Here is a 72,089-nt window from a genome sequence, read left to right as displayed (position 1 = left end):
GGGACCTTCGCTTTTTGCCGCATGCCTTTTGGCCTCTGCAATGCGCCAAGCACGTTCCAAAGGTGCATAATGGCCATCTTTTCAGACTATCTTAAGAACTCTGTTGAAATCTTTATGGACGACTTCTCTGTTTATGGGAACACTTATGAAGTTTGTCTAGCCAACTTGGAGAAGATACTGAAGAGATGCGAAGAGACGAATCTGGTGCTTAATTGGGAAAAATGCCATTTCATGGTGAAGGAGGGCATAGTGTTGGGACAAGGTTTCTAGGGATGGATTGGAGGTGGACAAAGCAAAAATCGAAGCAATTGAAAAACTTCCACCTCCAATAAGTGTGAAGGCTGTACGAAGCTTCTTGGGGCACGCTGGATTCAACAAATGCTTTGTCAAAGATTTTTCGAAAATAGTACGACCACTGAGTGCGTTGTTAGAGGTTGACAAAAAATTTGAGTTTGACAACAACTGCCTTAACACATTCAGAGTTTTGAAGAATGCGCTGATTACCACACCAGTGTTAATTGCACCTGACTGGACACTTTTTTTTGAAATTATGTGTGATGCAAACAGGTATGCAATGGGAGCAGATTTGGCACAAAAGAGAAAAAAAATCTTGCACCCCATCCCATATGCGAGTAAAACATTAAATCCTACTCAGACAAATTATACCACCACAGAGAAAGAGCTTCTGGCAGTAATTTTTGCGTTGGAAAAATTTCAAGCATATCTGCTGGGGACAAAGGTACTCATCCATACTGATCATTCGGAAATCAAGTACTTAATGACAAAGAAGGACGCAAAGCCGAGGTTGATCAGATGGGTTCTCCTCATTCAAGAATTTGACATAGAAATAATTGACATGAAGGGGACAGAAAACCAAGTTGCAGATCACTTGTCTAGACTGGAAAATCCGGAGGTTGACCGCAATGAGTCTGAGGTGAGTGTAGTGTTCCCAGATGAGCAGCTGATCCATATTGAAGAATTTCCCTGATATGCAGACATAGTCAATTATCTGGTTTGCAAGCAATTTCCTGAAGATTACACCTACCACCAACAGAGGAAGCTCAAACATGAATTCAAACATTGTTTTTGGGATGAGATGAATCTGTATAAAAGAGGGGCAGACCATATTTTTCGATTATGCGTACCAAATGCTGCTCAACAACGCATATTATCACAATGTCATGACTCACCATATGGTGGGCACTTTGGAGGACAGCACACCACAGCTAAAGTTTTTACAAAGTGGATTATTCTGGCCCACATTGTTTAAGGATGCAGCTGACTACACCATGAAATGCGATCGGTGCCAACGCACAGGTAACATTTCATGGAAACATGCAATGCCAATGAACACCATCTTGGAGTTTGAATTTTTCGACGTATGGGGGATTGATTTCATGGGACCATTCCCTCCCTTGAATGGTGAACATTATATTTTATTAGTCGTCGATTATGTATCCAAGTGGGTAGAGGCAATAGCATACGCCGCAAGTGATGCAGCGGTCGTCTCCCAATTCCTGAAGAAACATATTTTCACTCGTTTTGGCACTCCCCGTGCCATCATAAATGATGAAGGGTCCCATTTTGTCAACCATAATATCAAGGAGCTACTGCGCAAATACAACATTCTCCATAAAGTGGCCACTACATACCATCCACAGACGAATGGTCAGGCCGAGGTGTCCAATTAAGAAATTAAACTGATACTTGAGAAAGTAGTAAGGCCTTCGCGAAAAGATTAGGCAACGAAGCTTGAAGATGCGTTGTGGGCATACCGAACTGCATTTAAATCACCAATAGGTATGTCCCCATATGCGTTGGTATTTGGTAAGGCGTGTCATTTGCCTTTGGAGCTAGAATATCAGGCACTGTGGGCGGTAAAAAAGCTGAACTTTGATTTGAAGAAAGCAGGAGAAGCACGAAAAATACAATTGGTTGAGCTAGAAGAATGGAGGATTATATGAAAACGTGAATATTTATAAAGAGCACACCAACCGCTGGCATGACGAACACATATGCGGCAAAAACCTCCAAGTCGTGCAGAGGGTCTTACTCTTCAACTCACGTCTGCGGCTCTTCCTGTTAGACAGCATGGCACGGTTGAATTATCAAATGATGACAGAACCAACATATTCAAAGTTAATAGGCAACGAGTAAAGGCATATCATGGAGAAGGTTGGCATCGCCAAGTCGACTTCGTGGAACTAAAATAACTTTGTATAAAGAAGGAAGTAGGTGGTCCCTGCGTTATCAGACGTTCGCAATCCATCAAGGACGCAAGTTTTGGGAAGCATGGAATCTTCAACTTTTCTCGACTATTCTGAATTTTCATTACACTATCTCTTTTCAGCTTTATCTATTTTTAATCTTAAAAAAAAGGGAGATTGCGATAACAAATTTTGTTTTGTTTAAAATAATTTGACCCTCACTCTGTTTTTCTTGCAACGATCGAGGCGCTGGATTGCGGAGATGTTACGCGAAGAAGCCACTTATCTTACTCCGTCACCGAAATCCAAAAAAGAGAGATTGCTGCAAAGATGGATGCGTCAATACACAATGGGGGCGACAGCGCAAAATTTGGGGGTGTATTCTTCTTTATCTTTATTTCAAATTTTGCGCTATCATATCGCACGTTAGTTTTTAAAAGTTTTATCACCGCATCCTCTTTGATTACTGCAATCATTTGACATAGATAAATTTAGTAAGTTACCGCATGTTGTTTCTTTGCCAAGTATGATTTCAGTGATGAAAAACATGCTTCTATTTCTTTTGTATATACTAGAGTCATCTTAACTTTAAGATAGTCACCTCATAAAATATTTCTAGAAGTTAGGGGTTTACTAGCTTTCTTTCAAACTCTCTTTATTCTACGAACATCGCATGACTTATCTCAATCTTTTGGCAATCAGGACATTGCCGCATTTTAAATTTGGGGGTGAGGTATTTATTTTCGACCATGCTATTTTGTCAAATAAAAAAAATTGAGAATAACAACTCCACTGTCAACGCAATGGGAAACCCATGTTGATAAAAGTTAAGTTATGAAAGGCACTTACCCGTAGTTGGATGTCCGCATGACACACGTGGAGGCAAGCCAAAATGAAAATAAGTCACCAGGATCAACGCATAAATAAATGACCGCAACTCCACTGCCAAGTAGGTATGAGTTTAGTCTGAGAAAGAGCGCATTGCTCGTAGTTGGATGTCTGCGTGACATACGTGGAGGTAAGCCAAAACGAAGGCAAGTCACTCAAATTAACGCAAGGTCAGAAAAAAAATAACAATGACAAGAAATATGCAAGGATAAAATCATTTGACACCCTAGTGAAAAAAAAATCTTTTTGAAATAAATCATAAGATGTTTCGAAAATGAGTAAAGTCCTTTTGAAGGTCTCTTGCAGTCCCTAGGTCTTAGAAATATTTTACGAAGAGACTTGAATAAGACTTAAGGAAACCTTGGTATATAGGATTTGAATGAAGTATCCTTGAGAAATTTAGGAAAAGAACATTGCGGTCGATTTGCTAAAAGAAATCTTCAGCTTATGCTTGAGGACAAGCATTATTTAAATTTGAAGGTGTGATAACGGGCAGAAATACACGTTATCATAGTGCTAAGTTCTTAAAAAATGCTGGATTGTGTTGATAAAACATGTTAAATTGCGTCCAAAAAGCATCAGATTCATAATATTGCGGTCGCATGCATTCATCGCATTAGAACAGTTGATTTTTATATTTTTATGCAGAATATGCTATGATGCAAGGCGGAAATTGCGATCATAAGAAATCATTGGTCGAGGCAGCATTATTGCAAGACTTTGCGGTGATCGTGTTCGCAAACATTTGCTCAAGAAGGATTGCCGCAACTTGGTCGGCGCAACATGGTGGGCACATATGGGTGAAAGGCTAATTAATCGCGATGGGACAGAAAGCTGATGACAGTCGAATCCGAATTAAGTTGACAGCCGCTAACGATAACAAGTACATTCAGTTTTTCGGTGACAAATATTTGGCGCATCAATCAGGATTAAAGTCGTCCCATCTGTGCAATCATGAGAGAGAAGCCGCCGTTCACCCTGGATTTTCTATAAATACCAAAGGCATCCTTCCGAAAAGGGGTTCACCATTCCACGAGTTAGAAAATTCATACGTTCGGATCGCACGTCTTTGTTCATAGTTTTCCTTTCATTTTAAGGCGGAGCAAGAGAGGAGTGGTCATGTCGGAGATCACTCAGGGAAACTCGAGAGAGAAATTTGAGGCGTAGAAGCAGAGAGTGGGCTGACCTCGCGAGAGCGAGTTTATCTTTCGAACACGAGTAGAAAATCAGTGTAAAAGCCTGGACAACAAGAGACTGCTACCAGGATCTTTATTCTATACTTACATTGTCATTTTGTACTTCATCTTTATATTTATACAATGGAAGTCCTATTTCTACATATGTTCACTCTCTTAGCTTGCATGAGTAGCTAAACCAGTCGAATGGGTTGAGAAGAACCAAGTTAACATAACCTAGGAAGTTCATTGCTTACGATTATCTTGTGTTATATTGTGCCAAATATCCCTTTAGAGCTACTCGAGAGAGAGTCTGAAGAAAGAACTTAAGACTTGAGAGAGCTAGGTTAGAATCTAGACTCGAAAGAGCAAGATTAGAACTGCATAAATAAGAGATAGGGACTTAGAGATAAGCTTTGTTTGTCAACCTGCATCGCATGCATCCTAGAGATAGGAATGATATTATGTGGTCGCCTTATTTGTGTGTGTGTTAATCTGTCATCACATAAATAAGAATAGAGGCTTATGTGTAGGTTTTATAGACTTATTGCATATATCGCATGCGTTCTAGCATTAGAAGTCATTGTATTCGCATCGAGAGATAGTTTACTATTGTATGCATGTTGCATGATCGCAAAGCATGAATGCATTCTAGGAAGTGTTAGTCGAAACCCTTCTCAACCCGTTCACCGCATACTCATCGTATCTTCCATTTACCAACTCTTTTCAAACTCCACCGCATATGTTATTTTTTTATCATCGCAAACAACAACCTCAATAACTATTTATTTATTTGGTTATCGCAAAGTTTTCCTAAAAATTACCAACGCAGCCTATTTTCACAAGTCCCTGAGTTCGACCCTGGACTTACCAGGAAACTCAATGGAGTTTACACTTGGATTCCACTAAGGAAACTTGAGTGCTCAATGCAAATTCACCATCGCATATCATCCATAATTTCACTTCATAAAAACAAGCATCAAGCGGTCTTAGGACAATAGGTCGACAAGAAGAGTCACGTCTTATGCTTTGCGTAAAGGAACCTAAATCTTACCTAGATTAACTACACCACGACTGAGAAAGAATTTCTAGCTATCATCTTTCCTTTGGATAAATTTCGTTCTTACATTCTTGGTTTTCCTGTTACTATCTGTACTGATCACTATACTCTCAGGTACCTGATGACCAAGAAGTTCGAAGCCTCAACTTGTGCGTTAGATGGTTCTTCTTCAGGAATTCAATCTGACTATCATGGACAGGAAGGGAGTAGAAAACTTGGTAGCTGACCATTTGAACAGGATAGTGTAAGAAGAGGACTCTGTGCCCTTACAAGAGGATTTTCCAGACGAGTTCTTATTCCAGATAGCCAAACCCACTCCATGGTATGCTGACATGGTGAATTTTCTGGTTATTAGTAAGTTCCCTTACGACATACCTAGCTTTACAAAGGCCAAATTAAGGAGTGATTCAAAGTATTATGTTTGGGATCCACCGTAAATTTGGAAGATTTGTTCTGACCAAATCATTAGGAGGTGTGTCTCAAATGAGAAGTTTGAGTCTGTGCTTGCATTTTGTCATGAGATGGCTTGTGGTGGGCATTTTAGTCCTAGGAGAACTGATAGGAAAGTTTTGGATAGTGGGTTGATTTGGAATTCCCTGTTTGCTGGCTGTTTTGCATTCTATAAATCCTGTGAGAGATGTTAGAGATCAGGATCTTTGTCTAGGAGGAATGAGATGCCACTAAATTCTATCCTTGTGTGTGAAATTTTTTATGTTTGGGGCATGGATTTCATGGGCCCCTTTCCTTCTTTATATCGCTTCTTGTATATTCTTTTGGCAATTGATTATGTTTCGAAGTAGGTTAAGGCTATCCCCATTAGGACTAATTATGTTGCCATGGTTTCAGGTATCTTAAGAGCTAACATCTTTTCTAGGTTTAGCATACCTCGAGCTATAATTAGTGATCAAGGTACTCATTTATACAATCGGACCACCGAGGCGCCCATGAAGAACTATGGAGTTCACCATCGAGTTGCCACTCCGTACCATCCTCAAACGAACGGAGAAGCTGAAATATCAAATCGAGAGATCAAAAGTATCCTGGAAAAGACTATCAATCCAACCAGAAAAGATTAGACCACGTGCCTTGACGATGCTCTTTGGGCCTACAGAACTGCATTTAAAACTTCTATTGGAACAACGCCCTTTAAGCTCGTCTATGGTAAGGCGTGTCATCTACCAATCGAAATTGAGCATAGAGCATATGGAACTACAGGAATTGGAGGAACTGCGCTTAGAAGCCTATGAAAACTCAAGACTATGATAACGGTCTTTTGAGGAAGGAATTTCGAGTTAAACAGAAAATGTTGCTCTACAATTCACATCTATCACTCGTGCCCGATAAACTGAAATCTAAATGGCTTGGTCCCTTTGAGGTTATTAACTTGTTTCCTTATAGTGCAGTGAAGATTAAGAGTCCAGAGATAGGGAAAGAATTCAAAGTGAACGGGCATTGCTTCAAAATTTTCAATGAAGGAGAAGTCAACTGCGCTTGCTCAAGCTTTCTATTGACTCCACTTTCTATCACTTGAGCCCGCATCACTAGGCGTCAAACAAAAGACGTTAAATGTTGTGCTACCTAGAGGTAACCAGGAGTTTAAATTTACTTGCTTTCTTTTCTTCTTCTTCTTTTGTTTTGTTTCTTTCATTTTCTTTTTTATTAAAGAGTGGCTGACTACATTTACTTTTCTTGTTAGGAGAATCACAATTTTGGTTCTTGAAGGAATGCTTTCACGTGATCATGCTTGTGCCAAAAAATCCAGAGGAGTTTGTATGTTCCCCTTTTGCCCCTCTTCCTTTTTGTCCTTAGCATGAATTAAAGCCTAAATATACATTGAGGACAATGCATAGCTCTTAAGTTGGGGGTGGGCGAAGCATGCTTCGTGATTTTAAATTTTGATTGATAATCTAAATTGTTGTCTTGATTTTGTCATGATGAATGCTTTAATATCTGTTTGTTCTGTTTGTCGTTTCCTTTCAATGACAATTTGAGGACACACTCAATGGGTTGCTTGTTCTTAAAAAAGAGTAATTTTCATGATTTTGAGCTTTTTGTAATTTTTTTTCATGAGATCCATGTAAAATGTACCTAGGTTGAATTTTTTTTTTTTTAATCCCTTAAAGTCTTAGAAACGGATTATCCATCTCGGATTTTCGTTGTCACCTCAAAAGGCTCCCTATTGGCTTGGGAGCAACTTTTAGTGCCTGGGAGTAAAACTAGATAGTGAGAAAATAGCGGCCTAGCGTTTGAAAAAAAAAAAAAAAAGAGAATCATACTACTTGTTTTTCTCTTCTAAAAAAATGAAAAAAAAAAGCCATAAAAATGCGGCATAATTGGTGTGCCTGCAAAAAAAAAATAGTGTGTGTGTGTGTGCATGGATAGAGGTGAAAGGAATTATCTCTACTGTGTCTAGTCAGGGCCCGCGAGAAAAAAAGTGATAGGTTCTCGACAGTTGGGTGTGAAAGCGAGCCCTCTAGGTAAAACTAATGCTCTCTATGTTTTGTGTGTGTGAGTTTTGGGCACTCCTGGATAGTGTTTCTCTTTGATATGCAATGACAGTATGTCTTGAGCTGATGACTGAGTCAAGGTAGAGGGAAGATGAGATGGGAGTAGGATAAAAATTTCCTGGGTACTTTTCGATTTACAAAAAAGCTTCGTGTCTTAGTGTCTCGTTTACACATGGCTTTGATTGAAAAATGACCTTTTATAACAAGTTTTAATTGAGTGATTGTTTGATCTTGATATGTGATTTATTGTGTGACCTAAAGACTGTCGAGATTAGAGAAAGGATTCGATGAATGGATTGAACGGTTTCCTGTCAATTTCCATGACTAAGTGTTATAATCTTGCTCGGGACGATCAAGTCTTAAGGTGGGGGTGTTTGCAAAAAGAGCTAAGTTTATGGCCTTAACTTTCCTATATTTGGATAATTCTAGTGTTTTATTTGTCTTACTTTGTAAGAGAATTGACCCCAGGAAGCAAGTACGTTGCAAGGATGAAGGATCAAGCAAAAGGGAAGGAAAAATCGGGAGTCAAGCGCATCAAACTGAGCTGAGATGACAAAGGATGATTCTGCTCTATTTCAGCATCGCAACACTCTTCATAAGCCTAAGTCCAATGCTCATTTGACACTGGGAGGCAATAGCGTCACAACGCTCCAGAGCATTGCAATGCCACGAAGATTAATGGAAGATCAATGTCGCACGCGCAAAACCTAGTGTTAGGAGGGAGCGCTGTGACGCCTCAATGACGCTTACCAATTTGTGCCGCAGCGTTGCAAGGCTATTTCCAAGCATTGCGACGCTGCGAGAAGCCTATAAATAGGACGTTCAGCTCCAACATTCCACAGACCTTAATACAATTTAAAATAGAGTAAAATTTAAGAGTTAGTCTAGTTTTGGGAGCCATTGAAGTCAAATTGCTAAGCAATTGTCTACATAGTCAGCCTTGATTCTCTTTCGATTATTGTAATTCCAATATGCCTTTTAGAGGCTAGGTAATTTTCTAGAGATAGTTTGTATGTCTGGATTCTTGAAAGCTTACTAGTTAAATTTATTCAATTGTTATGAACCCTTTGAGTGGATTTGTTTTAATTTCAATAGAGTTTCGATGAATTTTTCTAACAAATTAATTTATTGAAATTCTTGTATGCAAAGTCATCTAGCCTATGCATTATTGATTAATTAAGTTGCATGTATTAGGATCGCATGTTTAGGGTCTAGACTTTTTCTGGCCAAACTCATGTATGCCCTAGTATAATCTTTCCCAATAAATCATGCTATAAGATATGGCTTTCCTGGTTTGTAGTATGTCTCAACAATTGAACCCTTTCTTAATGCTTTTCAATTTTAACTTGTATGTCGCTAAGAAGGAAGAGTTTTAAACTGAATTAGTGTTGGTTTGGATTTTTATCAAAATTGACTAATTGAGCTATTAGAATTTCTAATAGGTTGAGGGGTTCACAAGATTAGTAAAATTGACTAGTGCCTAATGATAGGAAATAAAAAGCATACAAACTAATCCCAAGATTTTTTCATCAATTTGATTCAACCCTTTTCTGTGCTAATTCTTGTTTTTCTCTGTTTGTTTTTCAATTCACTTTACAAAAACATAAAACCATAAAAACCCCTTTTTCACGTGGAATTCATAAATTATCCTAGTTGATTCAACAGTGTTTCTGTGGATTCGACTCGGATTTTACCGCTTTACTGCATTTGTGATACAAGTCTTGGATCGGTGAAAATAAATTACCTTTGCTTGAGTCAAGGGCAGTCTATGACAACACTAGTCCAGGATTTCGAACAATGTACTTGGTTGAGTATGACTAATAGAGCCAAGTGCTCTTTCTTGTTGCTCTCTCTCAAATGTCATAGTTTCTTGCATTGTATCCTCAGGTGTTGAAGGATGAAGATCTTTTCTTGGGTTTCTCTTCTCTTCTATTAATGGTCTACCACTATGCAATGTTACCGCATGACATTGCTCTTTGCCATTATTGTTGCCTGGTGCTTTAGTATTACTAGGCAATGTTCCATATGGCCGATTCTTTAGCTCGCTAGCAACCTACCCAACTTGCACCTCCAGATTTCTTATTGATGACGCTTGACTTTTCAGCAACGCATCATTTTGGGCTATATACTTTTTTAACATGTTTTCAAGTGGAGATGATGATCTCAACGTGTTGCCCCTTTGTTAAAAGATTGATGTTGAGGCTACTGCTGCATGGGCTGGAATTCAGGTGGTGGCCCTTGCCTTTGCTATTGATGCGTTCCAGGATGATGTTGATCCTACTGGTGACCTCCCCAAGACAAGTTGGGATGGTTTTTCCATTCAGGGTTATAAGTGTTTAAGAATGGGTTATTATATATGAAACAGACTGACTGCGAATTCTGTGGGTAATCATTATAGGCATGTAGCTCTCCACAATCCACACAGCTTACCATGGGTTATGTGAATACGTCTACCTACTGCACACTCTGCATTTGTGCTGCATTATTCATCGTTAGATTTTTTAGTATGTTTGTCATCGTAACTACTTGTGCTGAAAGAGTGGCCACTGCATTGGTGTCAATCACATTTTGCCATCATCTCTTACTATCTGTTTTAAGGTTGTAGGCATCATTAACCCATTCCGTGTTATGCTTGACAATTTGATCGAAAATTTCTTTGGTCTCGATATACGATTTATCCATAATGTCGCATGTAACGGTTGCATCTGCTACTATTTGGGAAGGTCTGTTTAATCCTTCATAATAAGTTTCATTTGTACAGTTAGAGGTAGTCCATGATTGGGACAATTTTTTGCCAACCCTTTAAATCTCTCCCATGCGGCACTAACTATTTCAAACTCTCCTTGTTTGAAATTCATAATCTTCCGATGCCTTCTTGCATTGACTGTGGGAGGAAAGTATTACTACACGAATTTCTCCACTAACTTATCTCATGTTGTTATTTCTACTAGCTCTAAAGAGCTTGCCTATTGCTTGGCATCATCACGAAGTGAATAAGGAAACAAGGATAGTCTGATTGCTTCTGGCATGATTCCAGGAATCACGAATGAATTGTAGGTTTCTAAGAAGCGTTTCATGTGAGCATGAGAATCCTTGCCGGGAATCAGACTATTATAGCGGTGAAGAGCAATTGAAAAACTTATTACAGTCGTGAAGAGCAGAAATCGTGAGTCTGGAAAATAATATATGAAAAGTGAAAATGAAGAGAATATCAAAGTTGATTGCATATTGATTCAAATTTCATCTAATTTAGAAACTATAGTAAATCCATTATTTAAAAAAATGGAAAATTTTAATCTCTCTAATTTAATATATTTGGTCATGGTCTCTCTCCATCATTAACAAAGCTTTGAAAATATGAAAAAAAAAATCCTAATACAATTGAGGATTGGCTAGCTCGCTTTAGGGGAAAGTTTAGGGTTTTTCTCCCGAGGCATCGAACGGCGGTCTATCTTCTGAGGCGTCATTGTCGGTAGCCGTCTTCAGTGGGCTTGTCGTTGTCTTCGCCTCTGTGGTCATCGTCTGTTGTGTTTGTCGTTTCAGTTCGTTCTATGATGGTAGTGTGGCGGATGGTGAGGTCTTTGTCTGTTTCTAATCGATCAGACGGAAGGTATGTTACGGTGAGGTACCGTAGTTACAGTAGTTCCAATAGTTACGGCAGGTGAAATACGGTAGCAGGTACAGAAGTTTCTCGCCATTTCGGTCGTCAGCACATAGTGAGTTTAAATAATAGAGGTCGGTGTGAGTTTAGATCTATGGACAGTGAGGTTAGAAGGTGGGGTTAGACGGTGTGTAAGCGGTCCTCTTTAAGATTGAAGGAGAAGAATGGAAGTCGAGTTTCCCGACATCCCTTTCGTCTGCTTAGATCGGAGATCGATTCGGGATTGGGTGCTCGTTCTTTGGAGGTAAAGGGTTTTGGGATGTCTAACGGTCGTTCTGAGGAGGGTGAAGGGTCCGATAAGAGGGGTGTGGCCAAAGTGGGGCTGAGGGGGTTGATAGTCGGTGATCCGACAGCGGTCGAAGGGTTGATCATAGAGTCGAAAGTAATTCGAAAGTGGTTGGGCAAAGGAGTTTGGGCTTGAGTGGAGTTAGGGTCTAAGTTGGTGGAGTGTTCTGAGAGCCCTGACGGGGTTGGGAACTCAAAAGAATACCGGGTTGTGAAGGGTGTTGGGTTGGGCCTTGAGGAAGTTGGGGTAAGCGGGCCTGTTGGGAGTGGGATGAAGCTGGGTGAAGGGAGTAGACTAGTGCAGAGGGAGTTGGGGACAGGGTTGAAAGGTGTGGGAGCTTTGGAAGGTGGGTCGCGTGGTGCTGAGACGAAGTTGGGAGTCTCGAAGGGGAGGGGGAAGAAGTTAGGCCGTGAGAAAATCACATGGGCTGGTCTTATTGGTAGCGAGGGTCGTTCGGTGGACGAGCGGGGTTCTTATGAGAGAGAGGAAACGGTCCTTAAAACGGGTTCAGCGGGAGGGATTGGTCTAAAGTCAGTCGGTTGAAAGAGTGGGGTGGTTTAGTTGGTTCCAGTTCCGATGTGAAAGGAGAGAGTTCGTGGGTGGCCCTTTTTGGGTCAAATTTAAGGGGAAATTTAGAGTTTATTCCCCCTTTGGTTGAAAATGATAAATTTATTGTGGAACCTTATGAAGAGATTATTGATGGGTGTGTATTTATGGGAGAAATCTTTGGTCAGTCAATTTGTGGATGCCAAACTCCCATATTCTATTATTTTTCGCCTTATTCAGAGAATTTAGGGAGCGTAGAGATGCCAACTATTACCTTGTTGGAAAACGGGTTGATTATCTTTAAATTTCAGAAGGTTGAGTCACGGGATTGGGTGTTGGAGAATGGTCTGTGGCACTTGGGTGGCAAACCCATCTTATTACAACAATGGTCTCCAGGTATTATTCCTGAAACTTTTATTTTTAATTATGTTCCTATTTGGATTGAACTGGAACGTGTTCCCCTGGAGCTGTGGACGGATAGAGGTTAGAGTGTTAGCTAGTGTCGTGGATAAACCAATCTCTTTTAATGTTGCAACAAGAGAGTGGCGACGGTTATCGTATGCGATGGTTTGTGTTCATGTGGATGGTGATTCGTTATTGCCCTCTTCAGTCACTGTTAGAATGCGGGGTCAGGAGTTTGGGCATACTGGGGTTGTGTGTGCTTACTGTGGTTCCTTTGGGCATACTGGGGCTGTGTGTGAGAAATAAGGTGTGGCAAAGGGTCAGGAATTGTGTATTATGGCGGTTAATGAGGGTGTTTGGGGGAGAATGGGGGATGTAAGAGTGTAAGGAAGGGGCAGGATTTGGGTATTGGTGGGAGAGAAGTTAGCCCAGTGGTTGGGAATAGAGGTGCAGGGAGTGATGGTGAGTTTACAATGGTTAGTCGTTGTTGGCGTGATAGAGGAGGTGTAGGGCACAGGGGTGGTAGTGGGTCACCGAGTTCGGTGCCTTTGAGGAACAGAGTAGTTTATAGGTCCCCTGGAATTACGGGTTTTGTAAAGCATGTTGAAAAATGTAATCAGTTTAAAGTTTTGTGTGATGAGAGGGGAGACTCATTGGCACTGGCTTTAGTGCAGGCAAATCCTAATTTGTTGTCTGTTATAGAGGGGATGTTCGGAAGTTTGGGCAAAATCCCAATGGGAGGTGGTAGGTATGATTTCTGGCAAGATCCATGATTTGGTGTTCCTGGAATGTTAGGGGTTTAAATGACCCTGCAAAGTGTAAGGTGATGGCAAACTTCCTGGCTTCCTCCTCTGTTACTTTTTGTTGTTTGCTTGAGACGAGGGTTCATTGCAAGAACTTTGATAGGGTGGTAGGTAGGTTTGGTGATGCTTGAAGGTGTGTGTGTAGTAATAGTGGCAGGGAAGTTGGAAGGATCTGGGTGATGTGGCGGAAGAGTGGCTATGATTTTCTTATAGATGTCAGTGGGGATCAGTTCATTTTAGGAACCTTGGTGGATATTGTATCTAGAGCTAGGGTTTATATTGGTGTTGTGTATGCCTCTAATCACGTGAGCTAGAGGAGGAACTTGTGGTCTCAGTTGATTGATGTGTGTGCCTCGTGGCAGCTTCCTAAAGTTGTTCTGGGGGATTTTAATGCTATTCATAGTAGTTCGGAGGATTTTGGAGGTTGCCCTAGCTTGAGGGAGATGGAGGAGTTTGATGGGACGTTGTTGGAGGCGGATTTGGTTGAGTTGGGTGTGACAGGTAACTGGTTTACTTGGACTAGTAAAATTCAGGGGAATGGTATCTTCCGCTGGTTGGATCGCTGCTTGTCTAATGAGGCGTGGAAGGTAGCTTTTCCGTATTCGGAGGTTAGGTTTGGTCAATGGGGGATTTCTAATCATAGCCCTCTTCTAGTTTCTACGGGGGAGACGAAGAATAGGCCACCTCCTACATTTTGCTACTTTTCTCATTGGGTGGATTGATGGTTTTATTGATACTATTAGGTTAGTGTAGAAAAGGTCAGAGGATGTGTCTCCCATGGTTAGCTTTGTGCGAAATTTAAAGGCAGTGAGTGTGGTTGGGAATGATTTCTGTGATGCTGTGCTGAACTTTTTTTAGTCCCGTTACCTGCCTGGTGGAGTTAATTCTATTACTATTACTCTTATCCCAAAGAGGCGGGGAGCTGAACGTATGGAGGAGTTTCATTCTATTTCTTGTTGCAATGTTGTGTATAAGTGTATCTCAAGGATCTTAGCTAAGAGATTGAGGTTGTGGTTGCCTTCTTTCATTAGTGGTAACCAGTCTACGTTTGTTCCTGGTAGATCAATTTTCGATAACATTTTATTGTTTCAGGAGCTTGTGGGGGGCTACAAGGAGGGCAGAGGGAATCCGCATTGTGTGTTGAAGGTAGATCTTCAGAAGGCGTACAATTCGGTGGGTTTTTCTGTTTGGTGTATTGTTGGCTATAGGTACGCCCTTTCAGTTTGTTAGTTGGGTAATGGCCTGTATTTCATCACCTACGTTCTCTGTGATGCTTAATGGTTCTCTTGAGAGGTTTTTTCTGGTAAGAAGGGGTTGAGACAGGGGGATCCGTTGTCTTCTTTTTTGTTTGTGATGGTGATTGAGGTCTTGTCCAGGTTGTTTAATAAACCTCCAGTGTGGTTTAGGTTCCATGATCGATGTGAGCGTGTCGGCCTAACTCACTTGGTTTTTGCAGATGATTTGATGATTTTCTGTGCAGCTGAGAGAGATTCCTTAGAGTTTGTGAGGCAGGTCCTGGCAGATTTTGCAGGGCTATCTGGGTTTGTTGCAAATGTTGGGAAGAGTTCCATGTTTGTTGCGGGTGTGAAGCCTGGTGAGGCGGAGGAACTAGTTTCGTTTATGGGATCCTCTCTTGGTTCGCAGCCTGTTAGGTATCTAGGGTTACCGTTATTGGCTGGTCGGTTAAGGGCTGTGGATTGTGCGCCTTTAATACAAAGGATTACAGCTCGTATTAGAAGTTGCACAATTCCTCTCTTTTGCTGGAAGATTACAACTTGTTAGGTCTGTTTTATAGTCCTTTCAAGTGTTTTGGTGTAGCATCTTCGTGTTGCCTACATGTGTAACTCATGAGGTTGATCGTCTGTTACGTAGTTATTTATGGAGGGGAAGTGCGGTGAGTCGAGGTGGTGTACGGGTGGTGTGGGATGAGGTGTGCTTGCCGTTGGGAGAGAGGGAGGGGGTTGGGTGTGAAACATGTGGCTTCATGGAATCAGGCTGCTATTATGAAGCTACTTTGGCTTCTCTTAATTAAATCGAGTTCATTATGAGTGGTGTGAGTGGAGGTGTATGTTTTGCGTGGGCGGTCTTTATAGGCTATTCAAAGTAAGGTTGGGAGGTCTTGGTGCTTGAGGACTATCTTGCGTTGTAGAGATAGATTCAAGTATTTGGTTCGTTTGATGGTCGGCGATGGGAGTCTTGTTTTGTTTGGTGGGATCCTTGGTTGTCGGGGGGTGCAATTTTGGATTCATATGGGTCTACGATGGTTTATAATGTAGGGAGCAGTTTGGAAGTGCGGTTGTCGGAGTTCTTAGATAGTGAGGGAGGTTGGAGGTGGCCTACAGTATCTTGGAAGTTGCTTGAGATTTGTGATCTTATTCAGGCAGTGGGGCCTAGGGTGAGGGGGGAGGATTATTGGGTTTGGGAGTCGGGTGCTAGTAGGCGATTTTCTATCGGTAGTGCATGGGAGAGTTTGCATCCTCGTCGTCCTAGGGTGTCTTGGGCTAGTATTTTGTGGGTGAGGGGTGGTATTCCACGTCACTCCTTTTGTGCGTGGTTAACTGTGAGGGACAGGTTGGGTACGTGGGATTGGTTGAGGAGTTAAGGTGTGTTGTCAGAGGGGGGATTTCTTCTGTGTGGGGAAGGTATATAGTCTCGGGATCATTTATTTTTCGAGTGTGGATCTGGGAAAGAGGTGTGGTCGGGTGTGTTGCATCAGTTGGGTTCATCGCATCAGGTGGCAGGTTGGGATGTCGAGTTGAGTTGGTTGTGCCGTGTGGGGTCGGATAAGGGGGTGTGTAGTAAGTTATTCCGTGTATTCTAGTGTGCCTCCATCTACTACATCTGGAAAGAGCGTAATCGACGTCTGCATGGAGGTCGTCCGAGGTCGATGTCTGTTTTGTTTCACCTTATGATCTCTACGATTCGTGCTCGAGCTGCTTCCTGATGGGTTAATCTTCTTGGTCTTATCTAGCGTGTTTACGGTTGCTTTTCTTCTTTCTGAACTTGTTGTTGCTCTCTGTTTTGCTATTGTCCCTAGTTGTGGGGTTTTGGTTTCTCTTCTCTAGCTTTGTCCCTGGTGTTTTGGGTGTTTTTTTTACGTTTATGTTTGGTTTGCTCAAGTTTTTCTTGTTCGCTTTGTTTGCATTTTGTTGCCCTGTTTTTGTTGTGCTTTGTTGCTAAAAAATCCTAATAAATAGCCAGAGGCACACCTGGCTACACTATAAAGGGTTATTTTGTTCTTAATTTTGCATATAGATCCTATATATAAATAGTCAATAATTTAGACATTTATGAAAATAAATGTTGTATAGGGATGAAATTTCTAAATATCTCTCTCTATTTTTTATAATAGAAACTATAAGAAATACCTACGCATAAATAAGACACAATAATAAGAAATACTCATTTTGTAACCTGTATTGCAAAAATGCATAATAGATTTACAAGGGAGGAGAGCGAATATTTTTTGTCTCTATGTTTGATAAGACTAAAAATATCCATTTTGGTCTCTATGTTTCAAGATTTATACTTTTTAATTTCAATGTGTCAATCATATGCATTACTAAGTAATTAAAATTAAAATTTACGATAATTCAAATATTTCTATAAAAAAATTAATTCAAATACCAATAACAGACAAAAACATGTTAAGGAGGAGCTATCTGAACACATGTTGCACATGATCTACACCATTTTAAGGGGATGTTTGGCCCACTAACTTTTATAAGTTAATATATTAAATGTAAATACTATTGAAGTTTGGATATTTATCAAGGAATTCTATCTTCCCCTCTTTCTCTATTTTGCACATTTATTGAGGAACTTCATCCTACCACCCTACACCCAAACACAAACTTCCTAACTCCAACATATTAACTCTAGACTTCATTACTCAATTCAGTGTCCTAAACATCCTCAGTCGTTTAGAGTTTTTAGGGTTTAGGGTTTGCCGTAGTATTGAGATTGTCGAAGTTTTTTTTTTTATGAGAAAAAAACTACTTTTTTGGTCCCTATGTTTTGGGTTTTGTTTATATGCAGTTCCTAGGTTTCAAAATGTATACTTTTAATCTTTAAGTTTTTGAATTTTGGTTTCAATTTTGTCCATGGTTTAAAATAATACAATTTCACAATTGAGATCCTTTATAGGCAATACCATTGAGATTTAAGTTTTATTTTCATTTTGTATCCAAGTTCCGCGATTTACACTTTTAATTTTGTTTTTCACTAAATACTCACTTTCCTTCTTAAGTATTAATTCTCACTTTCCGTCTTTAGTAGCAACTACTCACTTTACAAGTTTTATTTCAATTTGGTATCAGGTTTCAAGATTTACATTTTTAATTTTGTTTTTCATTAAATAATCACTTTTCTTCTTAAGTTGCAATACTCACTTTCTGTCTTTAGTAGTAATTAATCACTTTCTATCTTTAAAATAATTAATATGACAAATTTAAATTAATATAAAATCTAACAACTAATTAAATACAAGAAAATATTTCAAAAATCAAGATTTATAAATCTACATTTCATTCTCAGATTTCTTAAGTCTGTACTCAAAATTCTGGCTTTTTATACCTAGATTTTCTAAATTTGTACTTCAAACATATTTTTTCTTAAACCTAGGCTACCTAACCCCCAAGTTTAAGATCTCAAATCTGCACGTCAAATGTCCCCTTAGTGAAAAGTTGAGGTTAAAAGTGTAAATCTTGAAATATAAAGACCAAATTGAAACAAAATTTAAATCTCAAGTACAAACTATGAAATCTAAAAACTAAATTGAAATCAAACTCAAAACGAATAACTAAAAATGCATTTAAGACTACAAAAATTAGACCAAAATATAAGGATCAAAAAGATATTTCTTTTCCTAAAAAATAACTTTCGAACAATTTAAATATTACGAAAAAAAAAGTAGTTTAAAAGGAAAAGAGGTAAAATGAAAAAATGGTAACGAAACAATAAAAGAAAATTTTATTTTATATTTAAAAATAAAATTTATTGAACACTAATTTACTTCCCATAATAAATATTTTTTTGTTAAAAGAACCATCGACAACAATTATTTCAACAATTATAATAATTTCAAACTAAATAAATGTGTTAGTTAGATTCAATCCTATATTGAACTATTATTAATTCCAAGATATCAAATAATTTAAGTATAATTCAATTGTTTTAGATATATTAATTAAAAATTAAAAAAAAAATTGAATTCACATCTCTATACATTGAAAAACTAAAGTACACCGAAAGAAAAAAAGTGACAGTGTGGTAGTCTAGTACAAGTAGTAGAAGTGCTGGTTCGTTTGTCATTGATTACGTCGTACGGGTAAATAAAAATAAATAATTTTTTTGGATAAGTGTCATCCATGACGCTAAAATTTAACTAAAATTTAACTAAAATTTTCTTTTATTTGAAATAAAAGAGCCGCAAGAAAACAGTTGGGAGTGGAAGTCATAGCATCTCAAGGTTGAACGCAGCCAAAACGGTTACATAAATAACAACACAAAGAAAGTTTCAAATGGCCGATACAAATTTTATTTTAATTTATTGTAACCGTTAACAAGTTGTATGTTACTTATTATATTTTATTTTGAATTTCATTCTTTATTTTTTGTCGTTAAAGATTCACACAAGATAAAACTTTTAGTTACCTAAAATTTTGGCTTCTATGAGCCATTTATCCTTAGAGGATGGCCCATGTGTCAAGTCTATAGTTATGGTAAGTTTTCCTCTTTCTATAGGGAGACATTTTACTTTCTAACTTTCTCTTTTAAACCTACCGGCAAAAGCTCAAACAAACACCGCAACAAATACGAAAAACATCCATCCTTTAAAAAATAAGAGGAAGAACAAAAGCTAAAAAGACATATTTTCAGACTTAAGATGACCCAAAATAGGAAGCAGCCAAAAAAGCTAAGTTATGAGCTACTTTGTCCTCCTCTCTAGATATCTTACAAAAATGATAGATATTTACAAAAGCAGCGAGGCTAAGAGCCTTATTCACAAAATTGCCAACTTTAGACAAATCAGAATCCATATGCTTCAATAATTTGATCACCTTCGATGAATCATACTTGACTTTCATTAGAGAGTTTTATGCATACTACAACCTTTCTAACTCATTCAAACCAACCACCACAGCTTTAGCTTTCAAAACTTTAACTCCCTAATCATGGTTCAAAAACTTGCAACCTCCCGTAATTGGCTTTCCAAGTTGATCATGAAGAATCCACCATAAACTATCATTTTGATCAAGCCGCATTCACATTGAGCTTTCAATCGCCCTGTTCAAGAGCATTCTACTGCTTCTCTCTGGATGAAGCTCGAAAGGGAGAAAGGGGAGGGGAGGAGGAGACCTCAAAGAAAAAGTTCCTAGAGATTCCATAACATGAATAATAGATCTCTCTTTTGAAGACCATTGGTTAAAGTGAATCACATTCCTATGGTTCTAAATATTCTAAAGAAGAGTGAGAATCTTTCTTAACTATGCTTTTAAGATAAATCTCCTTTAAACACTCTCAATAATAAAAGACCAGAAACTCCTATCCATAGAAAATACACAAACATTTTATTTTCAACTTAAAATTTATTTAGCTTGAAATTGAAAATTGGGGATATCATGTTTGCTATTGGTTTTTTTTTAATAGGTGAAACTAAGATATTGGTGCATATGTCCTTTGAATTTTATTATCTTTTAGTTCTTATATTTTTATTATTAAATATTTAAGTTTAAAAGAGATGATCTCGTACTATATTAAGAAAAAGATGATCTCGTATTGTTTGTTGGTAAAGGACACAAAGGACATGACACTTAACACGTCCAAGACGCAACCTTTGATAATCTCATTCCACTCTTCCTATTCATTTCCAAAAGAAAACAAGGCAATTTGAACACAATTTAAATAAAATGAAATCTAAAGATACAAGCACCAATATGATATTTTAGCCTTTATATTCTATCACATAATATAAAAATTCAAACCTGAAAAAAATAATAACAATATCTTAATCAATAAACTTTGTTCAGATTCACATAGAATTTTTAGTAACATAAATATTATATTAATCTAAATTTTTATCACACTTTTTTTATAATATACGAGATGAAGGAATGAAATCTCTAACTTCAAGGTTGAGATAATGCCAACACTATCTACACAAACCCAAACATCTTAAAGATTAAAATTATATTTTTCAAGGTACATTATTATTGATTAGTGTAATAATTAACTCAAATTAATATTAAAAGCTAGCACATCCACATTAGTCAGTGTTATTAAACAGGTTATGATTTTCAAATTCTAAATTTATCTTACATCATTCAAGATGTATGTCATCACCATTTAAGAAACAATCATATCATATACGAATTAATTAAAGAGAACCAAAATCCTACAAATAGCTATAAAAACCTAAATCTTTATAGATTAGATATTACTATAGATTCTTATTAGATCATTCGAAAACTTAATATTTTCCACTCAATCATCATTGTTGTAAATAAGAAACGCAATATACATTACATCAAGGGCACGGTGTCTTTCTTTATACAGGTTAGATCATTATAAAAAAGACACAATTAACATAAAGTTTAGAAGCATATGAAAAATAATGTGCAAATAGGGAAATAGATAATGATGGGTTTATATAATAAAATGTCACACACTACATTATGAAATAATGGAACATCATAGGATCATAGGATCATAGGATAGTTGAATTGGGGCAAGTGGGGGAGTTTGGTTGGAAACAGACCCATCAGACAGAGACATTGTTTTTAAAATTAAATTAATGATGATATAGTTTTGGCTTTGTATATAAATGAAGGGAACAATGGGCGCAATTGCATATATATTTTTAGTCAAAGTTTGAGGATGATTTTGCCTTTGCCAGCCCTTCGAAAATATGAATCTCGTGATTTAAAGTTGTAACCCAACTCTTCAACAAAATTTCAATTATTTAAAAAATCTTCAATATAATCCTCTCAAATATCTCGCTTTTGACCCTTTCTACCATTCCTCTCATCTCTTCTTTTCCTAGAAACTTCTCTGAATTTTCCTTTTTCTTAATCAAATTTTTTCTTTATTGGGATTCATGTGTAGTTATGTCATTATTTGTGTGCATATTTATTTATTGTATTACGATAAATTAGAATACAGTATCGATAGGTAAGTGTAGTTCAATAAATAAGACATTTAATTATTATTAATTTAAAAAATCGATTATTAATTCTTTTTATTCTACATTTTTGTTGAACTTTTAATGAATAGGATAGACTTTTGAAGGAGGTTGTAAACATAATCTTGAATGGGTTAAAAGTGTGGAAAAGAGATGTAAAGTAAACAAGTAAAAATAAATGTCTACGGACATGAAATATTTGTTAAAACTTAAAGTAACAATTTGTGCAAGTTTTAGATAATATTTTACAATATTGAAGAAAAGTGAGAACTTTTTATACCCAAGTGTAAAAGTTGTTATTCTTTTCTAATTGTTCAACTACATATAAGAATGAAGAGATATAATCAAATTGTAGATTCTTAATCGAAAAGATGTATCTCAAATAATTGAGATATACTTAAATGGTGTAAAAAGAGTATAAATTTGTTTTATGGATCCAATCAAAACCCACTCTTAAAGATTCTCAAAGTACTAAAAAGCACATTAGAAAGGAAAATTTGTAAGCTACTCAAGAAAATTTGTAAGTTACTCGAAATATACTTGAAATTTGGCCTTTTGTTGATAATTATCACTGTATGAATTTACCACTTTAACCTTCTTTCTTCTTCATTTCTTTTCTACAACCTTTTTTCGTTTTTAATCTTTCCTCACTTGGTTCTCTTACAAAATTCCTCTCTCCATTTTTCATCTTCATATTTTTCTGGTTCGTCTTCCTTTCACCTTCCCTTTACCTCTGTGCATTTTTTCCTCCCTTCTTCGTTCTACAAAATTTTCCCTTCCTTCTTCGTTCAACGTTTTTGTTCTCTTCCTTCTTCGTTCTGCAACTTTTTCCTCTTTCTTCTTTGTTCTGTAATTCTTTTTTCATTCTTCTTTCTGCAGTTTTTTCTGTAGAAAAAAATTGCAAGTGTGTCTGATGAAGAAAAGACGAAGGTGTGAGGAGAGAGAGCGAAGAGTAAGAGCGAGAAGCGGGAAGAAGAATCTAAATAAATGAAGATAAAATTTGAAGAAAAATTTGTAGTTGTCGTATGAGGATCAAAATGAAGGAGCAGGGAGCTAGAAACAGGCCCTCGAATGCGTTTTGAGGTCAAATGGATACTTTCACGTATGGATACTATTAGTAGAAGACCATTTTTCGTTCGTTTTTTAAAGTGAGGCCAAATTTCGTGTGGACATCTGAATAGGAATCATTTGTACAAATTTCTCAATTAAAAAAAACATTTTTTTAAAAAAAAACACTTAATTGTGCCTATACACTTGATCCCAGCCAAAAGGCACTTAATTGTTCCTTTTTTTATTATCACTCTACACTTAAAAACACTTATCCTAAAAGTCATCGTAACTTAATTTCAAATATGGAATACTTCATTGTTATCTCTTACATTTTCAAAAATAGAAGTATTTGACACGGAAAATTAGATCTAAATTATAAATTTAGTTCTCTAAAATTTTAATTTTAAATTTTGTATCGAGTAAATTTCTTAATTTTTAATTTTGTATCTAGGATAGGTCTTTGATCAATAGATAGTTATTCAGTTTTTTTTTTTTTTAATTCACAAATTCACTAAATACAAAGTTGAAAATTTAAAAGTCTATTAAACACATAAAATCCAAATCTATATTCAATATGTGAATTAATTTTTTAATTTTTTAATATGTTATATTGACACATAATTGAAAGTTCATGAACGTAACCTATTGAACACTTTTAAAGTTTGTTAGAAACTTATTAGACACAATATAAAATTTAAAAACCTCAGACAATTTTAAAAGTTCAATAACACAAATCACAAAGTTCAAATTAAACTAGTAATTTAAATATATAAAATGATTGGGTATAAAAATTTTATTTCATACCAAAAGGGGAAAAAACTTAAAATCATTAAACTTTTGTCCATTAAAATTATGAGTAATAATTAGGTGTAGTTTAAGTTGTATCTATTTCCATTAAATCCCTTTAATCATGATTGATAAAAGATTTTTAAATAAATTTTAAAAAACATTTATCATGTGATAAGTTATGATTAAACACTTAAATAAGTGATATAAAGATCGGTATAAAAGTAATATAAAGTAAAATAAATGAAAAAATATCTGACTTATTATAATGGAATATAGTTTGTTAAGAGAAAAAAAAAACATGATTTAATTTAGTTTGGTAGGAAGAAAAAAAGGAAAAAAAAAAAAGAAAGAAAAAACCGGCCGCTTTTACATAGACAATTTCTTCGAAAGATGAAATAAAGAAAATGTTTTTTGAGGGGAAAAATGCATATATGGACATGAGGTGGCTATTTTATCTACCCTTTAGTTTTATCTTCATAAATGAAAATTATAAATAAATAAATAAATAAATAATAAGAAAACAGTCAAGTCAAGACCGCTTAATAATTCGGCCTAATCGAAACGGCTATACTTCGAAATAATATTTCTACCACATCTCTCTCTTTCGCAAATTCTCTAGATTCTTCCATACTATTTCTTCCTCTTTAAATAAATGCTTTGTTTTCTTTTTTCTTTAGGTTTTTAAATATTATTCCTTGCTTCAACTCATACTTTGACTTTACAAAATATAAAATTTAAAATTGTGCGAACATGAATATATCTGAAAATAAAAATTTTGGTGTTACAATAAAGTATAATTTTTCAAATATTATAATTTCACAATTTGTTACTTTCGTATAATAGAAAAGTCCACAGTCATGTAATAATTTAATACAACATAAAAAAAAAAAAAAAAACAAAAAAAAAAAAAAAACCAAACCTTCAACTTTATAAGAGATAATAAATTAGATAATTATTTTTAATGATAAAATTACTGAAAATATTTTTATTCAACAAAATGTTATCTATCAGACACTGATGGTTATGTATTGCAGTCTATCACAAATAGATAGTGACAGTTTGTTGTATTTATAGATAAGTTGATTTATTTTTATTTATTTAAAAATAACCCTAATAAGATATTATATTGAAATTTTGTTCGAAAAAGTTATTATTAAATGCTCACGTATTGAAATACAAGTTCAATGTATTTACTACACATTATTGAAACCTACCTTTATTTAAAAAAAAAAAAAAAAAAAAAAAAAAAAAAGTCCCATAACCTTATAGTGCAAGCTCAGCATATTTTAGGGGTCATATCCCTTAAAAGTAAAATCCTTTCACAAGCTTTGATTGATTTTAGTCAGCAAAACAATTTCACTTTTAATTTCATATTCTTAATATTTTGACACGTTTACAAATACCTCTTTTCTAAAAAATTAGGTTACCTAACTGTTAAAAAATAAATAAATAAGGTACTTACATCATCTAATAAGTAAACAACAAATTGTAAAAATAAATCAATTTCACCATAATTAAAAAGAAACACATCATGGAGTTCAACTAATAAAATTCTCACACGAGAAGCGCAATAAAAACACATGCAAGTGGATCATAAAATAACATAAATTTCCACACAAAAAAAAACATATAATATTAAGTTGAAGGTCGGCAATATAATATATCAGTTATTCTCTAAAAAAAAACATTCATATTTAATCCGTATATATATATATATTGGTGGTAATTTTATAAGATTATTAGTTGACAATAAGGAGAAGATAAAGAAAAACCGCGGTGGTAATCCAATCTATCCACGATGGAAAAGATTAGGCAATGTCAAAGGTCAACCATATCTATTTTTATTTTAATTTTAATTTTTTTTTAAATGTTTGAGAGAATAAAAACCCTACCCCCAAATTTGAGCTTCTTCAACCTTTAAAAAAAGAAAAAACTATTTTCAGTTTCTCAAAAAACGAAAGCGAAACTGCGACTTACAGAGGAAAATACACAAAACAGAAACCCTAGGTTACGAAATCGAATCGAAAGAGGAATAGAATCGTACCGGAGAATTGAGAATGAAGCTGGTTTGGTCTCCTGAGACGGCTTCCAAAGCCTACATCGAGACCGTTCAATCGGTAAGAAATTTCGTTTAATTTGATTTGGAATTTCTGTTTCCTTTTGGCTTTTCTGGAGCTTATGATTGATGTATTTCAGTTTTCTATGAAGTGTGATCTTCATCAAGAATCCGGCGTTGCGGAACTGATTTCAGCGATGGCGGCGGGATGGAGTGCGCAATTTATTCTGGAGACGTGGTCGAGCGGCGGAGCGATTGCGACGAGTATAGGTTTGGCGGTGGCTCGCCGTCACGTCGGAGGGAGACACGTGTGTGTAGTTCCTGATGAGAGATCGGAGGGAGAATATTCGAGAGCGATGGAAAGAGCGGGATTAGTGCCGGAAGTGATCGTCGGAGAGCCAGAGGAGGTTATGGAAGGACTTATAGGCATAGATTTTCTGGTGGTGGATAGCCAGAGAAGGAATTTCAGTCGAGTTTTGAAACTTGCGAATCTGAGTTCTAGAGGCGCGGTTTTGATTTGCAAGAACGCGAACTCGAGAAGCGATTCGAGTTTCAGATGGAAAAGTGTTACGGATAACGGAACGCGGCGGCTGGTTCGATCGGCGTTTTTGCCGGTGGGAAAGGGTTTGGATATAGCGCATGTGGCGGCGGCCGGAGGGAATTCGGGGTCCGGCGGAGGGAAGGGAAAATGGATCAAGCATGTTGATCGACGGTCAGGGGAGGAGTTTGTAATCCGGAAGTGAATTTTGTGTTCAGACAAAACGGCGTCGTTTTTTAATTTTTCCACCCTTGTGAATACAGTTTTGTCATTTGTGTAAATTTATAACATATGTTTTTATTTCCTTTTCCTTTCTTTCTTGAGGTTAGGTTGGGGGAATTAATTGTACTTATTGCTGACAAATTTATTTGTATTGTTACATGATTTTTTTTCTCTCTATTTGAGATGATCAAATTGTTGTTTAATATTTTGGACCACAGGCTAATATTGCTAATTCATCACTTGAGAATATTGAGTGAAATCGAGAACTTTAGTTAATTAATTTAGGGCTTGCGTGATTACAAAAGAAGCCAAAGAAAGATTTGAGCATTTTCATTGAATTTTTTATTTTACTCCTTGTAGTTGTATTGCTTAAAGGCATCTCATATTACAACCTTAATGAAAATCATAATGAAAATCAAATTTATCTTCTATGAATAAAAAAAATGTCATTACATAAGCATAATTCAACAATAATTGACATACATTTATGTCTTCGATGTTATATGTCGAAATCTTTATGATTGTAAGAAGGATGGTAGATAGTGATGTGATGGATTGAATCATATTTAGTTTTTAAATAGAATGGAAATTCAATTGTACCAGTTAAACATTGATTTTTCTTTCTTTGTTTATAAGAGAGAAGTTTGGTTGTTAATTATATTAATTAATGTTGTAAGACACATAATAAAATAATAATAGATGTATTTCGACGACCATCATTATTTTTTTTTTTTAATGAGTGTTCAATCTAGTCAAGCACACAAATGTAACTACTACTAGGGTGACTAGTGTCACAATCGCTCTTTCGAGAGCTTCTCTTAGCAATTGTGCGGTACTTGTTCCCGCTCACGAATAAGTCAGCCAACTTGAATACGGACTGTCGGTGGCACACTGAGTACCTCTTGCAACCTCCACCCCCGTTTTAGGGAAAACGATTTTAGAAAACGGGTTTGGAGAAAAGGTTTTCGTAAGCAGTTTTTGTGAGTGCGAATAAGGAAAGAAAGATTGTAGTAGGCTAGAAAGCAATAAGCAACAACAACAGCTTTATAGAGTACTACTCCGAGTATGGGGAAGTGATGATTAGTCTTATCTCCATATAGTGCATTCTGAACAAAAAGCCAACTGGCACCCTTGCATATGAAAAAGGGCGAGTGGTCACTTACAATGAAAATGTAAAGAAAGCAGCTAACTAAGTTAATACAATACATGATATGAAAGTATGCTAGAATGGGGTTGGATCGGGCATGCGGCCATGGGCAACAGGCCCTGGACAAGCATGACCGTGACATTCTCCCCCACTTAATTGGTTAACGTCCCCGTCAACCGACCCTGTTCAAAATCTACGATGGTTGGAGCTGCATTCTTCAAATCTTCGGCCCGCTCCCAACTGATCTCTTCGTCGAAGAGATCCTTCCATTTCACTAAGAACTCTGTCAGTTCTCGTCTGGGTCTTCCAATACGGCGCGTACATTTATTCAGGATTTGTGCAACTTCTTTCTCAGTGGAATTCTTCATCGTGACCGGTGGGCACCTTAGCATATTTCGTTGTTCATCCTCAGGATCGGGATGATAGGGCTTCAGGATACTCACATGGATGACAGGATGAATCTTCATCCATGAAGGTAACTGAACCTTATATGAGGTTCTCCCGACCTTCTCAATTACCTCCACTGGACCTTCATATTTCCTTACTAGCCATTGGTCTCCCTGGCCTCGGAAATGAAACTGTTCCGGTCGTAGCTTGATCAGGACCTTGTCCCAGCTTGAAACTCGAGGGCCCTCCGCTTCTTATCAACCCACTTCTTCATCTTTCTTGACGCTCTTTCCAGGTAGGCGTGAGCTATCTCAGAGGTTTTGCTCCACTCCTTAGTGAAGTTATGTGCTTGAGGACTTTTGCCTGCGTAAGGGTGATCCACCAAGCGTGGCATGAGTGGCTGTCTACCGCACACCACTTCGAAGGGCGTTTTTCCAGTCGCGGAACTCTGCTGGCTATTGAAGCTGAACTGAGCCACATCTAACAACTGGACTCAGTTCTTCTACCTAGCGTCGATAAAGTGACGCAGATATTCCTCGAGCATACTGTTGAAGCGTTCCATCTGGCCGTTAGTTTGGGGATGATAGCTAGAGGAGATACTCAGTGTCGACCCCAATATTTTGAACAATTCTGTCAAAAATGTCCCAGTGAATCTTCCGTCCTGATCGCTAACAATGCTCGCGGGGACGCCCCATAATTTCACGATGTGTTTGAAGAACAGCTGGGCCGTCATCACGGCTGTGCACATCTTCGACGTTGGGATGAAAGTGGCATATTTTGAGAATCGGTCGATGATAACAAGGATCGATTCGAACTCTCCCACCTTGGGCAAATGTGTGATGAAGTCGAGAGACATGCTCTCCCATGGTCTAGAGGGCACAGGTAAGGGTTCCAGCAAACTCGCGAATTTCGCCCTTTCGACCTTGTCTTGTTGGCAGAAAGGCAAGTCTTGGTAAATTGCATGACATCGTCCTGAAGGCTTGGCCAGTAGTAGCCTTGTTTCAAGAGGGCATAAGTCCTCTGCCAACCATTATGTCCTGCCCACGGTGTGTCGTGACACTCCTTCATCAGCGACCTTCGTAACTCTTCGGATCTGGGGATGTAGAGGCGATTGCCCTTGGTGTATAGTAGATCGTCTTCCACCCAAAAATGGCGTGTCTTCCCCTCTTTGGCCAACTGTATGATGGCCTGTGCTGCTGTGTTGTTTGTCAAGTGAGTTTTGACAGTTTCTCGTAATGTTGCACTCAATGTACTTGCTTGTAGGCGGGCGAACATGCACAGGGCCGCATGTTCGCTCTTTCAGCTAAGAGCATCGGCCGCTTGGTTACTTTTCCCCAGTCTATGTTCGAATTGGAAGTCGAACTCCACTAGACACTCCTGCCACCGTGCCTGTTTTGACGACAACTTCGGTTGGTTGAAAAAGTGGCAAATGGAGTTATTGTCAGTCTTGACCACGAACTTGGCCCCTAAGAGATACTGTCTCCAAGCCCTCAAGTAGTGAACTACTGCTAACATCTCTTTCTCGGAGGCGGCATACCTTCGTTCGGTATCATTTAGTTTCCTACTCTCATACGCGATGGGGGTGTCCGTCTTAGAGGAGGACACCACCCAACGCGAAGTCAGAAGCATCAGTTTCGACTTCAAATGGCTTGGTCACATCGGAAATTCCGAGGACCGACCCCTCAATCATCATCAATTTCTTCAAGCCCTCAAAGGCTTGACATTCAGCAGTCCAGCTCCATTGGCTATCTTTCTTCAGCAGTTCGGTTAATGGCCCTACTCTTCTTAAGAATCCTTCTACGAACCACCTATAGTAGTTGGCTAATCCGAGGAAGGATCGTAGCTCGGTCACGGATGATGGTACCCTCCAGTCTCTGATCGCGGCCACCTTACCCTCTTTTATACCAATCCGACCATGCTCAATCACGTGGCCGAGGAAATTTATGCGCTATTGGGCAAAGGAGCACTTCTCTCTCTTTACATACTACAGATTTTTCCTAAATTTTTCGAAGACTAGTTGGAGGTGATATCGATGGTCCTCCAGCGAGGCACAATAGACCACAATGTCATCGAGATACACTACGACGAATTTGTCGAGGTATTCGTGAAACACTTGGTTCATTAAGGTACAGAAAGTTGCTGGAGCATTGGTGAGGCCAAAGGGCATCACGAGGAATTCGAAGGCTCCATATCTCGTGACATAGGTCGTCTTAAGTTCGTCTCCTTCAGCAACTCGGACCTAATAATATCCCGACCGCAAGTCCAGCTTCGAGAAATACTTAGCGCCGTGAAGCTGATCAAATAAGTCAGTAATGATAGGAAGGGGATATTTGTTGCGGACTATGAGCTTCTTCAAGGCCCGATAGTCAATGCATAACCGGAGGCTCCCATCCTTCTTCTTTTGAAACAGTACTAGGGCTCCGTAAGGGGCCTTTGCCGGTCTAATAAATCCCACATCTAACAATTTGTCTAACTGTTTTTTCGGAGTTCGGCCAATTCTGGCGGGGCCATCCGATATGCATTCTTGGTAGGTGGCTTTACCCCTAGTAACAACTCGATCTCATGGTCAATCCCCCTTCGTGGGGGTAAGGACTTGGGCAGCTTTTAGGCATGACATCTCGATACTCTTCCAAGACAAATAAAACGTCTCGGGGGATCTCCTCTTCTGTGGTTTCAACTGACTCTATCGGGATGGCTATGAACATGGGTTCGTTGTGGGCCAGGTCTCTCTTCAATTGGAGGGCTGAGATCATTCTCACCCCATTTGGCTGCTTTATACTGGCTTGAACTACAGTGGGTGTAGATCCGGTAATGATTAGACATTTGGCGAGGGCTATTAGTATGACTTTATGTTCAAGTAGGAACTCCATCCCCAATACCACGTCGAAATCATCCATCTTGACAATCACGAAGTCAACGAGGCCCTTCCAGTCTCCTAACTTCACCGGAGTTCTCTTCGTTATCCCCGTAATCAGTAGGGCTGCAGAATTCACAGCTTTCATCTTCCCTGCATCTCTTTCCTAGGTCAAGTTCAGGCGGCGGGCTTCCATTTCAGTCATGAAGCTATGGGTGGCCCCAGAGTCGACCATAATGCTCTTGGCCGATCTTTGGTTGACCTAAACGTCCACATACATGAGTCCCCTCTCTAGTGGCTCCGTCGCCTTTCCCATTTTCTTCTAGAGCGCAAATAAGAATTTCAATGCCCCTATCCTGGGATTCTCAATCTCTGCAGCTGGCTCGATTACTGTCTCCCCCAGTTCAGCCTTGTCTTCTGAGTAGGGGCTAATGTGGCTTGAAAAGCATTGAACGCGGTCCGATTCAGACATTCGCCTGCCCTGTGTGGCCCTTTACATATGAAACAAGATAGGGGGCAATTGTAATTGTTATGCTGTTGCGACAGCCACCGCCAGTTGTTTCCTGATCTCAGTTGGGATGGTTTACGGTCCCCCGTGTTCTTGTCTCCTCTCCCAGGTCTGGGAGGACTGGAACGACTGTTTCTGTTTCCCCCACTTGAGGAAGTTGATTGCTTCCTCACATCTTGTGAGTCAGTGCTAAGGTCGTATAGCCATTCAGCTGCCGCATAGGCAGAGGGGAGATCTTGTACTCTCTGTTCATATAATTTTGATTTCGCCCACGGTTTCAGCCCTTCAATAAAGCAAAAGACCTTGTCTTTCTCGAACATATCGCGTATGTCCAACATGAGTCCTGCAAACTGTTTTACGTAGTCCCTGATGTTACCTGTTTGCTTCAGCTCTCGGAGTTTTCGTCGAGCCAAGATCTCGACATTTTCAAGGAAGAATTGCGAGCGAAGTTCTTGTTTCAATCTATCCCAAGTATCAATTGTGCATCGTCCTTCCTGTATGTCTGTAAATCACGATCTCCACCATAGTTTTGCATCTTCAGCCAGATGCATCGTTGCTAGTGTGACTTTCGACTCTTCAGTCACCGTGTTCGTCGCCTTGAATTATTGCTCAAGGTCGAAGATAAAGTTTTCCAGGGCTTTTGCTTCCCGCACCCCACAGAAGGGTTTCGGTTCTGGGATTTTTATTCTGCTTACTGCCATTGCTCCCCCAGATGGGGCTTGGTTCCCTACCGCTCGGATGGTGAGATTCACCCTTGCGCTCACATCCGCTATCTCGGCTCTGGATAGGTCAAGAACCGATCGAAAGTCTTCAGACAAATTCGTTACCATCTGAATTATTGCTTTTTGGGAGCCGTCCAACTCTTCGACACGCTTCTCTATGTGGGCAATAGAGCCCGATGAGCTATTGCCACTTTCAAAGCTGCCAGACCGTGCTGTTTTGGTCTCAAGGGTCTCTACCCTCATCATTAGTTCTCTGACGTGTAATCCGTCTAGGCGGCCCACTACCGCATCAATTCCATCGGCTTTCTCAGCAACTTCTTGTAGCCGAGTCTCTAGGAAACGGATACTATCCGGGACCTCTCTCAGTTAGAGCATTTGCTCTTCCATCTCTACCAGCCTGTCCACATGGGACTTGTTTAGGTTCTTTGTCGCCGACATGATCACTGATCTTTCCCTCTATGAGCCGACTTGGCTCTGATACCAACTGTCACAATCGCTCTTTCGGAAGCTTCTCTTAGTGATTGTGCGGCACTTGTTCCCACTCACGAACAAGTCAGCCAACTCAATACGGACTGCCGGTGGCACACCGAGTACCTCTTGCAACTCCACCCCCGTTTTAGGGAAAACGGTTTTAGAAAACGGTTTTAGAAAACGGGTTTGGAGAAAAGGTTTTCATAAGCAGTTTTTGTGAGTGCGAATAAGGAAAGAAAGATTGTAGTAGGCTAGAAAGCAATAAGCAACAACAACAGCTTTATAGAGTACTACTCTGGGTATGGAGAAGTGATGATTAGTCTTATCTCCACATAATGCATTCTGAACAAAAAGCCAACTGGCACCCTTGCATATGCAAAAGGGCGAGTGGTCACTTACAATGAAAATATAAAGAAAGCAAGCTAACTAAACTAATACAATACATGATATAAAAGTATGCTAGAAGGGAGTTGGATCGGACATGCGTCCATGGGCAACAAACCCTAGACAAGCATGACCGTGACAACTAGCTAGGATGAACATTAAATTCAACATCACACTAACAAATGCAGCTTTCTTACTTTGATGACCTCACAATAACAAATTTGAGAACGGAACATATATAAGACTATATTGTTTATTTTAATATTTAAAATTTAACTTTTAGAATTTATGAGAATGGAATATTTTGATTGTATTTTTGCAGCTTTAATATATATTTTTTATTTTAAAATTTTATTTTTTTAAAATAAAAATTATATTGGAAATGAACTTTTAAACATAGAAAATTTTGAAAAATTTATTGAAGTGAAATTATTATTTTTTTAAAAAAAAAAACAATAGAATTTTCTCAACAAAAAATCTTCATCCGATTTTCGTGAAATGAAGTATAAAATTTAGGAGGAATGGAAATTTGCCTCCACAATGACCATGTCTACCCTCATGCACCAAACATTTCGAGCTTGTTGTTGACCGTTTTAGTCGAAATGGGAAAGTTTCTAGTCGAAAATTTTTCCATACTCCCTCTATTTATGGTGTGTCACATCAATATATTTTTATAAGATAAATGTAACCCACTAATATTAATGCATCGTTGACTAATATTTATGAAGATAAATATATAATTTAAATAATTTAAATAAAGAGAGTATAGTATTTTCATAGTACTAAACCTAAGTATGATGTTCGCCTAACCTATCATGCATTATTTGATTAGCTTGACCACACCAACCCCCAAACCACTTGGTCATCTCAAGCTTGCCCCTCCTTGGATGCCATGTCCAATCAAAAATTAGGTAAAATGATTACTCTCAAGTTCTTAATGATTTATCCGTTAAATTTGGTCCATTTTCAACATATTATACTTAAATTTATCTTTATCCATCAGTTTAAATTTTTAGATTAATTGATAATTTAAAATAGTATCAAAATAAGTGGTTTAAGAGATCATGTCTTCAAATCCCTACATTATTATTTTCTCCCCAATTAATATTTATTTCCACTTGTTTTGTTCTTCAACATATTTCAAACCCATAAGTGTGAGAGTGATATATTGGATGGACTACTCTCGTTACCAATTGATTTTGAGATAGAACTCTATACTATTAAATAATACTTTTCAATATCATTTTGATAAGATATTCAAATTTATTCAAGCTCTCAATTGAATGGGAAAAAAATCAACGGTTCAATTAGAAGTTTAATCTTAAAACTCTAAACTTCTTATCTAGTTAGAATGTTAAAGTGTCTATTAAACCTCTAAACTTTCAATTGTGTCAAATAAGTACCTAAACTTCTAATTTGTATAATAAAAATTTAACCTCAATTTCACGTCTAGTAAGACTGTAAATTAAAAAAAAATTAAAAGGACAAAATAAGCACGAACTTCAAAATTCATCAACTAATTTTGTAATTGAATCAAAATTAATATTAGCTCATCTAACCATGTAAAGAGGTAAAACGAAATTTTCTCTAACAATGAAATGAAGGACTAAAAAAAGGTATAGATAAGTTCCAACTTAGTTGATTGCATAACATAATAATAATTGATATGTAATCCTTCTCTCAGGATTGAGAAGATTCAAATCCCCTAGCAAGAAAGATGCACATAGAGTTCCAAAGTAATAATAATAAAATAAATAAGTTCCGTATTAAATAATCAGAATGTTTAAACCATGGTTAGAATTTTGGATATTTTATTTTCCAAAACTAAAAATTTCAAGCTCCTACTTATTGACGCCAGTACTATCTTTCCTCCCTTCACATGCGCATAGAGGGAAACGGCCGCTACCCCAGCCCCCCACAACTGACTTTAATATGAAAATGAAGTAGATCAAGCGATCTAACAATAATAGTAATAATAATAATCTGCAAAAACATGGGCCTTCAAAAAGTTCCAATAATATGACTAATTCCCAAGGGCTCTAGATGGAGTCTTCTGAAAGTATTTAATCGGGGTTTAGGGTATAATCTCAAAATTAAGAAAGGTTTCATACAAAATAACAAATATACATAAAAAGGTAACATTGTGCTAAAATTTGACACAGAGCTAAAATTGTTGTGCATCACTAAGCAGACAAATGGCTTTTCAAACTATTATTATACAGCGCGCCACCTGAGAAGGCTATTCTTTATGATTTGTTTGTTAGGAATTTTAACTGACCTTTCATTCAATTTAAGGATCAAGGTGAAATCTTCTGCCCCACAGGATCTCTCCCCTTGATGCAATCATTTAGTTATCTATGTATCCAACAATGGGAGCTTGCACATTTTAACTCTGAGTTTGATTTTACAATTCCTGAAGTAGATTTAAGTCTGACCTCATTGGGTACTCGAGGCCTTGGAGATTAGGCATCCGCTTTAGGTCATCTTGAGAATATGCAGGGATAAACCAGTACTTCTTATCCATTCCGAACACCTGATTCATGAATTAATTTAGTGTTGTTGGCAAAAGAACTCCGGCATATATAAGAAATTGATACAAAGAATTCCAAGTTGTCCCCACATGTTATAAGCTATCCAATTTTAATTTCACAAGTTGAATTCAATTTTTAAGATTTCCTTTTAATAGAAACTACCATAAAACATTGGTACTGCAGATAATGTTACAAAAAGTTAGGTCCTTGAGGATATTATTGATATAAATCTTCGTAGATGATGAAAAGTTTGGTTTGTTATCCTAAAATTTTGAACATAGATGCATTTTGACTAACTGAATATGATTGACAACTTCAATATGGGATAGCGATAGGAGGAATAATGCCAACCAGTTTATTTTGCCCGCACTCTTAGAAAAAGGTACAGGAGCAGCGAAGTAGAGTTTGTAGGTTGTTATGAATCCAAGATAGGGACAGTTGGGACCAACATGTCATTTTCGAATACAGACAAATTAAAAAGCCGTATTGCAAAAGATAAGAAATAGGGAAATTTGGAAAGCTAAGAGCGGTAGAGTAAGTACGATAAAAGAAACTCTGTTAGAGAGATCAAGCCTCTGGAAACTTGGGTAGCTTGTAACTAAATAAGGACATCGATAAGAAAAATCAGCGTCTAGCTGTCTAGCACCAACAGATAACTTACACAACCAATAAGTGAATAAAAGAATGCCTGCAAGGAAGAGGCCAGTGAGCTCAGAGGAAGATACCTGCTCAAAATTTTTTCTGCGACCAAGGTCATAATGCCATTTCGGAGTGGTTTTCTTCTCATATGCCTGGCAAAGGTGAATTAAATATCCATAGACCAATTCAACCACTTTAAAATGTATAAAAGTAAAGCAAACAAAATACTGCTTCTTAAAAGAAAAGGCCTTACCTCAATTGTGGTAGTATTGGCTGCTACCAGTGATATGTGCAATATCAGAAAACCCATAACACTCAGTGCAAATGTTAAATTTAAAACTGTACGGCACAAGAAAAAAAAAAATATTAGAGATATGTCGAAATGTTTTAATTATTGAACAATGTTTTCAATTATGCACTTACTAAATGTGATAAATATTGCTGCAAGGCTGCCAGGTGTTCCCGTTATATCACCATCAGAGAAAAAAGCTAAGAAGTATGGCAATAATGACAAAGTGACAAGGGTTGTTTCAAGAAATGTGTAAAACTGTATAAAAATGAACAGAATGAGCCGATTAGTGAAACTTCCATATATCTCTAGCTAGCCATGCACTGATGAAACAAAGTTGTAGCTGGACATTAGAAATGCCAGAAGAAGAAGACGTTAGATTCTCAACTACTCTAGGATACAATGTTTTTGTCTCACACAGATCATAAAAACAAGAAATGCAATGATGCTGCCATAACACAATCAGAAAACATCTCTATAGCACAACTAGAACATCTAAAATAGCAGGTTATATCAATTGAAAAAGTTCCCAAAGAACTAGAATACACCCATGAGTATCTAAGTGGCATCATTTATTTTTTGACCGGATACTATAGGTTCATAGGAGACCATCCATCACGAGAACCATGGAATTGGAAACAAAGAACTAAAGATCAGAAGGATTAAAGGATGCAGATACTCTGGTTGTGCATACCAAAAAAAGCAGGAAGTACTTGTAGTTCTTTGCTCCAACACAATTGACGACCCACACACAATGATGGTCCATTTTCAATACACACCTTCCACCTACCAAAGAAAGAATAATCGGTATTTATATCTTGTTTACTGGCTAGGACGATAGTAAGCTTCAACAGGAAATAAAAGTTAGGAAGAGATTGAAGAACTTACAAACAGAACAATGATGGCAACGAGGTGGTTTAAACTGATTGCACTTGCGACAAAACCGTATTTTTTGATTTGCAGAGTCACTTGGCACAGTACCTTGTTCTGGCCCTGAACCAGGACCTTTGTATTCTGATGCCATTAATGGATCAGCATCGCCTTTCTCTTCATCCGATTCAGGTCTCCAATAAGGTGGAACAAATCCCGGATTTGTTAGTACAACAGAAAAGTAGCTCCATAATAGCATCGCCAACTACATAAACAGATTGGTAAATTGAAGGTTTCAAGCTATATGATATATACATTTTCTATTTTAAAGATGAACACGCAAACATTACCACAACACATTATTTCAATTTGGTAATAAGGCATAGTGTTTTATTCTCTTTTTAGTTATTTTGGCCCGAAGCACCGGCGTTTTCCTAAACAAACCAAAAAGAAGAATCCCAGAGATATTCTATTCTCTGCATAAAGCCCTTCTATGAGCTAACAAAGAGATAAAAGAAAAAGCAAACGGTGGTCACCTAGAGCAATTAACGAATCTACAAGGTAATGTTAAGTTTGGACTCTAAAGAAATTAGAAGATTCAGCTGAAATTTTAACCTGCCAAGCTCCAAAACTAATATGAAACAATATACAATAAGCAATAAATTTCTGCATTAGAATGTTAAGATTTCTACAAGTTCACATTTCCTAAGCAACTCATCTTAAAGCAAATTCGAAATTCGCAATACAAAGACGATAAAAAGAATAGGAAAAAGAAAAATCAGGAACTGCTGAGGTCTCCAAGTAGCTAAATTGTGGAAAGTCAAATTAAGTTGGCCTAGTATGCAAATGGAATTGCAGCTAAAAAGAGGAAAAATAGATTACCAAAGAATGAAACAAGAGCAAGACTAGGAGAGCGGTAAGCGAATTGAGGCCTCCGCGAAAGAGAGCCGGACCATAGTTGACGACGACCAAAGCGTAATAGGAGAGACCGACTATACCTAGAACTAAGAGGATCATGATGAAACCCAAAGCACGCAGTGCCGTGCAGAATTTGAAGACATTCCAAGACATGTCTGCTCCTGATTCTGATCTCGCAAAAGGAAGCGATGAGAAATCATCAACGGAGTGCGAAATCGGAATGAGAAACCGGAAGATGACCGGAGTTCAAATTTCAGAGCCGATTGGGAAACATTCTGTAATAATTAGGAGAGGATTCGAATTGGAAGAGAGAAATTAAGAAAATCCAACCGTGGGATCGACGAACGGACTAATTCCAGATGAAGAAACTCGAAAGTGCCCCTAATACAAAATTATGAGGATAATTCCGATTATACGTTTCGATAGGTTCCCACGCGTCGTTTTAGTACAAAAACAACAAACCGTGTGCGACGGAAGACATTTTTTTTTTTTTTTTTTTTGTCAAACTAGGTTTTTAGTCCCAAGTTTTTGAGGAAGAAATGGCAAATTATCTTTTTTTCCCCCTTTTTTAGAGAAATGTCGTAAAATTGTAGTACTAAATTTCTGTACGTGCCGATATTTTCGACAATATTTGTAGATATTTTCATGGTATCATATAAAAATCTACCAAACATAATAATTAAATAATAAAAATATTACTAATAAATATAATATAAATAATAGATCTATTAACTTATTTAAAAATCATAAAATATTTATTTATTAATTTAAGTTTATTTTTTAAATTTTTTATTTTTATAATTTTTTCAGAAATATTCATCAAAATCAAAATTTTATCGATATTTTATCAAAATTTTCATAAAATTAAGGTTTCAATATTTCATTGTTATTGATATTTTAAATATTGTGTACGATTATTATTTTTTTCTTTTTTCATGACAATTACGTAGACAATTGGGAAGATAGAAATCACTATGAAGAATACATGTTAATTAATACAACTTACGATAAATTAAGGATTAAAAAACGTATATATATATTTGTTTTCTATTGCCAAGTCCAAACTACTACAACCTACATATACCTCAATTAACATATTTTATTAACCTTAAGGTCAAAGTAGGGTTGTCAGCATAACGGGACGAGGTCGAGGATGCACTCTCCATCCTCGTCCTCGTGGGAATTTTTAATCCTCATTCCTGTTCCATTCTCCATTTTCTAAAGTTAGAGTTGAAGTCAGAGAATCTTATTTCGAGAATCAGGTCCACATGGGAAAAAATTTTCTGTCTTCTATTTTTTTTATTTAAATAAATTATTTTTTACATTGAAATTGTAAATATTTAAGATAACAAGTTAGTATTATTATTGTTTTGTTTATTTAAATTAATAATAAAGAAACCATTTAGCATTTTTTTAATTTTAAATTTAATACAAAGTTAGAGTTAATTAAGTTATGAAATAATTTTTTTTAAAAAGTAAAAATATAAAAGGCAGGATTGGGGTCGGGGACGAGGTAGGTCCCGTCCACGGTTCGGGGCTTGTTTTGTGTTCCCAGATTGATCTCATTCCTGGTCAAATTAGGGATTTCTTACTCCGATTGGGGTGAGTACCCGCGGAGCCCTGATCTCGTGGGGATTTTTGTCAACCCTAGATCAAAGGTTCGATCCTCCTACCTATATTAATTTTTTTTTTTAAAAAAAAAAACTACTACAACCAACAAATATTGTATGGAAATTATAAATGGTGGACATATACTCCCTCTCTCTTACTATTTTTAAAATTGTTGTACTAGAAAAAGATAAAAGAAAATAAATTAATTTATACTTCTAAAATTTGAGATTATATTATGAAAATAAACATAACTCAATGGGTGAACTAGTAAAGATATCAATTTTGTTAAGCTTTAATATTTCAAAATTTTCATTTTAATAAACAAATTGAAATTGTTTAAAAAAGTAATTTCATTAGCTTAGCTTCAAATATGATAGATGCAAATACAGTCTGATGAGAAGACGTAAAATGAATACCAAAGAAGTAATATAATTTGAACATTAAGATAAAATAATGTTTTCATCCTCTCACAATTAAAACTTTTGAGGGGAAAAGATTTGTTATTTTTTTGGGTTAAAATGAAGTCAATCTAGTTCAGGAGCATTACTAAGTAAATTTAATTCAACGGTAATTGACATGACATTTTTTATTAAAAATCGAAGGTTCGATCTCCTATCTTTATAGTTGTCCTGCACTAAAAAAAAAAAGCATTAATGGAACCTAACCTAAAGTTGTTCATAAGTATCTTGTATAATTTTTATTTTAATTTTTTGTTAATTTGGAGGAATCATCCCATTTTACAAAACTTATTAAATTTACAAATTTATATCATTGAAGCCAACATGAGTTTACTCAGTAGTACCCTCGACAAGAGAAGTATCCTAGAAGCAACTTTGATTCCTTCAAGTATGGCTCGAATTTCAGCTAGAGTCTCAGGAAAAATTATATTCAATATGGAGGCAACCGTAGCAACTAAAGAACCCGATGAGTCTCGAATAGAAACACCAATACCAGTTAGATTAAAAGAAGATCTCCAGCCGGCATCAACATTAGCTTTAAACCAATCTTGATGTGGAGGGGCCATAGAACAGAAACAGCTGAGGTGTTTAAAGGCTGACCTGCAGAATGGATCTGATTTTTGGACAAATCTGAGTAGAAATCATCTTTGTACTAAAGAATCCACTTTCTTCTAACATCACATGAAGGAATTTTCTCTCCATGAACAAACTTGTTTCTGTCCGTCCATAGCCCAACAACCAATAGCAAATAGATCCAACTCTTCTTTTTTACAACTTGAATTGATTGCAATCTGTCAATCAATAAAACTTTTATTAAAATCAAATCTGAGTAGACTACGAGAAGATAAAGATTTCCATATGGATCGAGCACGAGGGCAAGAGTCTAAAACATGATTACAACTTTCAAAATCACCGGAACAAAGACTATAGTCTAACATAATAGATAGATATACCAAAGACTTCCATCCTTTTTTAATTTAACACGTGATTCATGGGAGTAAGAGCTTTGAATCTTTGATCTTTTGATCTAAGAGCACATACTTTAATCAAAGTTGGGAATTAAACAACAAAATATAATTATATACAAAAATGCAATAATACAAACGAAACTAAAGTTGTCTTATTGAATGTAAACTAAATAATCTTAAGAATGTCTTCCAATGAAAAGATAAGTAATCTGCAAGAAACTTAGGATTTGTTCGGTAAAAAATTTGAAAACAAAATATTCAGTAAAAAAAATAGAGTTGTATTTCATGTTTTTAGATATGTGTTTGATAGCATATTTAGAAACTGAATTGTGTTTGATACTACGCTACAAGAAATATCCCCAATGATATTTAGAAAATAGCTACGAAAGAGGGGCAAAAAAAGCGGAAATCTTGGGTTTAAAAAAGAATTGTGTGCGCTTAGATTTTATGAAAAAAAAAATCCTCCTGCTCAACACTTGTTCTGAAATCCCATCTTCCCCGGGAAATTTGTACAGATGACCCATTTTTTAGGCCCAAAATGTCAAATGACCCATTTTTAAAAAATAATGTCAATTGACCCTATGCTGACATCATCATTATACCAAATTACATAAATTAGCCTCACAAATGCCTCACATTATTGTGACAACTTTTGTGATGTGAAGTACATTGTGAGCTAAATTTGCTTATTGATGTATGTGTTATTGAATATTCAATTTTTGGGAATTCTGATAGTTCTGTTGAGAACAAGAAGAATTATGAAGGGATCCATACTTACCAAGTGGAGAGGGACAATAAACTCATTATGTTTGTAAAATTATAATGTTTGTATTACTTGTAATTTGGGTTTTCAAGGCCTGAATTATTGTACAACCTTTTAAATTATAATTTTATAGCAGAATTTGCAGATTAAATGTAATAGATTTACAATCCATACAAGAATAATATCATAGCCACAATGTTCGATGATGATGTGTCATGTTATATTTTTTTACCGAAAAAATGGATTTCGCAACGAAATTTTAAAAAACGGACTATAATTGATAAAACGGACAGATTCTGGGCTTCAATGTCGATTTAAAGGACTTCATTTGATTCTTGGGCTTCAGTTACAATCGACATTAAAGGGCTTTAATGTCAGTTGCAAATTTCATTAAAGGGCTTTAATGTCAGTTGCAACCGATATTAAAGAGCTTTAATGTCGGTTGACAACCAACATTAATGCCCAAAATCTTCTAGTGCGCTCTCGTCTGGTTAAACACTTTCGCTCTCGCTTTAAATTCCTTGGTTTGATGTGATTGCTCGTTAGTGTACGAATGATTTGACAATTTTCACGACTGAAGCCTCAAATCAATAATACCTAAACAAAATATAATGGTGATTTCTTTAAACTCTAAACTCCATTTCAACGGTAATTACTTCCCTAGTTTTTGTTGGTATTTTGTTGAACAGAGTTTTTTCGAACGGAGATTTCTAAGGCGAGGCTTTTTCAGAATGGAACAGGTTTTTCAGAACGGTGTTTCATTATTTTGAGTCTGTTTCATTATTTTTGCTGTGTTATTTCTGAAATGGTAGGAATTGAGCATTACAAAATTTTGTATTGGGGGAGAGAGAGAGCGAGAGATAGAACGAGAGTGAGGAAGAGCAAGAATAAGAGAGAGAGCAAGAGTAAGAGAGAAAGCAAGATTAAGAGAGAGCAAGATTAAGGGAGAGAGCGAGATTAAGAGAGAAAGTGAGATAAAGAAAGAGCGAGAGTACACTTCAATTACTTGTACAACTTAATGACAAATGTTCTCTTGCTTTGTAGGATGACAGAAAAGTGTCTACTTATTCGATATGGAAGTGATTGGGATGAGAATAAAAGTTCATATATTGGGGAAGATTTGACAAGAATCATTGTGCCTGTTACATTGAAGTATGAAGAACTTAAATCTCACATTTACAGGGTTACAATTATCAATTCTTCAGAGTTTGATCTTATAATGAGAGTTAAATATAAGCTTGAATATGAAGCCCCTCCACAATACATAAGAAATAATGATGATGTTCGCTTCCTTCTTTTTTTAGAAGAGCTTAGTAGACTTCAGTTATCTGTAACGCTAAAATCAAATCAGGACGAAAATATTAGAATGGGGTTTGGAAATGTGAGTTATGATGATACAACTGTGGACAAAAAATACGAGAAATCATATGAGTTTCGTCAGGAAGAGGATAATATTCCATTGTCTACCAACACTGTACCATCAACATTATCACTAGACAACAACTTCACTAATCCAGCAGGATTGAATTCAATGGATTATGGGGATATAGAATTGAGCGATACTTTAGTTGTTGGTAATGAGAGATCATCTAGACTTGATTATATGGATTATGGTCATCAAGAGCAACGTTGTGGTCCTTTAGTGGATGTTAATGAGCAACCAACATGATTGAATGAAATGGATCGTGATCATAGAGATGTGCATTGTTCTATAGTAGCTTCAGTGGTTCCACCATCTATGTCTTCAAGTCATAGAGAAGGGTTGATTATGCCTGGTACCTTTTCATCCGGGACAGATGTTGAAGTTGGTCAACTATTTTTGAGTAAAAAGGACTTGAAAATGCAATTATCTATTTTGTCCATCAACAAAAATTTTGAATTTATGGTAAGGAAGTCAACCAAATCTTTGTTCAATATCAAATGTATTGGGGAGACTTGTAAGTGGAGACTTCGAGTAGAGAAAATGGAAGGGTCTGATATATTTAAGATCACAAAGTACTGCAGTTCGCACACATGTTCCATTAGAATTCTGAATCACGACCATAGACAAGCAACTACTACGATTGTTGGTCAGTTGATTAAAGATAAGTTTACAGGCATAGGACGTATGTATAAACCTTGTCATATCATTGAGGATATGAGGAGAGATTATGGCGTGAACATAAGTTATAAATAAAGTGTGGCGTGCAAGGGAAGCCGCATATGATCTCACTAGAGGTACTTCATAATACTCATACTCCATACTACATGCTTACGGGGAAGCGTTAAAAATAGAGAATCTGGGTACAGTGTTTGAGATCGAACTTGAAGATGATGTGCATTTCAAGTATATGCTTATGACATTAGGGCCTTGTATTAAAGGTTTTACAAGCTGCCGGCTTATGATAATTGTTGATAGGTCGCACTTGAAAGGAAAGTACAAAGGAACCATGTTGGTTGCAGTTTCTATGGACGGGAACAATCAATTATACCCACTAGTATATGCAATAGTGGGCAATGAAACTGATCGATCATGGAAATGTTTATGTTAAACTTGAAATGCAGTATCGAAGAACCTGATAATCTGATGTTTGTGTCTGATCAGATGGTATCTACCAACAATGCTATTCGTGCATTTTTTCCAATAACATTTTATGGATTGTGCATGTAGCACATAGAACAGAATCTTATTACAAACTTTAAGGATAGTACGGTTGTTGGGATATTTAGAGATGCAGGAAGGGCATTTTGCATGATAGACTTCCAGACAAAATGGGATGAAAATCGTAGTTTTCGAGACAGTGTTGTCACAAAATATCTAGAAGACATCGATCTTCAAAGGTGGGCACAGGTTTACCAAATAGAACGAAGATATGACAACATGACATTCAACAATGCATAATGTTTCAATTCGTTAACTAAATAGTATAATTTATTGCTCATAGTATGCTTGATTAAACATGTTAGAGGAATGCTCCAATCATGGTTCTATGAATGGAGGAATTACTGGGCATCTCAAACGACATTGCACTTTGACTACTATGAAACCCGATTGGCAAGTGAGGTCGATAAGGGTAGCCGATATCGAGTTGAGCCTATTGATTGTTATTGGGTCCACGTGCGAGATAATTGATTGGACGGTATTGTGAATCTTCACACGAAGGAATGCAAGTGTAAGAAATTCAACTCATTTGGTATCCCGTGTTCGCATGCAATTGTGGCCACCAAGGAACGAAACATACCCATTCAGAGTCTTTGCAGTCAATTTTATACAGTGGACTCTCTAATGACTGCGTATGCGGAGTTTATAAATCCACTCGGGCATATATCTGAATGGAAGAGAGCTCCTGGATATGTAGAAAAGACTGTCCTTCCTCCAAAGTTTGTGGCACAAGTCGGGCGATGGAGAGTGAGAAGAATACATCCAGAGGAGAATTTCGCAAACAAATAAAATGTGGTAGGTGTGAGAATTATGGGCATAACTGCCAAAACTTTAGCGAACCGCTCACAACTATGCGACGTACTAAAAATCGTAGAAACCGTGACTCAAATACCTCTCATCTAGTTTAGTTTATAACTAACGTTATCTTGTAATGGTCTGTTGGTATGTGTTATAAATACAACTGATCAGAAAACAAAGAAGAGTTTTTCATACATTCTATTTTATAAAAGAATAAAAACAAGCTATAAGCAATCTTCAAGTGTGAAAGAAAGTGAATCTTTTTGTAAATCACGAAAACACAATCTTGTTATCAAATCATATCGATTTTAGAGTATCGAGTTGAATCGCATATCGATTTTCTTATATCGAGTAGCATCGAGTCAGAAGTTTTCCATCTTCGAATTTCTTCGAGTAAAGATTAATACTCATCGAGTAGAGTCGAGTATCGATCAGCACTCATCATGTTCTATCAAGCAAAGAAAAAAAACTTGTCGAGGATAGAAGGAAATTTCCATCGAGTATCGAGCAGAAATTAATCGAGTATCGAATATCTGGCATTGAGGATTTAACAGAGCATTTCTCAGCCATTTCTTCATAAACTCACTCTCTCTTAAAATCTTGTTCCTCAATCTCTATAAGTATTGCTCTCCCTACAAGTCTCGCTCTCTCAATCGCACTCTCTTTCAAAATCTCGCTCTCTCAATGTTTGAACTTTGATATAATGTTTTATATATCATTGATATAATGAAAAGAGCAATAACTCAATTATTCATGTTTTGATAAAATGTAGAATGTTGAACTTTGAACTTTGAGCTTTGATAAAATTGTTTTATACATGTTTTACATATATAAAAAATATAATAAAAAATACATATTTTATACACATAAAAAATACGAAGTCTTCGCCCACAATTGACACGCTAATTGCATCTTATTCACTTATTTTTTCCTGAGTGATTACGGAAGGATCAACAACAATCACCAAATGTTCTAGTAATTTTATTGCAAAGATACCACAATCAAGTGACCCATGCTATATGTTGGCGTTCATAGGTTGGGTGATTTTCCAAAGGGATGTGGATAGGTCTGGCTTTGAACGATCCACGTCACAATAGTAAAGTAGGGATGGTACTGTAACAGTCGATCGCTCCAGCCAAGTCCCCAGCTTCGTCATTAGTGTGTATGATGGAAGTGAATCGAACACAGATATATGGCTTCTGTTATTGTCCATGGCAAGGACCATCCACTGCTTACTGATGTTCATTGCCGTATACACGAAATCTACATCTGCCCATTTGACATCGGATTTATTGATGACATAGTCCTTGTACGTGTCTTCATCCTCCCATACTAGGGTAGCTTCTAGTTTCGACTTATTCTTTATTCATTTAAATACCCCGCTACGAGCATTAAGGTGACTCTGCAAAATAAAATAACAAAATATATCATAGCAAAATGACTCTACACAACAAAATATATCAAAGTTTACCATTACTCCAATTAGCAAGATGGTGAACTTGTGCATGCACATGTCAGGTTGGGTATAAAACTTTTCTTTCATAAAATGAAATAAAGTATTTATGGTATGCACACAAAATTACTATGTCAGTCAAAATACAAAATATCTAATTGTAAAGATGTCAAGACTAGGAAACTTACATCGCACTCAACCCATGAACTCAGTTTAATGAATTCCTTGAAAAATTGCTTTGATAGTGGCTTAAAGGAATTCTCTCGAACCTTGTTATCGGTATTCCCATCTGTGATCCAATCCATCATTTCTGTAAAGATATTAAGTGAACATCATGTGCTACGTTGTACCTGACAATCGCTCTGAATAGTGATGTAGACACACCTGGGAGAGGATATTTAACCTTTTCAAATGGAAGGTGTACCCTAGAATCCACACTTTTCTTCTTTACTTGAGTTGGAGGTGTATATTTATCAACACCTTTCCTCTTATAAGTAGTTCTATGAGATTTCTACATAAACAAATAACAAAAAATTACTCATCAAGAAATATAAAAAAAATTAATTTCAAATCGTGAAATATAAACAAAGATTAATTATCAATAAATTACTCACCAATGTAACTCTTTCCATGGTCGTAACAATATTAGAAGTGTCAGCCTCTAGGATGTCAGACATGTTGGCCTCTGTATGTGGCAGGGTGAATAAGTCAGACATATTAGCTTCCGTATGTAGAACGTCGGCCTCTATAGGTTGGACATTAGTGGGTGATGTTGTGGTATCAGGCTCTAGAGGGGGGATGGGAGTAGGTGTAATGGTGGTATTTTGAGGCTCTACAAGGGGGATGGGAGTATGAGGCAGTCACATCAGTGGTATTGAGATCCTGAGATGGGATGAGTGACATTTTGGCATCGTCACCTGTATGTGGGATGGGTGACCTTGTCATCTCCTCAATCATCGTGGAACCCTTCAATTAGTAAACTAAAATGAAGAGTTCACGAACACGTAAAAACTAAACACGTAAAGGCATAAAATGATGGTAAATGCAAACCTTGCATAAAGACTGCAACAGTGACATGATGGCTGACAATTGTCCTTTCATGTCTGTCATGTTTTCCTTGATCTTGGATACAAGACTATCTAAACTCGATATACAACCATCCAACCTCTATAGTGAGTTGTCAATGGTCCGCAGGTACGAATAAATAGAATCTTTGGGATTGGCTCCCTTTCCGCAGGCAACATACTCAAGACACTCTTCATCCATAGATCGCTCTTTATGGGAATCCGCAAGATGGACATCAGGTGGGTTCAACTCATCCTCATCACATACGTCCCCCACCACATCATGGAACATATCATCATTAGATGTGTATGTCCATCCCTCCACCCTTCCACATTCAGCATCCTCGTCTCAGAATGCTCGTGTTCATCCCCTCCCTCCACCCTACCACATTTAGCATCCTCGTCCTCAGAATGCTCATGTTCATCATTGTTACCTCTACGATGATCATCACCATCACTTTCAGAACTACCCCCACTACTCGACCTACTGCCACTTTCAACATTATCATCATTGGCACCTAGATCGAATATAGGTCATCTGTCTACTGGGGTATCCTGAAACTCTCTCTCAATGTCGGTCATGACAAGACCCTCTTTAACCTTTGTCTGCATTAACAACCCAGTAAAATGGTCAGTGCCGAATTAACAACCAAATAAACATATTATGCATAGAATAAACGTACATTGTTAGACATGAACATGTCTCTCTCGAGTACTTTGAAGGATACTGAGTTGGAGCATGACCATCGTAATATGTGAAGCAAAGCCACCTTGCTCCTTCGCTCTGCAATGTTTCCAACTATTGATGCTGCTAGGATCTCGTACGTCCATACCTAAATAAAGTTTAACATATATTAAAAACAATAGTAATGTTAAATCTGATGGAAAAATTGACATGCGCAGAGGAAATAACAATCGATTTTACTCTAATTGCTCAAATTAAACATGCAACCCAAAAGAATTAATTAAGGTTATTTTGAAATAATACCTTTGAAGCTCCCAAAACTCGTCTATCTCCATTCGAACACGAATTAGACAACCACTAGAGCTGACCTACTATCCTCTGGACTCAAAACCGGGTTGTGGGACTCGATGAATGAAGAACCCGAGAGAGAGAAAAAAAGATGGAAATAGTATAGTGAAATTGGGTTGGGTTTGGTTTTTTTTTTCTAGCCCAATTTTAAAAACTAATTTTGCAAAATATTCAAAAGTTTTTAATCCAAAATCACAAACCCATATTTATAGAAAAGGGTCATGCAAAATTGCATGAAAAAACTTCACAAAATCCCAACACCTAGAATCCACTATCTAAGTGGGTTTAATGTCTCCACTATAAGCCAACACCTAGCCCACTATTTTGTTAGTGGAATTATCCAACGAAAGTTTGGATTTTCCCACTAACTTTAGTCAAAGGACAAAATAGTCATTTGGTCAAAGTCAAACTTTGACCAAAAAGTCAATATTTTGACTTTTTATGATTTTTTCCGTGTTGACTAATTTTGACCTCCCAAGCATAAATCCACATTGATTTTCTCGAAATTCAAATCACAATTGAATATAAGATCGGTCAAAGTTTGACTTTTTAAAGTCAAAAGTCAACTCTTTGACTTTTTACATCTTTGACCATTTCCATTATTTCCGAGCTTCCGAATATGAACGTATTTATATTCTTGATATTTAAATCACATTTAAATATTAAAGGTATATCTCCAAACTAAAAAACCAATCACTATATCACAAATATACTTGTTGGTTTCTCTCTCTTCACCTAATTCGAACAATTGGAATTATTCTATCATACTGTTCAAAGTTTATTCATATGAGCTAGTAGGGGAACCTAATGGACCTATAGATTATGGGCTCCAACGATCCGAGATTAGCTGACTAAACTCTTTAGACAAAGCTAATCAACATTCATTAACTAACGGGTCATTCCACTATAGTCCTGTAGTTGCACTCCCCTCACTATAGATATATTTGTGTCCATTTGATATAACCATGATTAGTAAGTTAATCCTTCACACGTTGTTTGTAATCTTGGCTAGGTCATAAAAATCGTTGTACCCCCGAGACTACATCTTATTCCTTAAGTTCCACTAATCCTCTAATAAACAATTGGTTTAAGATCCAACCTATAAACCAAACCCCTCTCAGGCCAATGAGAGGGTGGGGCCCCTTGTTCAAGACCTAGATTCAATACTAAAGGGAACAACCTATCTACTATCCCTATAATGAGTAGGAGTGAATTCCGTCTTGCACCCTATGTTCCCAGCTATCCACCTGATCTTACCCTTAAAATGGGAGGCTTATTGGACCAGCGATAATGAGCTGCCCTCATCTATGTAAATCTAAGGATAATTCCGAGTATACAGGAGTTCATAGTTAACTCAGGATTAAGATTAAGTTACCTAGGTCATCAATTAACGAAATAGTCAGTTTTATACATTAAACGACATTTAGATCGTAAAAGTGACTATTTCATGGTTTAGTCTTATGTAAATTCTTTACATAGGATGCCCCCATTTTCATGTCTCCACATGAACGGTTTAGGATCACATCGTTTGTACTAACAACAAAATGGGTCGCATCCATAATGTCCTCAGAATAAGGCGCCCAACCTTATTCATATACTATAGACCATTTTGGCTATATATATTTGAACTTAATCCACATTTATGTCACTACATAAAGTTCAAACTTAAACTTAATAGCCTCGGATCCTTAGTTTATTGGATTCTGAATATAGAACTTAAATTTACTAATTTCAATAACAGCTTTATTGAACAAGAATATGATATTACAAACTACGAGTTTTAGGATATAAAATCCAACAAACTCCCACTTGGACTAAAACTCCTAGTAGGATCAAAAAATGCTGAATTTAACTGTGAGAAATTAATATTACATATGAGTACAATAAACATATGAATATAATAAACTAGGGCGTATACCTAAAAGTTCTCCCACTTGTCCTAGTTTACAAATATCGTAGACCTAAACTCTGTAGGTGACCGTCAAAAACTTTAGCCGTGAGTGTTTTTGTAAAAGGATCAGCAATGTTTTGCTTAGAAGATATCTGGGTCACTACAACATCACCACGGTGTACGATTTCCCGGATAAGGTGGTACTTGCGTTCGATGTGCTTTCCCCATTTATGGCTTCAAGGTTCTTTTGAATTTGCAATTGCACGGCTGTTGTCACAATACAAGGTGATGGGTAGATGTATATTTGGAACAACTTCCAAATCTGTCAAGAATTTTCTCAGCCATACTGCTCCTTTTGCTGCTTCGCAAGTAGCTACGTATTCAGCTTCCATTGTGGAGTTAGCTATACAGGTCTGTTTTACGCTTCTCCATACTATTGCTCCTCTGATAAGAGTGAACATTGATCAGATGTAGACTTTCTAGCATCTTTATCAGTTTGGAAATCAGAGTCGGTGTATCCAGTAAGGCTCAGATCCTTAGCACTATATACGAGCATGTAGTCCCTAGTTTTCCTGAGATACTTTAAGATGTTCTTAACGGCAGTTCAATGATCACGTCCAAGATTAGACTGGTATCTACTGACGATCCCTACTGAGTAGCATATGTCAGGTCTAGTACATAACATTGCATACATCAAACTTCCAACTGCGAAGGCATAGGGAATATTTCTCATATCCTCAACTTCTTGAGGTGTCTTAGGACATTGTTCTTTCGACACATGAATTCCAATGTCTGAAAGGAAACAACCCTTTTTGGAATTTTGCATTTTATATCTAGACAACATTTTGTCTATATAAGATGCTTGAGACATGGCTAGTGTCCTATTCTTGCGATTCCGAACAATTTGGATCCCAAGAATATACTGCGCATTTCCTAAATCTTTCATTTAGAATTGTGTATCTAGCCATTGTTTGACACCAGTAAGATATCATACATCATTCCCAATGAGTAGAATATCATCGACATATAAAACTAAGAACGCTATAGTAGAATTGACGATCTTTTTGTAAACACAAGGCTTGTCAACATTTTGTTCAAAGCCATAAGATTTGATCGTAGTATCAAACCTTATATTCTAGGATCTAGAAGCTTGTTTCAACCCATAAATGGATTTTTGAAGCTTACAAACCTTTTGTTCTTGACTCTGTGCAATAAACCCCTCTGGTTAAGCCATATAGATACTCTCTTCAAGATCGCCATTTAGAAAGGCTATCTTGCCATCCATCTGCCAAATTTCATAGTTATAAAAGGTGGAAATGGATAAGAGTATTCTAATCGACTTAAGCATGGCAACGGGAGAGAAAGTTTCTTCATAGTCTACTCCCTCTCTGGGTATAACCCTTTGCCACAAATCAAGCCTTAAAAGTCTGTACTTTACCTGCTTGGTCTCGTTTTCTCTTGTAGATCCACTTATAACCAATTGGTTTTACATCATTTGGTTGATCTACAAGTTTCCAGACAGAATTGAAGTACATTGACTCCATTTCAAGGTCCATGGCTTTGACCTATTAATCACGGTCCACATCTTTCATCGTCTGTTTATAGGTCGACGGATCCTCTATGTCATCATCAGGTATGACGACTTGTGTTTCTATTAAACCCAAGTAACGGTTAGGCTGATGAACAACCCTCCCACTACGCCAAGGCATTCTCAACTCTTGAGAATGATGTGACTGACCAGACATACTAGTTTTATCTACTACTTTAGTAGATGAACTAGCTCTATCTGTAGCGTCTTTTGAAATTTCTTTCAACACTATTTTACTGCTTGGTTGATGATTTCTAATGTGGTCTTCCTGTAGGAATGTGCCATTTATTGATACAAATACCTTGTTTTTTTAAAGATGATAAAACAGACCATCCCTTGTTTCCTTTGGATAACCTACAAATAGGCATAACTTTGAACGATGTTCCAATTTCTTGGTATTTTGTACCAACACATGTGTTGGGCAACCCCAAATTCTAAAGTGACGTAAACTACTTTTACGCCTTTTCTATAGCTCATAAGGTGTTTCTGAAACACTTTTAGAGGGAATATTATTCAAAATATGGACAACAGATTCAAGTGCATATCCCCAAAATGAATCTGGCAATTGAGCATAACTCATCATAGAGCGAACCATATCTAATAAGGTTTGGTTTCTTCTTTCTGATACACCATTCTACTAAAGCGTACTAGGTGCAGAGAGTTGTGATTGGATCCCGTTTTCTATCAAATAGTCTTGGAATCGTATGTCCATATAATTACATCTCACCTAAACGACTGCATGTCATCTTAGGTCTTTTACTTAGAATTATGAGGGTTGTTAAGCAGAATATACGAAAATTATGTTAGGAATTCATAGGAAATTGAGCTTGCGGTGTTCAACATTAAGAATCTCATCTAACCCATTATTATGCGATATTATGCGTTCAATATTTTATTTTTGTAGCTAACGCAAGAAATGGACGCAAACGTGGAACCGGACTACCGCATAGACGACCGCATGTGAAGAAACTCTCCATCGCAAAGACGAACGTGTTCGATCAACGCATGGATGTTGCGGTAATCAGCCGTATGCATCCATCACATAGGAGTTATGATCGTCAAGCGATTGCGATCATCGTGTAAAATTTACTATATTAAGTGAATGCGATCATTGTACGATTGCAGCTACACGATAACGCATACTAATGGGATCAACGCAAGTTGGGTGGAATGAACGCATCAACGCATCTACCTCAGGAAAATCAAAAGATGATGTTGACATCCCACTTACCATGCTGTTAGCAGCAAGGATTCAGAAAGGACTAATGCGCCGTGAATGTCAGAATCAGAGAAGTCCATTAATGCTATCGGTGATCCGAACTCTATATAAAGAAGTCGATGAACAGAATTCCAACTTGTCCGGGGATTACCCCTACAACCCAGGGTTTTCCTTGTGATCCAGACAAATGCGTGAGAAGAAGCTTAAGAGTTCTTCACCTCCTGCATCCATTTCGAGTGACGACCAGAGCTAGATCTCGAGAGAGTCAGCTCCACCGCCATCTATGGCACCACTGGCAGCCTTGATGCGCATCCGTTGGAAGCAAGTCTTTGCTTCCATCCGTCATTTCATTTTCCCTTCTTTTCTTATATTGTATTGTATGACATTTTGTGATTAAGGAATTAATACAATTTTTTTTCAATTGATTTCTATATTTCCTTCAATTCCATCTCCATCTTCTTTACTTAGCATCTCTAACTTTCATTGCAACACTTAGTGAGATTGCTTGGTATCACATACTTATTCATGTGGATTGGGGATATGAAGCATGTAGCAAACCACTGAGAGGTGAGCGTTGCGTGAGTGTGTGAGCAACCTTATTTGCTTAGTGTGAGGCTGCGGCAATGCCTATCTATAGGCTAATGCAATGCTTGTCTATGAGTAAAGTCAGCAACAACCAACTACCCGAGAGGGTAAGTGGTTGATCGCATTAAGCAATGTATGCATTGCTCACTAGAGATAGGAATAATCTTACGTCAACCAATTTCATGCGGTTACCTTGTCCTATGAGTGCATCATTCATCATTTAGGCATACTTGGGAGAGTAGTCTAAAACCCAAATCTAAGACTCGAGAGAGTGGATTGGAACACATAGGCATGAATGGAGAACTTAGAGATAAGCTCCGTTTGCTTTCACACAGCGTATGCACCCTACGGATAGGATATTGCATGCGTCCAGGAAGTAGGATAAGGTGTTATGCGGCTATCACGCTCATGCAGCGAGAGCTCGTGAGCGGGTTATGGAGGTTTAGGCAGGCATAGGCTTCCCGGCAATATCGCAGATGCACTGCATACATCCTAGAGTTAGGCTCAAGTGTGTGTAGCATGATTGCATGGCTTGCGTTGAATAAGGTTGCCCTTGCGGTCACTCTTAAGTATTGCAATGAAAACATCTCCGCATTTTATCTATTTTTTCCATTCATTTGTTTCATGTTAAGAGTTTTCGTGTCTCTACCTCTCATTCATATTCTCATTACGTTGTCTATTAGCTAGAAGTAGGAGTAGTGTTAGTATAGAAACCCCTCCATCATTCTTTTATTTAAATCGTCGCATGCACATTACCGCATTCACTCAGTTACAAGTCCCTGTGTTCGACCTCGAATCACCCGAGAAACTTGCGTTCGCATTATACTTGGTGTGAGCGCAAGAAAACTTGTGACAGGGCGCATGGTCATCGCATACATTTGTTAACGCATATTCATTCCAACTCATGACCATCGACGCATGACTACCAACGCATAACTTAAGAATGTGCATCGCATATTGCGTCCAAGGGATTTTTGTTGTCGAGTAAATTAAATCTAATTTCTCGTCATCAAGTTTTTGACACCCCCAAACTTAAAATCATGCTTGTCCTCAAGCATACGTTATACTCGAGAAATTCTAACTCACCTTCCAGCTTTCCTTTGCGGTGACCAGCTTCTCAGAATATAATTTAGCCACACCTCTAACCATCACTGCAATGCGCTCCTCCACTTTGGCTGTTTCTTCAAAAAGATCTTTTCTATGTTTAGATCCGCAAGCCTTTGCTTAAAATTTTTTTACTCATTCACTGCAACTTTGCGTTAACTTTTGAGAATGCGTTCATTCAAAATACTTCAAAAATTTGCGTTCACTTATTCGAATGCGGCGTTGAACCTGGATACGCTCTTCGTTTTGACTTACCCCCACGTGTGTCATGCGAGCATCCAACTTCGGTTGCATTCCATATTAAACTCAACTCTTGTCTTGCTTGTTTTGACTTGCGCCGGATAGAGGAATTGCGCGTATGCATTGATCCTGGCAACTCACTTTCGTTTTGGCTTGCCCCCACGTGTGTCATGCGGACATCCAACTACGGGTGAGTGCCTTTCACAACTTAACTCTTATCAATATGGGTTTCCCCATTGCATTGATAGTGGAGTTATTATTCTCAAAATTCTCTTCGCTTTTTTTTTTAACAAATGATCACAATGCAAATGAACACAATTCTCCGAGACCGCTGCCACCCCCAAACTTAGAGGTTGGCAGCATTCTCACCGCAAAGCTAAAAACAAAATCAACAGGAATGCGGTAATAGATGTTTGAACAAGGGTTTGCACAAAATAAAACTCAAGATTTTCAAAATTTGAAGAAGCTGATAAAAGTAAAGAGTGCCTTGTGATGATTAATTAGAAGATGCGGTGAATTATACATACCATCATAGAAACATCGCAAAACAATGCAATCGGGAAAAATAGAATTTCAAAAGGATAATGCATAAAGGATAACAAGAAAAGAACCTTAGGTGGAACAACGCATGCGATTATGCATTGGAATTCACGCGATCGAAGCCATGCGTTGAAGGGTGAAAGGAATTCTTCCGTTAAGTTGCGCACCGAGGAGACTTATTGTAGCACCTGCAAGGAACAATCATACCACAACCAAGGAAGCAGTCATATATCCAAAATAACAATGAAAATAAAAATAACCTATACTAAGAAAGCAAGTTAAAGATAGAGTAGAAGACGTCCCTGGAAAAATAGGAGTGTTGTCACCGCAAGGAGTCTCCCATGTAGAAGATGGCTCTTAACTACTTGGGTCAAGTTGCCTTGACCATTGGAACTTCCAGAAATTATTGGGCTCATGTTGGCCACCATGTGCTTAGAATTACCTTCAGCTCTTTTGCGACTGATTGCCCTTCTACCTTGGGGTCAATACTGGCTTTCGGCACATGCCTACACTTTGCAGCCTGGTCACACAAGCTACAATACTCCCAAGATAGAAAGTTTGCTTGCAGAGACACAAAACTCAACAAACAATTAGCTGCCAAGTCCCCGGCAATGGCGCCAAAAACTTAATGATGGAAAATTAGATGTCAATTTACTCGAAAACTAAAATCCCTTGGACGCAATATGCAATGCATGTTCTTAAGGTATGTGTTGATAGTCATGCGTCGATGGTCATACGTTGGAATGAATATGCGTTAACAAATGTATACGATGACCATGCGTCCTGTCACAAGTTTTCTTGCGCTCACGCCAAGTATAACGCGAACGCAAGTTTCTTGGGTGATCCAAGTTCGAACACAGGGACTTGTAGCTGGGTGATTGCGGTAATGTGCATGCGGTGGTTTAAATAAAAGAATGATGGAGGGGTTTCTACACTAACACTACTCCTACTCCTAGCTAACAAACAACGCAATGAGAATATGAATGAGAGGTAGAGACACGAAAACTCTTGACATGAAACAAATGAATGGTAAAAATAGATAAAATACGGAGATTTTTTCATTGCAATACTTAAGAGTGACTACAAGGGTAACCTTAGTCAATGCAAGCCATGCAATCATGCAACGCACACTTAAGCCTAACTCTAGGACGTATGCAGTGTAAACACGATATTGTTGGGAAGCCTATGCCTGTCTAAACATCCATAACCTGCTCACAAGTCTCACCGCATGAGCGTGATAGTGCATAACATCTTATTCTACTTTCTGGACGCATGCAATATCTATCCGTAGGGTGCATACGCTGTGTGAAAGCAAACAGAGCTTATCTCTAAGTTCCCCATTCTTAATTATGCATTCCAATCCGCTCTCTCGAGTCTTAGATTTTGGTTTTAGATTACTCTCCCAAGTATGCCTAAATGATGAATGATGCGCTAATAGGACAAGGTAACTGCATGAACTTGGTTGACGCAAGATTATTCCTATCTCTAGTGAACAATGCATACATTGTTTAATGCGACTAACCACTTACCCTCCATAGCAGTTGGTTATTGCTAACTTTACTCATAGAAAAGTATTGTGTTAGCCTATAGATAGACGTTTCCGCAGCTTCACACTAAGCAAATAAGGTTACTCACACACTCATGTAATGCTCACCTCTCGGTGGTTTGCTACATGCTTCATATCCCTAATCCACATGACTAAGTATGCGATACTCAAGCAATCTCACTAAGTGTTGCAATGAAAGTTAGAGATGCTAAGTAAAGAAAATGGAGATGGAATCGAAGGAAATATAGAAATGCATTGAAAAAAAAATGTATTAATTCCTTAATCACAAAATGTCATACAATACAATATAAGAAATAAGGGAAAATGAAATGACCGGCTGGAAGCAAAGACTTGCTTTTAGCGGATGCGCGTCAAGGTTGTCGATGGTTCCATGGATGGGCAGTGGAGCTGACTCTCTCGAGATCTAGCTCCGGTCGTCACCTGGAATGGATGCAGGAGGTGAAGAACTCTCAAGCTTCTTCTCACGCATTTGTCTGGATCATAGGGAAAACCCTGGGTTGTAAGGGTAATCCTCGGACAAGTTAGAATTCTGCTCATCGGCTTCTTTATATAGAGCTTGGATCACCGACAACATTAATGGACTGCTCTGATTCTGACATTCGCGGCGTGTTAGTCCTTTCTGAATCCTTGCTGCTAACTTCGTAGTAGGTGGGATGTCAACATCATCTTTTGATTTTCCCGAGGTAGATGCATTGATGCGTTCATTCCACCTACCTTGCGTTGATCCAATTAGTATGCGTTATCGTGTAGCTGCAATCGTACAGTGACCACATTCGCTTAATACCGCAACTTCTACACGATGACCGCAATAGCTTGACGATCACAACTCTTATGTGATGGACGTATACGGTTGATTACCGCAACATCCATGCATTGATCGAACACATTCGCCTTTGCGATGGAGAGTTTCTTCACATTCGATCGTCTATGCAGTAGTCTAGTTTCCGCGTTTGTGTCCACTTCTTGCGGTAGCTACAAAAATAGACAATTGAACGTATAATATCGCATAATAATGGGTTACCTGAGATTCTTAATGTTGAACGCCGCAAGCTCAATTTCCTATAAATTTTTAACATAATTGTTGTATATTCTGCTTAACAGCCCTCATAATTCTAAGTAAAAGTCCTGAGATGACATGTATTTCTACATGTCATCAACGACCATAGGTGACACGACCTCAATCCTGAGTGTTTTGGGAACTCCTGCATTTGAGGGTGGTCCTTTGATTAGTATGGGTGTGAGTGGCCATATTGCCAACTCAACATGCCTACCTTTTTGGGGACTTGTTTGATTCGGAAACTGGGAATTCAATACACAAGATGGAATTCAGTCCTTTCCCATAGTAGGGATAAGTAGAGAGATTGCTTGAGGGCTGATTCTTGGGCTTGAACATAGTGGCCATAACTTCTATTTGGAAGAGATGACTCAATCATAGTAGGACTATGAGTTATGTTCATTAAAGGGATCGGTGGTACTTAAGAAGTTAGATGTAACTACAGGGGCATAACAGTTATTGGGAAGCTGTATTTACGAGCGATATGTGAAAGGTTGTCGCACTGCTGATTGGTTAAGATGGACACATAATATATCTGTAGTAAGGAGAGTTCAATCGATCTTTAGTGGAGTGCCCAGTAGTTAACGGATGGTGGATCCCGTGACTAAAGAGTTTAGTCAGTTATTCACGTACCATTAGAACTTCGAGCTACAGGTACATAAGGTTCCCTTAGTACCTCAATGGATTCAGTTGAGGATCAGTTCTTGGTGTTGATTTGAAATGTTCAAATTAACAAGAGGTAATTCAATTAAATATGATATGATCAGTATTGTGTATGAGATACACCGAGTGGAGGATTAATGTAAATGAGATTTACATTAAGTACCATGGAAAAAAAAAGAGCTATGGTTTATATGTTTCATGAGATGAAATATTAAAACTATAGGTTATAAATATAGTATGATAAGTTGGTTATCATTTATATCTATAATAATATTAACTATTGTATAATTAACTCTTTTTCTTTAATAACCAATTGAGTGGGAGGTTATTGGTGGTTTCATGGTAACCGTGAGACAAAAGAAAAAATGTTTTCCTAATTTTAGTAAGTAATGTTGAAATTGTGTTTTTTAAATTTTCCTCTCTCGGGATTTCTCACAAAAGTTGTCAAGTAAATAGGATTTACTAAGCGACAGCTTGGATAAGGTAAACGATCATGTAGTGTTTGTAGGCGACAGACACTTAGCTAAGCGATGAGCTAAACGATCGCATAGCTTTTGCTAGATGATCGCTTAGCTTTTCCTAAACGATTGGGCATCGATATATACGATAGGTTCAACCATCTCCCACTTGCTCAATCATTTACACGATTGTTATTTCCTCCGTCTTCTACCTTAAACCAAATCCACACAAAGCCCACCCTTTGGATTCTCACATCGAGAATACCAAGGTAGCCTTCTTGGTGTTGTCATACTCAACTCGGCACCGTCGAGGTTCTGTGGAGGCCCTTCTTGTTGATCGGGGTGTTCATGAACTAGGCGATTGCTGAGTTCGAGTGCGATTTTCGTGTAATGTAGCGGGCATGTTGGACGAACGTTTGTGGTTGCTGTGTTGCTGTGTTCGAGCATTCGTGATCAAAGAGCTTGACGATGAGTCTACAAATGTGTGTAGCATTTCTCCTTGATCATTTGTATTATCATGCTGTAATTTTTGTAATTAATGCATAACCGTATGTTTTTGTTTGACTATAATTGTAAAGTTCATATATGATTGTATTTGGAATGATCTTTCTGTTGCTCATGAAAATCCTCATGTTCGATTTCCTTCACATAAACTTCATTCGAAAATCTTTTTTAGCCTTTTTTCTTCTCCTTTTATTGCTTAATGGATTTAGCCTCGTTGTATTCCCTCATTACTGTAGCTTCAATTTCCTCTAATTTTCATTATCTATGCCCTAAAAGTTTAGATGACCAAGCTCCTGGTTGAAGAACAATATGCTAATAATGGAAGCCCCTTCCCTGTTATTAGACATATCTTTGACTGGTCGAATTTTTGATCCTTGAAGCTACTCCCATGGCTTTACCTTCACTTCTTGCTCCTCCGCTGGTTCCTATGGAGCTTTACATCACCAATAGAGAAAAGTTGCTCAAGTCGTTTCACTAACACCTCGCCAACTCCTCTCGTCCTCTCAAAGGCATTGTGTTGCTTCAGGTAAACCTCTCTACAACTCACCATTCAATTAGACTTCTACAGTTATTCTTACTCCATTTTTACCATTTTGTCAAATTTTTAGGGAGGCGATGACCGAATGAACTATGACACAAGTCACCACGAACTCTTCAGGTATTTGATATTTGTTATAATCACTGTTTAGTTTTTAATATTGTCTCAATTTATGCTCTAAATGCTGCTATTCGTTTCATGTGGCTTTCCAATTAGTCTAGAACTAGAACAACTTGTTTTAGATAACTTTCTCCGATAATTAATGAATTGTATGTCATGCCACTATTAAAAGGCTATCGCGAGTAGTTTCTTAATACTGATATTACGTTGATGTCCTGAATGAGATGAGCTCTCAGAGTGTTATCGAAACTATACATCGATTGCAAATTCTGTTTTTTCCTTTTCAGTAATTAGTACAGTTAGCATGAAAATTTTAATTAATGGTGTGGTCCCAGATTAACTATAATTCTCTTATTTGCAGGCCCAAACTACTTAGCATAAACAGTCTTATTCACTTCAAGACTTAGGGAAGATGATATTCTTTAGACATCAAAATTTCAATCGTTTACCTATATGCGAGCTCAATCATGTAGACGATAGTTCAATAGTGTAGACGATACTCAGAAGCACTAGATGATCGTGTAGATGATAGTTGAGTGAACTAGACGATCATATAGACAATGGAAAGTGGAGTTAGACGATCATTTAGACGATGCAAGAGGAACTAAATGATCGTGTAGATGATACTTAAGAAAAAGCTAGACGATCGTTGAGAAAGAAAGATCACAAGAATTAAGTGGTTCGGCCAAAGGCCTACGTCCACTGTGCAAAAAAAAAAAAAAAAAAAGAAGGGTATCTTTATTGCTTCCTCTTTTAAACTTTTTACAGAATGAATGCTTTTTCTCTCTTTACTCTCTCATTCTTGCACCTTTTATACATGCTCTCATTTTCAACAGAAGAAGCTCTGGTGGTTACAACAAACAAAACAGAATGAAGATGACAATGTTAAACTGCTTACTACATCTTTTGTCTTCGGTTCTTTCTATTACAATCTCCACCTTTGTAAACATCCAGAGAACCTTTTCCTTTTTGCTTGTAGAGTTGATTTTGAGCTAACCTTTTTCAGGTAACTTGAACGGAAGAAGGTCCAAGCAATGACCAAGCTTGCTTTGAGGAACTGTCTTGGTCAACATATCAGCCGCATTATCTGAGGTATGTATTTTTACCACTTCAACTTCCTCTTTCTCAATCTCCTGTCTGATTAAGTGGTACTTGATGTCGATGTGTTTAGTTCTGCTGTAAAACTATTGATTTTTAGATAAATAGATAGTACTTTGATTTTCACAATATATTCTCACTTTTGTTTATGAAATGCCAAAATCGTTTAGTAATCCTTTCAGCCACGAACCTTCTTTGACAACCTCAGATAGAGTTATAAACTCAGCTTCTGTTGTGGATAGGGCACAACAGATTACAGACTTACTTTCCAACTTATTAGATTGTTTCCTTATAGGAAAACGTATCTAGATAATAAGCGTCTCCTTTCTAGATCCCCTGCATAATCAGCATCCACATAACCATACATTTTAACATTAGAGGGGTCATTTTATTTGTATAAGATTCGAGTTTCCTTAGATGAACAAAGATACCTTAGTATCCATTTAACTGCTTCCTAATGACGTTTACCAAGATTGGACATGTATCTACTGACCAAACTTGTAGCATAGGATAGATCTGGTCTTGTTGAAGTCATTAGATACATCAACAATCCTATTGCCTAGGAGTAAAGAACTACCTTCATGTGGTTAATGTGATCCTCATCTATGCTCTTAGGACTATTAGCAGTTGAGAGTTTAAAATGAGGTGCAAGGGAAGTGCCAACAGGCTTAGCACCATCCATTTTGAACTGTAGAACTTTCTCACAATAATTAGCTTGACTTACATACAGTCTATCTTGCTTCCTTTCTCTGTTGATTTCAATACCAAGAATTCTCATAGATTCCCCTAGGTCTTTCATGTTAAACTCTTTCTTTAGAAGAGCCTTGACTTTCCCTAAAACTTCTTTGGAGCTTCCAGCCAACAGCATGTCATCTACATATATGAGTAGATACACTGGTTCTTTGAAGCTTTTATTGTTGGTATACACACACCAATCATATGAGCTTCTTTTAAATCCCATTTTAGAGATTACCTCATCAAATCTATCATACCAACACCTAGGTGACTGCTTGAGTCCATAAATTGATTTGTTTAGTAGATACACTAAGTCTTCTTTCCTTTCTTCACATAGCCTTGAGATTGTTTCATATAGATGGTTTCATCCAACAATCCATGTAAGAATGTTGTCTTCAGATCCAATTGGTCTAACTCCAAAACCTTTTGAACAACTAGGGACAGGAGTAGTCTAATGGATGTATATTTTACAACAAACCTCTGTATAGTCTATCCCTTCCTTTTGTGTGAACCCCTTTGCAACAAGTCTTGCCTTGAATCTAGAATTTTGTACCCTTGGAATTTCTTCTTTAAACTTGTATATCCACTTACAAAAAATAGGTTTGTACCATTTAGGTAAAGGCACTAATTTTCAGGTATCATTAAGGTTAAGAGACCTCATTTCATCATTTATGGCCTCTATCCATTGTCTAGCATCAGGCCTGTTAGTTGCTTCATCAAAACTGGTGGGTTCCTTATTGCTTATTGAAGTGGCAGCACTCAAAGCAATACTAGTAAAGTCATATTATAAATACCTTGCATGGGGCACAATGGTTCTGCTTGTCCTGTCCCTTGCTAAGGAATAGTTTTGTAGGTCTACTTATGTCTCATCTTGTTCACTTGACACAATTTCACTTGTCTCAACAGTGTCTTCACCTTAAACTTCTAAATTCTGAAAATAAGTAAAAGCTCCCTGATCATTTTGAGGCTCCACCTCAAACCTTGTACTATTGGTCTTAAACATAGATGTAGGTTGTTGCTCGGATAGCATGAACATCTCATTTTCTCTGAACACAACATCTCTATTGTTGATACATCTTTTCTCAATAGGATGTCATAATCTGTATCCTTTCACTTTAGGTGTAAAACCTAGAAACATGCACTTGACAGCCCTTGGTTTCAGCTTACCTTGGCTTTGATGAACATACCCTACACTTTCAAATATCTTCAAGTGTTCCAACTTGGGAGGCTTTCTGGTCCATCTTTCTTCTGGTGTTTTCAGCTCAATAGATTGATGTGGACATCTATTTAGAGTGTAGACTGTGTAGGACATTGCCTCTGCCCAATATTTCCCAGGCAAAAGAGCATTAGATAGCTGACATCTCACTCTTTCAAGCACTATTATGTTGAGTCTTTCAGCAACTCCATTTTGTTAAGGTATATACCTCACTGTTTTGTGCCTTACATCTATTTTCTCTGTAGAACAAGTTAAACTCTTCTCCACAAAACTCTAAACCATTGTCAGTTCTCAAGTGTTTATGTATTTAGAGGTTTGTTTTTCAGTCAAGGTTTTCCATTCTTTAAATCTCTCAAAAAATTCATCTTTAGTTTTCAAAAAATAAACCCAACTCTTTCTTGAATAATCATCAACAAAAGAAAGGAAATACCTCGCTCCACTTACTGAAGGAGAGTGTGTTGCACCTCATAAGTCAGAATGCACATATTCAAGTATCTCCTTGGAAGTATGTGAAGGAAACTCAAAAAAGAGAATCAGTGAGCAGAAGCAGATCGTTCAAATTTCATTGAGAAAGAACACAAACAATTACAGTCTACAAGAACAGATTATGCATAAACAATAAATTACAGCATGTTTCTTTAAATTGACAGACAAGGGATAGAATATGCAAACCTTTGAAGAACCTTTCTTCAAGTATCCCTCGATCGTTCAGCAACTTGTTCAATAGCCCCAACTTGAACGCAACGATCGAAACTTGATCTCCACGAACGACTGGATGAACCTCGATCACAATCGAGTTCAACTCGATCCTCGACCCTCAAACGGAACAAGAACACCACCATAAGAGTTACCTTGGTATTCTCGGTGTGAGAATCTAGGAGTTGTGGGCTTTGTGTGACTTTGGATAGAGGAATGGAGGAAGTAAATGATCGAATAGATGATCGAGTATACGACATAAGAAGGAATAAGCCTATCGTATAGACTTACTACTCGATCGTGTAGAAGAAGAAGCCTATCGTATAGACTTGCTACTTGATCGTGTAGTAACGAGTAACTATCATATAGTAAACTTGATACTTGATCGTTTAGGCTGTGAGATGCTATCATTTAGTAAAACTATTTTACTCGATAGTCTTTTCTTTTGTAAAAACGGTACAATGATCAATCTCTTGATTTTTGGAAAACAATTTTCCTTGTATCTCACTGTTACCATAACCGTGCATAACCTCCCACTCAAGTTGGTTATTAAAGAAAAAGATTAATTAATTATCACATAATTAATATACTATAAATAAATATAATAACCAACTTATCATATTATATTTATAACCTATAGTTTTAATATTTCAACATATGAAACATATAAATCATAGTTCTTTTTCTTTTGTATGGTATTTAGTATAAATCATATTTATATTAATTCCTCCAATTAATGTATCTAATACATCAAATCAATTATATCACATATAATTGAAACAATTTAATTATATCACATTTAATTAAACTTCCTCTTATTAATTTGAATACTTCAAACTAACTCAAAATCTGATTCTCAACTTGAACCCATTGAGCTACCACGGGGACCTTATGAACCTGTAGCTTGAAGCTCCAACAGTACGTGAATAACTGACTAAACTCTTTAATCATGAGATCCACCATCCGTTAACTATTGGTCATTCCACTAAAGAACGACAATTGCACTCTTTGCATTACAGATATATTTCTGTATCCATTGTATATAACCAATCAACAGTGCGATGACCTTACACAAATTGCTCATAAGTACAGTTGAGCTAATTGACCGTTTTGCCTCTGTAGTTACATCTAACTCCTTAAATACCACCGATTTCTCTAATGAACAATAAGTCATAGTTCTACTATGACTGAGTCATCTCTTCCCAAGAGAGGGTGTGGTCACTATGTTTAAGACCCGGAATCAGCTCTTAAGGGAGAAATTTATCTATTTACCCCTGCTTTAGGGAAGGAGCAAATTTCATCTTGTGTAGTTGAGTTCCTAGCTCCCCAATCAGACGAATCCCCGAAATGGTAGGCTTATTGAGTTGGCAATCTGGCCACTCTCACCCATACAAATGAAAGGACCGCCCTCATAAACAGGAATTCCCAACTCACTCAGGATTAAGGTCATGTCACCTATGGTCATCCTAGTGAAATATAAGTCTCAATTATGAATGGCGTTATAAAAAGAGACGAATCATTTCATGGTCCGGTCTTATACAAACTCTTTGTATAGGATACCCCTGCTCGCATGTCTCCACATGAATGGTCAGGATCAGACCATTTGTAGCACTTTACAACACTTGTAACATCTACAAAGCGAGTTGTATCTGTAGTGTCACCAGGATAAGGTCCCTCCTTTATCCTTATACTACAGACCATTTAGGTTATTACTTAAGGCATGATCCACTTGTATGTCTCCACATACATGCTTAAGTTACATAAAATAACCTCGGATCTTAGTTTATTGGATTGAGTAAATGCTTATAAAATAACATTTATTTTATTAATAACAATATGTTTACAAGAGTGTTTACAAACTATGTGACTACCAGGAGAATTTGAACATGAATCCCAACAGTATGTTGTCCTTTAGGGAAGCCTTGCCTAGTTTCCTTACCAAGGATGGAATGTTCACAAACTTCAAGCTGTTTCCAACCCCTTTAGGAAGAATCCCTTGTTTGGAAAGAACTTGCAGCCCTTTCACACTAATATGAGATAACCTCTTGTGCCATAGCTCATCCTCTGTAGGATCTTCATCTATAGCCATTAAGACCGACTGTGCCATCTGTACATCTTTAATGACATACAAACCATTTACTTTAGTAGCCACCAACACCTTTGAGTCTTTGATTATCTCAAAGGTGCCTCCAACTTCTCTATATTCACTACCAATGGAGTCAAACATCCCCAATGATAGAAGATTTCTCTTTAAGGTAGGAACATGCTTCACATTCCTGATTAGCTTCACTGAACCATCTTGTAGCTTCAAGGAAACAAGCCAATACCAACTGCACTACAAGTATTATTATTTCCGATGTAAATCAGTCCTCCATCCCACTTCTTATAGGTATAAAACCACCCTTTAGATGGTGTCATATGGATTGAACAACCAAAATATGTAACCCAATATTGATTCTCCATAGAATTCTGCTCACCATAATGTTCAGTTGTTACCAAGGCATCTGAATACACAAGGGAATTCTCCCCTACAGCTAGCTCTGTCTGTTTTCTTCCTTTGTTCTGTTGGTTTAGTTTTCTCTTCAAGGCACAACATTCTTTCTTCACGTGTCCAAGTTTATGGCAAAAATGATACTTGATTTTAGACTTGTCTTCCTCATTCTACTTGCCCTTCCCATGATTCTTTGTTTTCCCTTTTGAAAACAAACCTTCTCCTTCTTGCTGCCTTTTCTTGCTCATCTGTAATTCAAGTTCTCTAACTCTGATTGCTGAAATAATTGCTTCTATAGTGATCCTTTCTCTACCATACTTCATCGTTGTTTTAACATATTTAAACGAATCTGGTAAGGAGTTTGTAGGATAAAAGCCTCATTTTCTTCCCCAATGTCGTCTCCTATAGATCTGAATTTTGATGACAGTCTCTTGAATTCATTTAAATTTTTAGTGAGGGATCATGTAGCATCCATCTTATATGTGAAGAATCTTTCCCTCAAGAAATCTTTATTAGGAAGATCTTTGTTGAGATAAATCTCATTTAATTTTTTCCAGAGATCATAAGCGGTTTGCTATTCAACTATCTACCTTAAAACACTATCTGTAACATTCAAAACAATAGTTCCATAGGCATTTACCTCTATTGTCTCTTTTTTTGCATCTGTGAGTGTATTAAAGTACTTTGTTTGGTCTGTGATGGCCAAAAGTGTCTTTTACTGTCCCAACACTGTCTTGATCTTAGCTTTCCACAATTCAAAATTTGTTTTGACATCAAACTTTTCAATTTCAAACCTAGTTGTTGCCATTCTTCAACTTCAAGATTGACTTGTCTGAGTCTTTGTATGCAAGAATTCAAATCTTAAATCAGCCTTGATTTATACTCTGAACTCTGATACCACTTGTGGCCCCAGATTAACTATAATTCTTTTGTTTGCAGGCCAAACTACTCAGCATAAACTGTCTTATTCACTTCAAGACTTAGGGAAGATGATATTCTTTAGACTTTAAAATTTCAATCGTTTACCTATATGCGAGCTCAATCATGTAAACGATGCTCAGAGAAACTAGACGATAGTTCAATAGTGTAGACGATACTCAGAAGCACTAGACGATCGTATAGACGATAGTTGAGTGAACTAGACGATTGTATAGACGGTGGAAAGTGGAGCTAGACAATCGTTTAGATGATGCAAGAGGAACTAAACGATCGTGTAGACGATACTTAAGAAAAAGCTAGACAATCATTGAGAAAGAAAGAACACAAGAATTTAAGTGGTTCGATCAAATGCCTATGTCCACTGTGCAAAAAAAAAAAAAAAAAAAAGAAAAAAGGAGGGTATCTTTATTGCTTCTTCTTTTAAACTTCTTTACATAATGAATGCTTTTGCTCTCTTTACTTTCTCATTTTTTCACCTTTTATATAGGCTCTCATTTTCAACGAAAGATGCTCTGGTAGTTACAACAAACAAAACAAAATAAAGAAGATAATACTGAGATGAGGACTGAAATTATAATAATGTCTGTAACTAGTTTAACTGTGATGTGAAAGAATGTGAATTTTTAGATCAATAACACCTCTGTTAACATGTTATAGAATAATGCTGAGAACAGTTATAGTACTGAAATGTTTATCAGGTTGTTGAGTGCTAAGGATATAGGTTACATAGTTTAGTAGGATAGTAGTTGCCACAAAATGGTTGACAATTGTTGTCCTTACATCCCTTCATGGATTAAAAGGATAATCTGGGGAGGGGTGTGACAAAAGGTATATTTGTTCATTTTGTTGATGCTCCTTCAATATCTGTTATGTACTAACCAAAGTGTAAAGTAAATAACTGACATACGTATTTTGTCTTTAGCATTCACTTTACATTTATCTTCTTTATTGATACAAAGAGATACGTGCAAACTTTGTGTGAATAAACGAAGAGAAACTAAAGGTTGAAGAAGAGCACCAAATCGCAAATAATTTCACAAAGAAATCAATCAAGGGTAGAGAAGAAGTAAAAGAGAAAAAAGTGCATCAAAGATTATAGTTGTTCAACCATTAATGGCCTACATCCACTCTTCAACGTATTAGTTTCTTTATTTTCTTTCTAACTTTCAAGGTATCAAGACTACAGACTTTCTTCACTCTTCTGAATGTAATATTCTCTGCGATTTAAATGACAGTAGCTATTTTTCTACACTTCACATACTTATTACCTTTCAATCAAGGTCTTCAGTTATGGTAACTTTCTTTTGATTGTTGAAAAAAAAAGCTCTACTATGCCTCCTATGGATGTAAGTAATCTCTTAGTTCTATCTTGATTTTGCTTCAATTTCTTAATTTTTTTCTTTTCATGATCAGCGTGTACATTTGATTGACCAAGAGAAAGAGGGGTTTTTTTTTTTTTTTTTTTTTAATTTTTTGACAATTCTAAGAAAGAATACCCCAAATCCATGATGTTATTTTTACATTACCTCAAAAATAATATTCAGTGTTCTCTTAAGCAAGTTAATAAATTCTACAACAAACATATTGCATTTATTGTTTTTTTATTCTCTCTCACCTCTATCTCCCTCTCTTTTGTAGGCCTTGGAGAACTCTGTTGGTGATGAAAATCCAAATTGTTATAAAAATGATCAAGCTAACTATTAAAAGAGTAAGGGATGTAAATGTTAAATTATTAAAAATCTAATGCATAATCAAGTATGTTACATTTATTCATTTATTTTAATGAATCTTTGTACTCCCCACATATGTTTGCTTGAATAGTACTTTAACCAAAAAGTAGTTCAATTTAATTGTTAATGTGTGGTTGTTTTAGATTGAAGGATGTTTAGGCGCGAGTATTAGTGCTAGAAAGGTACCGTTGATCCTCTAGACTTAGGCCTTTCGGAGCCTCAACCCTTTAATATTGCCCTCGATGTATTAATTTTTGCTTTGAATTCATTTAAAGAGCTAAATTCAGAAGTTTCTTAATATTAGAATGATCAAATTGATTTTGGAAGTTGTTTGAATGGTTGGTTTTCTATTTATGGGGTTCTCTATTTCGGGTTGGTTTCTTTCTTTTTTTTTAATACTTTGTTCATTGCTTCAAGTGTAACTCGGATTGGCTACATTTGCAGAATGCATAGAAAGAAAGCAAAGGATCAACACATTAGTTTCATCAAAATACCTACAGTTCTTAATGAGGATCCTACCCTCGTCCTTCCAAAGGTCAAAGTCAAGCTGGTACCATCAAATATTCACAAGCAGACCAAAATTATCATCATTTCAGAGGTAACCAAATATATGGCATGTCTCAAATTGTGAAGATATAAAGAGAAATGGTTGGTTTGGTATTGTGGCTATTTTTCTGACCAAATTTGAAGCTTTGTCAAATTATATATAAATATCCATACTGTGATTTCCATTTCTCTAGTTGAGATGTATGATTTGTATGTATGTTCATTTGATGGAATCTTCTGGTTGCTACAAATTGTTGGAAATAAGAAACATTTTTGTTCAATGTACTTTTGAGTTTTATGTTTCCTTTAACTTATTTGGTTTGCAATTTCTTTCTCTTCTGAGGCTTGTAGTGATTGTTACTCCACAGATATTTGAGAGTTTTAACAACCATTGTTATGTAGAATTTTGATAGTTTCTAATCGTTGTTTGTTTCACAGGCCTTTAAGAGTTCGTGATGGCCATTTCATCACAAACATCCAAGAGTCAAGTAATTTGGAATATCATGGAATGTTGTTGGAATTGGTTTCTTTTATCTTCAAAATGTTTTATTTTTTAAAACAATTCAAGGTTTCTGGTTCTCTTTATAGCCTTGTTTCCTTTTTTAGTAAGTTTAAGATTTGGATTTGGATGTATTTGTAACTTTTAGTGACTGGGCCTTGTATATATACATAGAGGGGTTACTTGAAAATATTAACAAACTAAAGCATCTAACTACTGTTGTTACAAACTAGTCATGGTTACGAATAAGTAACAAGCCAATATATTAAGTAAAATTTGGTGGTCTTTGATCCGTAGTCTTATTTCAATATTCTTTTCTTCATTCCCATATACTAGATAAACTTCATCATTCCTTTACTTCACAACTACATTTGTTTTGGAATTGAAATTGATGCCCTTAAACAACACATTGAAGACACACAAAGTGAACAAGTTTTAAAGTCAAACAAATAGAGTAATAGGTAGGCATTGAACTGTTAAAACTCGTATACCATTGATTTATCATTTGTTACAACCTTACACTATTAAATTTTTGTGGTGAAAAGTAAAGGAATCGAGTTGCCGATGTGGAAGCGAGTGATCGTTTGTGTTAGTAAATTTGATTTTTGGAATAACTTAAAAGTAGAGAAGTAATGCAGAGCGATAAACATTAAAAAAACTAAAGCATACTTTCTAATAAAACCATATAGAGAGGAAAGGGTAGGAGAAAACACTTACCCTTGAAGTCAAATTGATCTTCACGAATTTCCTCCTCGGTGAGATCACAAACAGAGAATTTCTCCCACGAACACAACAACAAACAGCAAAAAGAACACAACCAAAGAAGTTTTCCTTGCTATTCTCCAGGTGATAAATCAAGCAAAGGAGTGGGCTTGCTCTCTTCAATTTTGGTGAAGGGAGAATTATTTTTGAGAAAGTTTGTACAGAGGGTGAAGATGAGTTGCAGAGATCTTTCTTCAAACAGTGTTTTCACGTAATGGAACCACCTAAAAAACCTCTATTAATTGTTATATGAGAGAAGTGGGGGAGTTATCACATAACTCTCATTACAACGTAATTTTAATTATATTGACTAAACTAATTTAATTAAAATAAACCATTTATTATATCTCATATAATATATAATCTATAGTTTATATTATATCACATACAATATAATCTACGATTTTTATTCTCTCATATAACTT

The 72,089-nt window shown here is 36.9% G+C and overlaps 3 protein-coding genes across 4 annotated transcripts; 1 reads left to right on the top strand and 2 right to left on the bottom strand.

Annotated features, from left to right (window-relative positions):
• Positions 1–25,393: 25,393 nt before the first annotated feature.
• On the top strand, positions 25,394–26,575 carry LOC120067703 (uncharacterized). Of its 2 annotated transcripts, none has more exons than XM_039019247.2 (2): positions 25,394–25,673; positions 25,765–26,575. In XM_039019247.2, the coding sequence occupies exons 1-2, from the start codon at positions 25,614–25,616 to the stop codon at positions 26,353–26,355; spliced, it is 651 nt and encodes a 216-aa protein (XP_038875175.1). In that variant the 5' UTR covers positions 25,394–25,613; the 3' UTR covers positions 26,356–26,575. The 2 variants fall into 2 exon arrangements, with proteins under 2 accessions (XP_038875175.1, XP_038875174.1); XM_039019246.2 differs by having other exon boundaries at positions 25,427–25,673; positions 25,753–26,575.
• An 8,266-nt stretch (positions 26,576–34,841) lies between these two features.
• Positions 34,842–38,697, bottom strand: LOC120068317 (putative protein S-acyltransferase 14). Its single transcript, XM_039020034.2, has 7 exons — positions 38,057–38,697; positions 37,193–37,439; positions 36,999–37,090; positions 36,439–36,562; positions 36,269–36,354; positions 36,102–36,167; positions 34,842–35,378 (listed from the first exon to the last, which is right to left on the bottom strand). The coding sequence occupies exons 1-7, from the start codon at positions 38,243–38,245 to the stop codon at positions 35,250–35,252; spliced, it is 933 nt and encodes a 310-aa protein (XP_038875962.1). The 5' UTR covers positions 38,246–38,697; the 3' UTR covers positions 34,842–35,249.
• Positions 38,698–39,220: 523 nt separating this feature from the next.
• LOC120067397 (uncharacterized) lies at positions 39,221–40,727 on the bottom strand. The gene is made up of 2 exons (XM_039018965.1): positions 40,506–40,727; positions 39,221–39,310 (listed from the first exon to the last, which is right to left on the bottom strand). The coding sequence occupies exons 1-2, from the start codon at positions 40,725–40,727 to the stop codon at positions 39,221–39,223; spliced, it is 312 nt and encodes a 103-aa protein (XP_038874893.1).
• Between the last annotated feature and the right edge of the window lie 31,362 nt (positions 40,728–72,089).

This window comes from Benincasa hispida, chromosome 12, assembly GCF_027475165.1.
Source record: "Benincasa hispida cultivar pf3 chromosome 12, pf3_genome.v1.1, whole genome shotgun sequence".
Lineage (NCBI taxonomy): Eukaryota > Viridiplantae > Streptophyta > Magnoliopsida > Cucurbitales > Cucurbitaceae > Benincasa > Benincasa hispida.
Note: the sequence above shows the minus strand (reverse complement) of the source record. Positions and strands in the feature narration are given on the sequence as shown.

Excerpts from the sequence above, each read along its gene's own strand:
- LOC120067703 (XM_039019246.2), top strand. The coding sequence starts at position 25,614 with ATGAAGCTGGTTTGGTCTCCTGAGACGGCTTCCAAAGCCTACATCGAG. Across the intron at positions 25,674-25,752 it reads ACATCGAGACCGTTCAATCG|TTTTCTATGAAGTGTGATCT; the intron begins GTAAGAAATTTC and ends GATGTATTTCAG.
- LOC120068317 (XM_039020034.2), bottom strand. The coding sequence starts at position 38,245 with ATGTCTTGGAATGTCTTCAAATTCTGCACGGCACTGCGTGCTTTGGGT. Across the intron at positions 36,563-36,998 it reads AGTACTTCCTGCTTTTTTTG|TTTTACACATTTCTTGAAAC; the intron begins GTATGCACAACC and ends ATTTTTATACAG. Across the intron at positions 36,355-36,438 it reads AGCAATATTTATCACATTTA|TTTTAAATTTAACATTTGCA; the intron begins GTAAGTGCATAA and ends TGTGCCGTACAG.
- LOC120067397 (XM_039018965.1), bottom strand. The coding sequence starts at position 40,727 with ATGGCCCCTCCACATCAAGATTGGTTTAAAGCTAATGTTGATGCCGGC. Across the intron at positions 39,311-40,505 it reads GGATACTTCTCTTGTCGAGG|AAAATGGAGAATGGAACAGG; the intron begins GTACTACTGAGT and ends CTCTAACTTTAG.